This window comes from Octopus sinensis, linkage group LG15, assembly GCF_006345805.1.
Source record: "Octopus sinensis linkage group LG15, ASM634580v1, whole genome shotgun sequence".
Lineage (NCBI taxonomy): Eukaryota > Metazoa > Mollusca > Cephalopoda > Octopoda > Octopodidae > Octopus > Octopus sinensis.
Window position 1 is genome coordinate 1,929,211 of NC_043011.1, and position 72,089 is coordinate 2,001,299.

A 72,089-nucleotide genomic window follows, 5' to 3' on the forward strand; every position below is an offset into this window, starting at 1 on the left:
GACTCACTAGAACCAATAGCCATCCAAGTATATAAATCTTCCTTTGTTTGCTCTGAAGATAAATACTGGTGGTGGTAATCACCACAGAATAACCAGCTTCAATGAATGCAGACAGGTCTCTCAGAAGTTTTGGCTGACAACCTGTCAAGTGGTATGATGTAACTACTGGCTGGTGGTAACCTTAAAACACACATCTCATTTGCAAGAAAAATGTCTAAAATGAAATGTAATCCTAACGATGCCCACGATTAGTTGATCAGTTCAGAACAAATTAAGATCAAGAAGTGAATAGAAAAGGTTGAACAAGGGGAAATTACAATGGCAGTGCAAAAGGAACAGTAGGAGACTACAGTTCTAGAAGAAACACTCACTGAACAAGAAAATCAACAGAGCTTGGACATGGAAGGAGGAAATGTACCAGCTATACAGAACCTTAGTGTACCTCAAACTGGAGAATCACCAGAAGAAATTACCTCCACAACTAGCTAAAATATACAACAGAATTCATTGAATCTATATTTAAGAGACGAGGAATTATGTACATTATTTACATTATTTACATTTGACGGATATTTGTCCTTTTCTTGATTGTTATTAACACAACATTTTGGCTAATATACCCTCCAGCCTTCATCAGGTGTCTTGAGAAAATTTCGAACCTGGATTCTCATTCCTAAGGTATTTTTTGATGTTATTATTATTATTATTATTATTATTATTATTGTTATTATTATTATTACTATTTTTCAGGCCACTCCCTGGAATCGAACTTAGAATCTTCGGGCTAGTAGCCCGCGCTCTTAACCACTATGCTATGCCATATGCCCGCGGACGTAGTGGTCAAGAGCACAGTCTACTAACTCCAAATTTTCCAAGTTTGATTCCAGGCAGTGACCTGACTAATAATAATAATAATAATAATAATGTAAATAATGTAGAATTCATTGAAGTTATGTGATAGAGCAAAGCTAAGCTTAAAAGTCATGAAAGTGAAAGAAGTTGTTATGAAAATCTCATCATGTAGCAACACTGAATGGTGGTGCCCCAGCATGGCCACAGCTCGTGAGCTGAAACTAGATAAAATATAAAATATATTGAAAAAATGTAAGAACATCAGCAGGGTTAAATTTTTTTATGTATGTCACTGCCTACATCATCACAGGAAAGATGAAGATGTTCAGAGATGAGAAAGAACAGAGAAGCAAAGAACTATTCTGGAAAAGGAGAATAAAAGAAAACATTGACACCTGATGAAAGGGTTTAAGTACAATTGAGAAGGTAAGAAGAGGAAATATGAGTTTCGGTCAAAGTGAATAGAACTACATGAATAAAAGAATACCACATGGAGGAAAATGGCACTTTGTCTGGGATATGTTGAAACAGAAAGTGGATGAATCAAAGGATACGAAGAACAGTACCGACAGTTCAAACTGAGCCAACTATGAAAAACAAATCAGAAACTGATCTACAATATTCTAAATGGAGGAAACAGGGAGGAAGCAGAGTTACCGGATTCCACAGAAAGAATTTGGTTTCGAAGCAAGATCTGGCCAGAGGAAGTAAATACAAGTGGGTTACTTAGTGAGTGGTGTCATGGATGTTTTTTCATGGACATGGATACACATGGACATGCACACACACACACACACACGATAAATTTCTGTACAGTTTTTATGAAATCCTATGCACAATCTGTTGAAGCAATCTAAAGTTATACTAGAAACCTCTCACCCTAAGTGCTGTATAGTGAAATCTCTATGCTTGCATCTATATTATGTTTCAATAATACTTGGCTGTTCCAAACAAACCAAACTTTAACATCTTTGATTATTCTGTTTACAATGTTTAGAATATATGTGTGTGTGAATACATACAATATCCTGATATATATTGTATGTGTATTAGAATCTGTGTTTTTCTATGCTAATTATTGTGTTGCAAATGCTAAAATATTCAATATTCAATACATTATTTTATTGAATTTCAGTTTTTAATACTGCAGGCTTTTAAACATTCATTATCCCAGAAGACCTCTAAATTTTGTTTCATCTCTTATGAGACCACAACATTAATAGAAATACAAACTATTATACTATACACACACACGCACACACACTCATGCACACAGACACACACAAACATATATATTTCTCTCTCTTTCTCTCTCTATATATATATTTATATATATATATATACATACATACATATCTATGTATATATGTATGTATATATACATACATATCTACGTATATATGTATGTATGTATGTATGTATATGTATACACACACAGACATATATGTGTATATATATACATATATATATATATATATATATATATATATAATATATATATATATATATATATACATATGTACACATACATATATATATATGTACATATACATATACACACACACACACACTTATATATATGATAAAATAAGTTGTTTTGTCTATTGGGAAATACCAAATCTTTTTTGTTAACAATATCTCCATACATTACTGGAATATAATTCAGTTATCTATTTCCACAATCACTGTTCTTCTTCTTTGTGGTTTTATCTTTTCTTGGAATGTCTCATTTTATTCAAGCTAAACATTTCAATTGAAATCCCTCACAACTTCTGATATAGCTTTATACTTCTCATAATATAAAATTCTAATCATATCAACCAGCATGTGCATTTGAGGACATCTTCATATTACAGGCATTTCATGTATTGATTTCTTTGAAGAACTTCTCCACTTGCCCCAGTAATGTTCTACTAACATGCACAAGGTGCACTGAGCAAACATTGTTGAGAAGACTGATGTCTCCCATGAATTCTTGAAGACCTGTAGAGTGAATATTTGGTCTGTTGAGCTACCCTTTCTCAAATACTTAGTGCAGACTTTACTGGAGAGCCCAGCAAAGAAGTTCCTCTATAATTAGGGCACTCTCTCATTTCCCTTCTCATCACTCCAGGTTCCCATACTTTAGTGCCTTCCCAGAGGTACAAGTCAGCTAGAGAATACCTTCTCTATTTTAAGGCTTTTAACATCTCAGGTTCAATTTCATTCTTTGCAGCAGCCTTACCATATTTCAGCCTTTAATATCCCTGTGGCTTCAGCTCGCTCTGGGAGGTTAGTTTTTGCCCCTAGATACACCACATATATATCCAATGATTTTATTCTGACTGGGTTAGGGATATAGCAAGGTATTCTCTCCTTATCCCAAGGATATTTTTATGCATAAAGAGAAGGTTCCCAGTTAAGTTCTTAATGACAGCAGTGGAATATGGTAGTATTCACATGTGAAAGAAGGCAGGAGGCTGAGTTTGACGTTAAATTTGCAGCCGATGACACAGTAGTGCACCAACTTCAGCATTTGATTCTCAAAAGATTAGAGGTTGGTATAAAAGCCAAACTTTGCTACTTTGGATTCAGTTTTCATGCCTATCCATACTTAAATGATGGGTAATGACTGAAACAGTGAAATTGGAAATGCAAGTCACCTAAATGAGATGTGTAGCTTAGAGATCAGATGGTCTCTGAAGTTTGAGGTACTACTTCTCCGTATTGTGATGTCATAGATATCTAGTACAATGGAAATGGGACTAGAATGTCACAGCTCTGATACTAATGATATGTAACTGGAATGTTACAAGATAGATTCTTCAAGCTGAACCAAATGGCAGAAGACCAAGGGATAAACCAAGAATGCAATGATTGGATAATATCCATAGTCTGAATTGGTCATGCATGAGAATCTAACCAGTAAGTGTAATAATGGTTGCTTCTGATAGAACCCTATAGAGGAGGTGCTCAAGGACTCTATCTCCACAAACCTTCCAGGAATGGTGGGCAGTGAAAAATGGATGGATGAATTTCTTTGAAGTTGGTAAATTCTAATGTTTATAGGACACAAGATAATTAAATTGAACTTTGAGTATTACTGGTATTTAATTTATTGAAGCAAAAAGAATGAAAGATGGAATGAATATGGACAAAAATTTACCTCAGAAACAGAGACTGACAGTTAAATTATTACTATACTCATTGATTGGGACTATGGTTTGACATCGAGCTGGCAGAAACGTTAGCATACCGGATGAAATGCTTAGTGGTATTTCATCTGCCATTACGTTGTGAGTTCAAATTCTGCCAAGGTCGACTTTGCCTTTCAGCCTTTTGGTGTCGATAAATTAAGTACCAGTTACGCACTGGGGTCGATATAATCGACTTAATACCTATGTCTGTCCTTGTTTGTCCCCTTTATGTTTAGCCCTTTGTGGGTAATAAAGAAATAGGTTTGACATATTGTATTTATCCCAGTCTGTTTGACTGACAAAACTGATTCCTTGATTGAGAAAAATGCAGATTTTCAGCCATATTAAAATAATGGGTAAGTGGCAAAGGCAACCTGAAAATACAGAAAAAAAAAGTTAGGGAAGTAATTTTTTATCCTCAAATGCAGATAATGCTAATAATATAGCATGAACAGGATAAACTACCCATACTTTGCAGAAAAATGTGTTGGCGGCCAGCCATGAGACTCGAACTCACACCCCTGTGATTACATGTCGCAGTGTTTTACATTTAAACTAAACTGCCCCCCACCCCCAAGAAAATCAATATATCTGGCATTATTGGCATAAACAAATATTTGTTAATTGTAAAATCTACAGTTATAATCTTATGAATTGAAATAAAGGATTTGTTCTTTATTTAGTATTCCAAATGTTCATGATACATAAAATCTATCATTGCTTTGTTCAGTATTTCTATCCGTACAGTAAATTTCCAGGATAAAAGATATATAACAATATTTTGATTTAAATATCATTGAACATATTAACAATAAGTTTCAACACAATCCTACCCCTAAATTAAACACTTTGTATTTGCTCCTTAGCAGTTCACTTAAATTAGATAAAAATTAATAAAAGAATATTTGTTAATCTTATGTTTCTGAAATGGCAAAGTTGAAATTTAAAACAAAAACAAAGAAAAACTCAATCTGTGTGTTAATTCTATCTTAGCTACTATAGGAATTTATTTTTAACAAAAAGCATGTATTCTGATTTATGTAAATAATAAAGTTAACAAGGATTGTTTATTAAGTACCACTACAATTTAAGTTAATTAACAAATTGCTTATTTAGTTTGTTTATTGTAGTTTACTTGTTTATCTATTTTTGCTTAAATCAAGCCTTAATTATCAATGCATTTGTAACTTTAGATGATATCTATTTTAATCTCTGGAATTTATTAACTTCAACTGGAAATAAACAGAAAAGAGAAATTAATGAAAAGCTAAGACTGGATAACCGTATGAAAACAATGGAATTTATTGAATGCTGGATTTGGGAAATCAAAAGTGAATAATGGGAACATAATTACTATTAAATGTTGCAATTAAATTGCTAATAAAATCTAGAGGTAATTTTTCTTGAAATTTAGTTTTATGTATTAATCGTTGAGAAGATTTCTCTAAAACACACATATGAGTGCAATATGAATAAAAATGTAGCCATTCTGAAGAGTCTCGAGAAAAGAGGTCTTCAAATAATTTATCGTAGAATCAAACATTATTTCTCATCATTGTTTAATTTAATTCCTCATTGAAAACTCACAAAGGTTACTGGATATTTTTTCCTATTGTTAAAAAAATTACAGCTTAGATATTTTTATAAACACCCATTTAGTAATTTGGAACAGCTGACAGCTTTTATTTGAAATTTATTTTTCATATTCCACTCGTAAAATAAAAACTTGCTTTTCACAAATTCTATATAATAAAGAATCATTACTGATATAAGACAGGGTTTCTAGAAATAAAATTGAGTGCATCTGTAATCATGAAGCTGCTATTTACTAAAGCAGAGTTGACTGGGTTTATCCCAAAACACTAATTGTGAAACCCTTTTGCTCCAATATTAGTATGTATGAGAGACCATAAACCAATTCAGTAAGATGTATTACTCATTATATAAATTATCAGGCGGCGAGCTGGCAGAATCGTTAGCACGCCGGGCGAAATGCATAGCCGTATTTCGTCTGCCATTACGTTCTGCGTTCAAATTCCACCGAGGTCAACTTTGCCTTTCATCCTTTTGGGGTCAATAAATAAAGTACCAGTTACGCACTGGGGTCGATGTAATTAACTTAATCCCTTTGTCTGTCTTTGTTTGTCCCCTCTATGTTTAGCCCCTTGTGGGCAATAAAGAAATATATATAAATTATTTTAATAAGTAGCTAACATCATTGAGCTCATTGTTATTGCTTTTATTGTTATCAAATGAAATGTTAATGTCGATTTGATAGATAACAATACTAGAGTTGTTTCAACAATAGAAAAGAGCCAGAAATGTATTGTGTGGGCTTTATTTAAATTTAATTTTGGTTTAGTTTGGTTTTATTCTTGAAATCTTCTAATCCATAGAAAGAAAGGAGCAATGTTATTTTACTGGAAAATATGATGTGGCAGTCATTGAGTCGTCAAAAACATAGATAATTATTACAAAAATGCAAATGTGTAAATATTGAGAAAATCATTATATATCACATTTTAAGTTACAGATCTAAGATAACAATCTTAACAATTATTCCAGAAGTATTTTACTGTTTATCAAAAACAACATTTATTGTTGATTCTTATCAATAAACTGGTGTCCATGTGGATTTCTCACTGCATAAAAATTATGCATAAGCAATGTACTTGATTAAATCCACCCAGTAGTCAATCACTATTTATATTATCCTCAGAAGCCTAAAAGATAAAGTCATATACAGTATTGCAAGGCACTGTATCTTATGCTCTATTAATTTTGCCGTCCGCTGCTCTAAATGTCCAATATGTATTAAAAAGTAATATTCAGCTGTAATCATGAACTCATTCTTTCTTGTAGATTCTTATACGTTTCACTTAAAGACGTGAAAGACAAGGGATAATGACAGGAAGAATACAGGAAGGAAGGATAGTTAAAAGCATTATTTCCTGACAATTTTATTCCACAATATTTCTCTCTTTCTCTCTTGATATATGAAGACCAATGTGTCTCATGAAATTATCATCAGATAGATAATATTATTCCTTAGTGCAATTTTCTCCTTGGCATAATCTTTAAAGCACTACAACATGATACTGTCCACTTAGGTCTTATTTAAATTCCTAGCTTGTCTCCTTTTTGCTCCTAAGTTGAAGAAATGACCTCGTATCTAAGATACTGGTTGATGTTAACTCAGTATATATATCCTAAGTCAATACCAACCAATCTCTCTCTCTCTCACACACAGAGTATATATATATATATATATATATATATATATATATATATATATGTATATATGTATATTATATATATGTATATATATATATATATATATATATATATATATATATGCTATCTAAAACAACTTCAGCCAAGAAAAGGATGTGACAGAAGTCAGTTATCAAAATTTACAAAATAAATAAATAAATAAATAAATAAGCAGGTTAAAGGAAACAAATTAGACAATATATGACTTTTTATCATATGTACTTCCACACATGAAAAAGATGTTCTACCACCACCACCACCACCCCCACCACCAACAGCCATTCAAGAATTTCGACCTGGAGATCTCCATTTCCAGCGACTTCGAGGGCCACCTCCCAGTGGTGTCGGGCGTCAACGAAGAGCCCTCGACTACAACAAGACGACCAAAGTTTTTTTTTTTCCAAGGTCTGGGGTCTCCCGTCCCTAAGTCCTAGACCATCACCTAATCACCCTTACCTGTCTTGTTGCTTAACAACCACCACCACAACCACCACCAAAAACAACAACAACAACGATAATTCTTCTTCTTCTCCTTCTCCTCCTCCTCTTCCTCCTTCTTCTCCTTCACCTCCTCCTCCTCCTCTTTCTCATCCAGTCTTGCCCCTCAGTCTGTGTAAGACTCTTTAATTCAGTTGTACAATTTACATACTGCACTCCCTCTACCAATCAGTAAAACAATACAAGACCTATCCACATATAAGCAACAACAACTTACATTATACAATAATTGCCATTCAGTAATGTAATACAAGCCATGCAATAGATACAACCCAATCACTACTCAATACTAAAGCAGATAACACAACTGTCACAACACATATGAAGCAATTCCTATGCAATATAGTGTCTTCCCTTGTACATAAGCTGCACAACTAACAACAGAAACAACTCTAGGAACAGGTATGGCTGTGTGGTAAGAAGCTTGCTTCCCAACCACATGGTTCTGGGTTCAGTTCCACTACTTGGCATCTTGGGCAAGTATCTTCTACTATAGCCTTGGGCTGACCAAAGTCTTGTGAGCGGATTTGGTAGACAGAAGCTAAAAGTAACCTGTCCTCTGTGTGTATGTGTGTGTGTGTGTGTGTGTGTGTGTGCATCTGTATGTGTCTTTGTGGAGGAGGCTGGCAAACGGCCACGATCGGTTGGTGCTTTTTACATGTCCTCGACATGGATGTCAGTCAGGCAGTACTGGCATTGGCCATGTTCGGATGGTGCTTTTTACGTGCCACCGGCATGGGTATCATAGCTACAATTCCCATTTGATTTTTATTTTGATGTTGATGTTGATGTACTTGACTCAATAGGTCTCCTCAAGCACAACAGGTCGCCCTATGATCCAAGGTTATCCCAGCAGGCCATCCTGTGAGCCATGAGCTCACTTCATTTGTTGGATCTTCGCAGTCACAGCATATCTCCAGAGGTCTTGGTCTTTCATCATAGCCTCTGTGAGGCCCAACGTTTGAAGGTCATGCTTGACCACCTCACCCCATGTCTTCCTCAGTCTACCTCAACCTCGGATTCCTTCAACAGTTTGGGTGGTGCACTTCTTCACACATCTCTCCTCATCCATCCATAGCACATGACCATACTAACGCAAACGTCTCTCCTGCATGCCACATCCAGTGTTTCTTATGTCCAACATTTCCCTCAGGGTGCTTACACTCTGTTGTGCATTCACACTGACATTACACATCCAGTGGATCATGCTAGCTTCATTTCTTTCAAGCCTATGCATGTCCTTCACAGCCCATGTTTCACTGCCATGAAGCATGGCAGTTCACACACATGTGTCATACAATCTACTTTTCACTCTGAGTGAGAGACCCATTGTCGCAAGTAGGGGAAGAAGCTTTCTAAACTTTGCCCAGGCTATTCTTATTCTAGTGGTAACACTCTCTGAGCATCCACCCCAACTACTAACTTGGTCACTTAGGTAGTGGAAACTATCAAATATATATATATATATATATATATATATATATATATATATAATTATTAATATTTGAGGGAATAAAATCCAAAACTTACAAGGAATAAAATTCCATTTAGAAATACTAAATCAAATTTCACACAATATAATATATATAAAAAATTAGAAAAAAAACACCTTTTATCAATTCAAAATGAACAACTAAATTACACCATCCAGAAAATTACATATAATAGAAATATTAACATTAAAATAACAATAAAATGTCAAAGATTAAGTAAATTGCAAAAAAAAAAAACTAATAATAACTTATATAAATTATATATATTATATATATATATATATATATATATACATATATATATATATATATATATATATATATATATATATATACATATATACTCTATAGAATAAACGTGTTACAATTTACTCAGGCTTTGCAAGTCTAATAACCTGGTGTAGAACTCAATATATGCATTCTTCAGAATGAAGTGTTAGACAAGTATAGAGTGGTAATGGAGATGACAAAGGAAAAAAAGCAGGTCATCTTATGAGCTTCATCAGCTTGTGAATGTTTCTGCTATAAGATGCAGTGGACTCGTAGTTGAGGGTCTGAATGACATCCTGTACTTCATGAAACAAATTTGTGTGTGTGAGTGTTGTTTTGTGATCAAGGAAGACCATCGCTGACTATTGTCCATTCAAAATGCCTGCAATGTCAATGCATAAGGTTATTGCACCAGCAGTTAGCTTCCCCTTCATTCATGTCCACAGCTTCCATGCTTCCTGCAGTGCTCTCCTACTTGACTGGGCACTGGATAGTTGCCCTGTTGGCGATTGCACGTGCAAGCATAAGATACCCAAAATGTTCAGTGCCATTCCTTGTATATCTGTTTTTTATATTAGAGTGACTTACCCTTAGAGACATGCTTTAACAAAAGCTAAGAGGTTCCTCACTCCCAGTACTCTTCAAGCACACCAGACGCCAACCCAAAATTTCTGAGGGCCCATCACTAATATATATATATATATGTATATATATATATATATATATATATATATATATATAATATATATATATATTATATATATATATGCATACACACACATATAGGCAATATTATTTACATGTGTATGTGCATTCATAATTCATACCATTTACACTAAAATATGGACATATATTTTTAAGTTAATATATTTATATATTTTGTAGCACAAAACATATAGGTGCCTATACATGTATACACAAATATAGTTATATATTTATGCATGTCTGTATATCAGTCTATATAAGTGTGTGTAAATATATATACATATTTGTAGATTCATATATATATACGTTATAATTTCATTTTTAGTTTATACAACAGCATTTTATCTTTTCCTGAAAACTATTACTACCAGCACAGTGGATAACATTTTCTTGTTTATGTTGGTTGGTTTTGCTACTAATCTTATCAAAATGCTTGAAATAAATGCCGATATATGCTATCTCACTAAACATCAACACAAGAGTATCTTTGATCTTGCATTTATATTAATGTTATACACAGAAATCAGAAATAGACTTGTTCTGAAAATCTGCTTTATATGCATCAAATTAATATTTTCTTTGGTCTATCATATCAGATTCCTCACATTCTTTTTGAACTACTGGGTAAGTAAGATGCTCTTTGGGCAGCAGGTTTTGTAGATTCTTTTATTCTTCATATGCTGTAATAAATTTTCCCTGATACATTCACTAGTATTAGTGTCTTGAACATGAATAGAATGTACATAGCTTAAATGATTAGTATTTTATTTGTCATTGACAGAATAATAACTGGGTTTTTACACATGAAATTACAATAGTTTGTCAAATGTATCAGCTACTTTTATGAGTTTTTACGATCACCAATTTCACTTTGCTACGGCCATCTCCAAAATCATTAATCATATGATAGTAAAATCAATAAATTATACTCTGCGGCCCTTCATATTCCACATCTGGAATGAAAGAATAAATTGAAAGTACAGAATTTCAATTGGTACTTCTTCCTTTTCCTCAAATTTTAACACATTCACTCAACTTTTAGGAAATTTTATCCACTCTCTAGTATTGATATTGAATGATTATCCAAAGCATAATTTGAGGCATATTATTTAGTCATGTCTGTATTTAAGATTACTATAATACAGCTAAACAGGTTTTGAATGAAATCACTTTCCTCTTTTTCTAGCTTGACTGGTAACATCATATACTCTCACTGTAAACTACAAACTTAGAGTTAGTTAAATTCTTACACCTCCCTACATCTCTTATATCTCGGCACATGTTGACACAAACTGTATAGAAAACATACAGCTCACTTGCATTGATAAAAACCCTTCCACCTAATTTTTAAGAACCTTGTCTGTAAAACTGTTAAAAAGATTTCCAGCTTCTCAGACAAAGGAAAAGTGCTATAGAACTGCAAAGCACACCAACATGGCTTCAGACAACTAGATTTAGAGAAACAAATTAATAAAACTTAAACCCTACAGGAAAAATAAAGCAAAATGGAAAACAGACACACATATTGCCATCAGGCAAAATCTGGTGTATGTCTCCAAATCCAATATTTCCAAAGCTTCATAAATCTGATTTTGGAAATATTTATCCATAGACTACAAAAGTTCCATTTCATTCAAACAACACTAATTAAATTGGAGTCACAATTACATAAAAAATAAATAGAATGTCATCACAGTTATATGACACCCAGAGTAATAGGTGACAACTGATTCTATGAAGTCATTTGAATAATTCTTTCAAAGTAGCATGTATGAATTAGTGTGTGTTTGTGTGTGTGTGTGTGGGTGTGTGTATCAGACACCCAGACTGTGGCACTCAGACTGTTTGGGCTTAGCCCCAGGATAAATTTACTAAAGTGAACGTATATTTGCAAACTGCTTTAATTTCTGCCAATTCTTCAAGTATGAAATTTCAGCCAATAACTCAGGCTCCTTTTATTGATCCTGGTCACAGTTAATATAGTTTCATTAAGCATAGGGTGGTTGTCTTAGAGGTGCCCAGTGTCAAAAAATAACATTTGTAGCAGATGTCCTCTTGACATCATTCACACGCACCTAACTCAGGCTCAAAAGTTACAATCCGAGTTCATCATCATCATCATCGTTTAACGTCCGTTCTCCATGCTAGCATGGGTTAGATGGTTCGACCGGGGATCTGGGAAGCCAGAAGGCTGCACCAGGCCCCAGTCTTATCTGGCAATGTTTCTACAGCTGGATGCCCTTCCTAACGCCAACCACTCCGTGAGTGTAGTGGGTGCTTTTTACGTGCCACCTGCACAGGTGCCAGGCAAGGCTGGCAACGGCCACGGTCGGATTGGTGTATTTTATGTGCCACCGGCACGGAAGCCAATCGAGGCGGCGCTGGCATTGGCCACGAGTCGGATAGTGCTTTTTACGTACCACCAGACCAGGGATCCTGGCTGGTTCAATTCGATTTCGATTTCGATTTGTTATCTACAATTGTAAGAATTAAAAGTAATTAAAATTCAATGTTTCCTTGAAACAATAAATTTGTATAGAGATTAGGATTTAAATTCCAATCTATGAAAAGTTTCCATTCTTCAATATTCTTAAAGGAACGAAAAAATCATCCAGCAACTGGGGCTAATATGAATGAACCTGGTAGGTGTAAAAGACTAACTGGCATCTCTTGTCAAGAGAACAGGTGACAGTCAGATCACTGATGTTTTTTGTGCACTCTGATGTTGCAATTTGACTGCTGTTATTCTGTGCGTCTGTGTATAAAGATCAGCTGTGTTTTGAAGGGTTGCATTATTTTTACTCTTAACTGAGAAATAGAGAAAGACATAGTGATAGATATAAAACAAATAAGCCATTTGGGCACTAGCGTGGCTAGAGTGTGTGCTACTCGGGTTGTTCCTTCTGATTGCTACCCCGGACCCCACAAAAATAGACATATTGCCTACAACAGACCCAAAAGTGCCGCCCCTTTAAAAGTGTAACCTGGGGTGGACCGCTCCTACCATGCCCACCTCCTAGCTACACTAGTGCATTTGGGGCTAGAAATAAAGTGGAAAACATGAAATTCTTCAAGCAGGCATGTGTTTTATGTGAAATCTGGAATGGGCCCAAGTGATGCTGATGACCCGGAGTTGCCTCTGGTGTCTATATAGTGTATATATAGTGTATATATATATATATGAGAAAGTACCCAAAAGAAACTGGAATTTTGCAATATTATTTTATTCACTTAGTTTTACATGTTTACACTTTTACTGTCTTCAAAGTATTTACCATTTGAAGCAATTATTTGGTCTAGATGTGTTTTCCATTGTTCAAAGCAGTCCTGAAACGTTTTAACATCTCCATTCTTTTATCTTCACCTCTTCCACATCTGCAAAACATTTTCTTTTAAGAACCTTTCTCATTTGTGGGAACAAAAAGTCGGAGGGAGCAAGATCAGGTGAATAGGGAGTGGGGGTAGGTAGAGACATGCCATTTTTTGTCAAAAACTGTTTCACACTCAACGTGGTGTGTGCTGGTGCATTGTGAGGAAGCTACCACTCTCCACTTTGCCACAGGTCAAGGTGATTTTGTCTCACTGCGTCTCGTAAATGCTTCAAAACTGCCAAGTAAAATGGTTAACAATTTAACCAGGAGGAACAAATTCTGTGTGGACAATTCCTTTTGCATCGATGAAACAAATCAGTATCATATTGACATTGGACTTCACTTGGACTTCACTTGAGACGCTTTTGGGGTGGGACATGGTGACATTGAATGCTCCCATTGACTTGATTGCTGCTTCATTCCTGGGTTATAGCTGTACAACCAGCTTTGAAAAAGGGTCCAGATCAACTTCCAACTGTTCTTTCAGTTCACAACATACATTCAGTCATGACTACTTTTGATCTTCCATGAGCAAACAAAGCATGAATTTTGCTGCAACTCTTTTCATTCGCAATTCCTTGCTCAAAATTCGTTGGCATGAGCTCCAGGACACACCAGTCATATCAACAAGTTCATCAATTGTTTGGCGATGGTTCTCCGAGATCAGTTCATGAATTTTCGTGATGTTTTCATTCGTTCAGGAGGTTGTCAGACGCCCTGAACAAGGTTGGTCTAAAGCATGAAAAACACTCATAAACTTGTGTTTTGCTCATGGCTGCGTCCTTGTAAACTGTGTGAAGCATGATAACTGTTTCAGCCACTGTTTTCCTCAGCGGAAAACAGAATTTCACAGAAGCACTCTGTTCTTTCATTTCAGCCATCGCAAAAATCATCGAACAGGGGTGAGGCCCTGCAAAACAAAGATGCACCACATGGCAGAACGACCTCACTCGACAGCGCCTGTTAGTAGACTGATTCCTGAAGGTCACATCAATTGGCTTCTAGCAGTGGAAGCCTGAACTATAATGGGCCTGTCCCACAGAGAACGTTTCCAATTACTTTTGGATACCTCCTTGTGTGTATATATATATATATATACCAGAGTAAGCATATAAATGGGAAACAAGGTGGGAGAAAATAGTACTCGAATATCAGAGGTAGAGTAATATGCTTTATCATTAAAGCTGCAAAAACATCACAAAAATGTCACAAAATACTGCTACTCAGAGTTTTATGTCCCCATTCATTGGGCAGTTGTGATCCAGAATGGAATAAGAATTGAGGTTGTCTGTGTAAGTTATATTTTGATATAACTGACATTGACAGATACACTTTTAAATTTGATTGGTTGTTTTGACTAACAGTCTTTCAGAAGTATACAAGTTGAGACAGTAAATATACAAATAGAAAAGAAATTAAAAATAAAATGATATAAATATCATGTATAAATTCGAAGAAAATTTTGAGTCAAAAAGGAATTCCAAGTTAAAAAGAAATCATGCATGTCCAGAGTAAATTAATTAATTGTAAATAAGTAAGTTTGCTGCAACTTTTTTCATTCACAATTTCTTGCACAAAACTCGTTAGCATGAGCTCCAGTCATAGCAACAAGTTTGTGAATTGTTTGGCAAGAGTCCTCTGAGATCAGTTCATGAATTTTCATTATGTTTTCATTTTCCTTCCCCATCACCACCACCACCACCACCACCACCACCACCCAATTTGCTGCCCTCATGGCAAAATTTGAAATTATTATTATTATTTTTATAGTATTTCATAAAATGTTTTAATAAGGATATTAATATTTTTATATTTGTTAATATTTATTTACACTCTCCCTATTCAATACTTATTGTTGCAGTATGTACATTACTTACCTAACATAGATATTTGGTTAGGCCTACAAAGATTGCTCATATTAATATTACATAAAATAATGGTTTTAATACTTTAACTTTAATCTTATAATTGAATTTTATTTAGTTTTTTCTTAATCTACACCTCTGAAATTCCATAATTCATTCTTTCTTTTAACAATTTCTATATTTATATTCAACATGCCAGACACACAGTTGTGTGTATATATGCGTATATATGTATTGATGTATGAATAATCATCATCATCATCATCATCGTTTAACGTCCGCTTTCCATGCTAGCATGGGTTGGACGGTTTTGACTGAGGGCTGGCAAACCAGATGGCTGCACCGGCTCCAGTCTTGATCTGGCAGAGTTTCTACAGCTGGATGCCCTTCCTAATGCCAACCACTCCGAGAGTGTAGTGGGTGCTTTTTACGTGCCACCTGCACGGGGGCCAGTCAGGTGGTACTGGCATAATATACATATATATTTACATTGGTATGTATATGTATGTCTATATACATGTGTGCATATATGGACATGTGTATATATACTCAATTGCTTTTTTACAATTTAACTTTCTCTTTTCCTCCTTTTGTTTTCTTTATTTTCCGTCTCGATACTTTTACAGATGCTACAATGTCAAAATTGAAATGTTTCTATATTTTCTCTTTTTTATTCCCCCCCTTCCCCCCAACTTATCTGGTTCTTTTTTGTCATTTTTTACTTTCTTCTTTCTTTAACTAGCGATGGAAAATGGATGCATATATGAGTATGCATGTGTAAATGTGACTTTGTATTTATGTATACAGACATTTGTAAGTATATTTTTATGTATGTATATATGTATATGTATATGTGTGCATATATATATATATATATATATATATATATATGCATACATATATCACCGTGATATATGTGGAGGTGCAATGGCCCAGTGGTTAGGGCAGCGGACTTGCGGATGGAGGATCGGAGTTTCGATTCCCAGACCATTGTGAGTGTCTATTGAGCGAAAACACCTAAAGCTCAACGAGGCTCTGGCAGGGGGTGGCGGCGATCCCTGCTGTATTCTTTCACCACAACTTTCTCTCCCTCTTTCTTCTGTTGGCCTGCTTGCTTAGCCAGCGGGGTGGCGTCATTTGAAGGCTAAAACAATGTGAAGCGCATTGTGACCAGCGATGTGTAACAACATCTGATAGCCTGGTCGGTCACGGTGGTCACGGTGATATATGCATACATATATATGTATGTATAAATGAGTAACAAAGATGTACAGGTGTCAATTCATTATGGCCATTTCAAGTGGCTTCTTTAATTGATTAATGAAAACATATTTTGCATATTTATAATGTTAAAGCAAAATATAATTAAATATAAATATATAGATGAAGGCTAGAAGTACACTTAAAATTGTAAAAGGGGATATTTTGAGATATAAGAGAAATATTAAGGCTTTTTGTAAATGGAATGTATAGAATATCCTGATAGAAACTTATATGATGAATATATAACGGAATATAATATAAATAGATACTTTTAGAATACGTTAAACTGATATCAAAATCATTCTCATTAAATATGGGTGGGTAAAGGTAGGATATAGTAAAACATGAGATCTAATATATAGGGTAAGTAAATTAGAGATATTAAATATATAAAGGGGTACATTCAGATACAAGATTTAAAAAGATTTAGTCCTATAATCACATAATGAATATCATGTATAATAAAAAAAATTATAACAATGTAAGATTACAGTATAGATTGAATTTCATGAAAAAAGTATAAATTGTCACAAACTTATAAGCTACAAAAACCATAAAAATATATAAAAGGATATATAAAGGCATGAAATTATAAAAAATATAATATAAGAATTTATAAGATATGATGTGTAATTAAAAAATGTATATTGATATAAACTATAAAAACCATGAAAATATATAAACGGATATATAAAGGCATAGAATATAAAAATATAAAATAAAAAATTTATAAAAATTTATAAAAACACAAAAAATCATTAAAAGCTACAAACAACCTAAAGGCATAAGAAAGATATAAAGAAAAATATAAGATGAAATAAAAAGATTTTCTTTATAATGGCATTGATATATGGAAAAAGTTATAGCCAGAATGTTCTTTTCAATACAAGATGAAATGAAATATAAATGTACCAAGTTTTAACAGAGACAAAATTATCTTTGGAAATGGGTTTATAAGATATATGTAGAGTACATCAAAGAAAATGATAAAAGGTAGAATAGTAACAGATCTTAGAGGCTATATTTTATCTTTAGGGGAGATGCAAAATAATAAATATATTTTATATCAACCATGATAGAAGAGGCTCACCACTGGGAAAGGGTAAATACATATTGTAATTATTAAAAGTTTATAGGTCAAAGGGACTAAGGGTCACTAGAATGCATTATTGAACGGGTTTCAACATACAAGGCTCTGAATGATATGGCATCCTGAATAACTTATCTCACCAAAAATACAGTATGGTATAATTATTAATTACCTACTTCTAAAGCATTTAAAAGTATGTGTAATCTTAAGATCTAATTTATTATTAATTAGGTTGTGTTTATCTCTATATTTGATTATTTCCCATATCCCCATATATTTGTGTATGGTTGAGCTCCACACACTATATCCCACTTTAGACTGAATGCCACCCAAGACACACTAAAACAAACATCCCTTTCAACCTTGCAAGAAGGATATGCACAATAGTGTCAGAACAAAATGCCAGAAACTTTAGACTACAAGAACTCAAAAACACTCTAATTGACAGACACTACCCAGTTCAACTCATAGAGGATGGAATCAGACGTGCAACAGAAATCAACATAGAAACTTTAAGAAAAGTTCAACACATCAACATACCTTCCCCGAAAATACTGCCTTACATATCCACATACAACCCCAGAAACAATGAAGCTTTCACCATCATCACTCAGAATTTACCAAGGCTTCATAAGGACCCCAAATTAAGGGAAATTCTAAACATACATAAAATCATTAAAAGCTACAAACAACCTAAATAACTAAAACAGATCCTCACAAAGGCAAAAATTGTTTTCTGAAATAACGGATGCAAAAGTAAAAAAATGTGGTAGACCAAACTGCGCAACATGCCCAAACCTTCTAGAAGGATCAGAATTCCTCTTCAAAGAGGGACAAAAATTCAAGATCAAATCTAATTTTACTTGTGCTTCAGAAAACCTAATTTATGTCATAAGATGCTCGGGCTGCCACCAAAGCTAATTAGGGTCCACAGGATTATCGCTCAGATGCAGATGCACTCTACATCGACAACAGATTGCATTCCCAGAATACAGAATGATACCCTTTAGTGAACATATTGAGAAATGCGCAAAGCAACTACTACCACAATTTTTAATCTTTCCATTCTATCAATGTGCTATTGGAACACCAACACAAATTAGATTAAACAAGGAAACATTCTTCATTGAAAAATATAAACCAAAACTTAACCATTTCTAACATTTTTATACAAGGAAACTCATCACATTGAAAAAAATATAAAGCGATTATCTACCGGAAGAAATCCTTGCCTGGAACTCTTCACTTCATAGTGAAGACATGACATGATGTAGGTAAAGAAATTTGAGAAATTTGAAAAGAAAATACGAAATCATTTATTTCTCCAAAAACTATGTCGCTATGCACAAAATTTTCTAACATTTTTCTAACGACTTAAATATATACTTTAACCTTATAACACAAGTCTTCTGTAGTTTTTTCACCCTTTTAAAAAGTTTTTATACTTCCAATCACGTGCTTTCACACACCAACTCTCCCACCTATATATATATATATACATACATATAAATGTAGAGAGAAATTAGGATTAAAAGAAGGAAAAAGAAGAAAGTATAAGAAGAAAATAAATGTAAGATCCCTGGATCTTACACACACACACACACACACACAGATATATATGTGTATGTGTGTGTGTATATGTGTAAGATCCAAGGATCTTACATTTATTTTCTTTTTATACTTTCTTCTTTTTCCTTCTTTTAATCCTAATTTCTCTCTACATTTATATTCTCCACTCTTACTTTACTCTCTACATATTCTGGTTAAATCTTCCATATGTTAGCATTTACCTTTCTGTGGTTATATAAACTTTCATTTAATCAATATATCCTTGGGCTGAAGAGTAGCCTGCAGTATACACCTCGCCTAGATATTTACTACTTCTGAGGTTCTGCTCGCTATGAAACATATGCAGCCCAGATTTTATGTACTCCATTCCATAGCTCTTGAATATATATCTATATGTATATATATATATATAATATATATATATATGTATATGTATATATGTATACATATATATATATATATATATATATAATATATATATATATATATATATATATATATATATATATATATTATATATATATATATATATATAATATATATATATACATATATATATATATATATATATACATACATATATATATATATATATATATATATATATATATGCATGTGTGTTGTATGTGTGTATGTGCATATGTGTGTGTGTGTGTGCATGTGCGTGCATGTGTGATGTATATCAGTAAATGAAATAATGCTCTAATTAATTGAAAATGTCTGACTTCCAATATCCAAAGATACTCTTTTAAGGGAATTAGTTTAAAAAGAGTCAACAACTAACTCTCCTTGAAATTTTAGAATTCAAAAGACACTCATTTTATAAACAATGAAATGATAACTAATTCTTAAGACATCAGTTCCTTATGCCATCATTTTCCATTGCATATATACATTTGTATATGTACACACACACATATATATCTCTTTTACTCTTTTACTTGTTTCAGTCATTTGACTGTGGCCATGCTGGAGCACTGCCTTTAGTCGAGCAAATCAACCCCGGGACTTATTCTTTGTAAGCCCAGTACTTATTCTATCGGTCTCTTTTGCCAAACCGCTAAGTGACGGGGACGTAAACACACCAGCATCGGTTGTCAGACACACAAACACAGACACACAAACATATACACACATATATATATATACATATATACGACAGGCTTCTTTCAGTTTCTGTCTACCAAATCCACTCACAAGGCATTGGTCGGCCCGGGGCTATAGCAGAAGACACTTGCCCAAGGTGCCACGCAGTGGGATTGAACCCGGAACCATGTGGTTGGTTAGCAAGCTACTTACCACACAGCCACTCCTGTGCCTATCTATATCTGTGTATATTTTACTACATCATGTTCTTGTACCTAGCAAACCAGCGATTATGAGTTGGTGTAAGCATCCATTATAACTTATATATAAATGGTACCATTTTTACAACTATCATAACCTTATTACAACTGTGTATTATTTGATTATTTGCCTTCTACTATAGTAAGTAATGCAAGTCAAACTTTCTCCAAAAGAAAGAGGAAGTTGTATGGCTTCAACAAAACAAAAATTAAGATGTCACCTACTGTGAATCTTACTTGAAGAAATGCAAATAAATTGATGCATAAAAGACATAATATGAGAATATATCTCAATTCATGATGAAAATAAAGTTAACAGAAAATGAACAACTAAAAGTATTGGCAATTTTACTCATGATAACATTCCCTTTATACTGATTATCTTTTAATGGTGTATATGAAAGAAAATTTTTGGACAGTTAGGTTGCTCGAAAATTATCAACGAAAAGTACAAAATTTTTGTATGTCATTCAGGATGAAATAACCTTTCCCCATAACTGATGAAATTACAATCTTTTAATTTTCCATATTTTCTTGACTGTGGTTGTGAGATACTTTAATCTGAAATGCATGATTTAATACGCATTGTTAGATACAGTTGTCAAAAAGTAATGGCTCTTGTTCTTACAATGCTGTTAAGTTTATCTTGCATGCAAAAAATATTCCTCTAGAAAATATTATTGGATTGACAAATGATAATTGGTCTTCCATGATAGGTACCAAAAGTGGGCTCCAGAAATTGTAAAGTTGATGTCATTTGTTATTTATATTATGATATTTGTCTGTCATTCTGTCACTCGTCATGTTGTCACTGTAGTGCTGTCATACTTAGAAGCTTTCATAAAAGATTAAACACATAATTTTTTTTACACTGCAGCAAAAAACATTGAGAGTTCAAACTTATTCAGGAATTTGTTGCAGCAACTTTCTACAAGAGATCCTTTTCTTGAGTTGTTACAATGATATTGCAATAATTTGATGCTTTTATTGAACTGAAGTGAATTGAAAGTTGACAGGCGTAGGAGTGGCTGTGTGGTAAGTAGCTTGCTTATGAACTACATGGTTCCAGGTTCAGTCCCACTGCGTGGTACCTTGGGCAAGTGTCTTCTGCTATAGCCTGGGGCCGACCAAAGCCTTGTGAGTGAATTTGGGAGATGGAAACTGAAAGAAGCCTGTCGTATATATATATATATGTATGTGTGCATATACGTTTGTGTGTCTGTGTTTGTTCCCCCAACATCGCTTGACAACCGATGCTGGTGTGTTTATGTCCCCGTAACTTAGCAGTTTGGCAAGAGAGACCTATAGAATAAGTACTAGGCTTACAAAGAATAAGTCCTGGAGTTGATTTGCTCAACTAAAGGCAGTGCTCCAGCATGGCCACAGTCAAATGACTAAAACAAGTAAAAGAGTAAAGAGTAAATGTCATTGGTGTCAGGTGAATTTATAAGATATGGAGCAATTATGGAATCAAGCACATGTTGCTTTTCCATCAGGGTGTATTACAGGAAGTAAATTTACTGAATGTTGAATTCCACTCAGAGCAGTTTGTAATGATATCATTGAAAAACATATTTGCTTGAGTTTCTTTATTTAAGATGAATTACTGAACAATGAAAATAATTACAGAAACATTACTTGGAGGAAAAACAACAGTAGATTTAATTTTTGAAACTTTTGATAATGAAATTAGTGTTAGAAGATCAAAACTGGTTCTTTGAAATTCATTGTGGAACTTTGAATTCAAATAAGAAATTTTTTCCTTTGGTTGAACAGAAAAGACAATAATATCAAATGTACCTTAGAACCCAAGCATATCTTCCACGTCTGTCACTTTTCCAGCTGTTCATTTCCTATCCATTGTGCCAGAAAATAGTTTTACTTTTAGTGATTCAGGGACACTTTACCTAACTCTAATGATATATATTTCTGAATTCAAGTACAAGAGATGATTTGTTATCCAATTGTATAAGCAACTCAACTGTTTACATTCTTCAGCATTTATTATACCAATATTAATGAACTGTGTCAAAATGAGAAACTCAAATTTCTTAAAAACAAAACCATTAAAGGAAGAAATCTATTACTAGAAATGCAATGGAATGCAATATATGGAAGACTAAACAAGAACAATCAAAGACTTACTATACGCTGCAAGCAAAATAAGCTTGGAAAGAAAAAGGGAACACTGAGATTAAGGAACCATTTACTGTTTTAAGAGGAATTGAAGAAGATGAATAATTATTGTGTCCTAAATATAAAAATAAGCAGATTAGCAAATAAATATAAGCAGAATACTAGTATATTTCCTATCAAGCATCAAATTTTCATAATCTGGGTTTGATTTTCTTTTGAGATCTGGCTTTTTATCCAAGCCTGATCTGAGATTTCCCTGGAAATCTTATTTGTTGATCTTGACTATGATGTGGGAAATGGATCCAACTATTATCATTGCACATTATAAAATTTGAATGCCTCGTTGCTTTCCTTCGGCAAGGAATTACATGGTGGATCTATTTCAACAGTCAAAAACAAAGTCTTTCCTCTGACCAAATCTCAAAAGTATCTTCAAGTACCACATGATACAATAGGTAAGAGTAGGATGAGATATTTTGCCTTTTAGGGTATTAGCTGAATGGTCAATTAAATTGGTAAGCATTGATACAACTACACTCCATTTTCAACAGTTCATTCAAAGTAATGTGAAGAAGCATTTAAACATTTTGTGGAGTTTTTTATCTTACCTATTGGGTTGATCCATTTTGATGATACATTCACAAACACACACACAGACACACGCGCACACACACACACAAAATATATATAATTAATAGTTTAAAGAAAACAGAGAGTATACATAGAATAATAGTTCTTCAATCATAGTGCAGTCAATTAATAAGTTCTTATTTTTTCACCTACATTACGTTTCGGCCAATTGTTATTGTCCATATTTGCACACTTAAAGTGCATTATAATGTTATAAAACAATGACCTCTTCTAGACATATTGGCTGCTACTTTTTTGCTTCCCTCGACAGGAGAATATATTCTGACTGAATGGTTAGCTTTTAGTTCTTTTGTGTAACTGTGTGTTTGATGTAGTTCTAAAAATATCTCAAAACTGACTTTTTGATCCTACTGGTCAAAGGAAGAATCTGCTGCCAAGAAACTGGGTCATGTAACTATTCCACAACACTTATTGGTTTATTTGATAAACGCTTTAATCATTGTTTATAGCAAGTTGATGCAGGTTGTTTATCCGACCCCTTCCAACTCTTAATTCTAGCAACTGAAAAAAACCCACATTATCTTGGGGATGACCCAATCTATACTATAATGGAGAAAACTGCTTATTAATTAGATATGTAATAATTACTAAAAGAAAGCAATTATTAAAGGGTTGACTGTCTGGAAATATTTTTATAAATACATGTTCTAAGAAATTGCCTATAATTTTGACTTCTGAAGTTTATTGAATGTTTTTAACTCCAAATTCTCACAAATTTAAATATTCATTGCATTCACTGTGTCCTATTCTTCATGAATTTAAATATTCATTGCATTTACTGCGGAGTAGATTTTAATGTTGAATAATAAACACTGTTAATTCATTGCAGGCAACATTTTACATTTTTATTTGCAACAGTCTCTCATTCTCATTAACCCCTATTTTCATTAATGATAATTTAATAATAGCTATATAATTATGATACGAGACACAATTTCAAGAATATTACCAATTTCTGGACGATGCTAAATGAATATTTTTGATAAAATGAGAATTTTTTAATATACCGGTATAATTTTAAAGTGATTTTCTGTTGAATGAATGTATGCTATTACACAAAATAGCTGTATAACTTTGATATGAGGCACAATTTCAAGAATATTATCAGTTTCCAGAGTTTATTAAATGAATATTTTTGATAAAATGAAAGTTCTTTAATATACCGGTAAATTTTTTTTTCTAATGAAGAAGTGATTTTGTTGGTGTGGCTACTTGAAACGATATAAGCCTTACAATAACATTTATGTAATCGCTGTTATTTCTAGATTGCTAAAAAAGACAGTTTTTAATGAACTTTCATTTATATATAAAATGTGACTGAAAAAGAAAATTTAGCAGTAAAGGCACAATGGCAGAGAGAAAGACAGGCAACTGAGTCAGATGCAACCAAACCAAAGTGAGTGAAACAGATGCCTGAATATGCATGGAGACATAAACATGATTCTGTTTCTGCTACACATGACCGACTGGTTAGGGTATCTTGAAAAGAGAATATTCTACTTCAAAATAATGGTGTCAGATCACAGATTGTTGATGCAACACTAAAGAGATCTTTACTTTAAATAGTGGTGGCTGTGTGGTAAGTAGCTTGTTTACCAACCACATGGCTCCAGGTTCAGTCCCACTGTGTGGCACCTTGGGCAAGTGTCTTCTACTATAGCCTCGGGCCGACCAAAGCCTTGTCAGTGGATTTGGTAGACGGAAACTGAAAGAAGCCCGTCATATATATATGTATATATATATACGTTTGTGTGTCTGTGTTTGTCCCCCTAGCATTGCTTGACAACTGATGCTGGTGTGTTTATGTCCCCGTTACTTAGCTGTTCGGCAAAAGAAACTGATAGAATAAGTACTGGGCTTACAAAAGAATAAGTCCCGGGGTCGAGTTGCTCAATTAAAGGCAGTGCTCCAGCATGGCCGCAGTCAAATGACTGAAACAAGTAAAAGAGTAAAAGAGAGTAAAGTGGCATTGACAACCAAGAAGGTCATTCTGATGAAAGTGAGTTTGCTAATTACCTTCAAAATCAAACTACCCAATGCCTTTGCCTTAAAAGTGTTACTCTTTCAGATCTATGTGATTTTGTATATGTTGACCTCAAAATTAACTTCACAAACCCTGTGTGGCTTGCAAATAGAACCATAGTTACTCCAACAAATGAAGCAGCACAATTTGTGAATGATTTTCTGTTGACCAGGATTCCTGGTGAGCTAAAACTATACAGAAACTCAGATACAGTTAATAATGGAACTCACCAATCAAGTTCATCAACAAATTTACACCATTAGAGTTTCCACAACACATTCTCAAACTGAAGAAAAATTATGCATAATGCTTCTGAGAAATTTAGATGCTACTAATGGATATCCTTGTCATTTACATGATCAGGTTATTGAGGTTGAGGTTGAGATTGCTTCTGGTCCTTATGCAGGATCAACTCTGCTAATCCTAAGAATACCACATGTATCTCAAGAAATGGAATTTCCATTCACGGCACATAAAAAGCACCCACTACACTCACGGAGTGGTTGGCGTTAGGAAGGTCATCCAGCTGTAGAAACACTGCCAGATCAGGCTGGAGCCTGGTGCAGCCTCCTGGCTTCCCAGACCCCGGTCGAACTGTTCAACCCGTGCTAGCACAGAAAATGGATGTTAAACGATGATGATTTACCTGCAAACAATTTCATGTGAAGCAAACATTTGTCTTGACCTGCATCAAGGCCCAGGGACAGACTTTTGAACAAATTGGAATCTATCTTCTGACACAATTCTTCTCACATGGTCAGTTGTATGTTGCATTATCTAGAGTTCGAAAGAAGGCTAATGTAAAAATATTCTTTTCTATTCTAGGCAAAAGGCCCAAAATTTTTGGGAAGGGTGGCAGAGTCGATTAGATCAACCCCAATATGCAACTAGTACTTAATTTATCAACCCTGAAAGGATGAAAGACAAAGTCGACCTTGGTGGAATTTGAACTCAGAACATAATGACAGATGAAATACCTATTTCTTTACTACCCACAAGGGGCTAAACACAGAGAAGACAAACAAGGTCAGACAAATTTATTAAGTCGATTATATCGACCCCAGTAACTGATACTTATTTAATCGACCCCGAAAGGATGAAAGACAAAGTCGACCTCGGTGGAATTTGAACTCAGAACGTAATGGCAGATGAAATACTGCAAGGCATTTCACCCAGCCTGCTAACGTTTCTGCCAGCTCGCTGCATTCTAATGTAAAAATATTGGCTGAGAGAAATAAAAACTGACAATTGCATCTACATGCTTTCTAGCAAGTTTCAGTAAATAGAATTAACACATAAATTACATATATAAAGTAACATATTTGTGTGGAATTAAATTGTTTTGGCATATTTCAGCACATGCCGAATGAAGGATATCGTTATATTAGACCATTTTAAATTTGAATATATTTGAAAAAGTGAGGCAACGTCATTATCATGTGTTTTCACGGCACCAAACTTGTGTGTGTGTGTGTGCGTGTGTGAGTGTGTGTGAGTGCATGTGTGTGTGTGAGTGTGTGTGTGTGTATCCCTCTTTCCATCTATCTATCTATCTATCTATGCACACCTATGTAAGTTCTACCAATTATTAATGATAAATATATATAGCAGATTGACTCTTTACAAAAGAGAGATTATGACTGATAAAATAATGAAAGCAATATTTACTAAGCAAGTGAGCACTATTATACAAAGGAATAATTAGACGTAAAATATCATAAAATTATTAGAATTGGGAAACAAATATGGAAATATTATTGAGTGACTAGCAGAAAATCGTGTGGAGGGTGGTCTTTCTGCTATTATATATAATGTGTTTTATTTAGGTACATAAATGTTTTCTTCAACACCACTGTTAGATACATCATGGGAATATCTCTTCTGAAAATAAAGAAATTAGGGATCTTTGCAGTTTGAACGGCAGTTTTTAACATAATTTCTAGGTAACTAAAAAATTCTAAACTTCGTATATTGGTAGAATGTATTTATAAAACATCTTTTTCTCTTGGCTTTATTGAGAAAATTCTATAGTTTGTAAGATATTTGTTGTTTTTTTTCTTCAATTTCTGCAATTTCAACCAATCAGTGATGTCTATTGAGGTAAAAACATTCTGTGCCGTATTAATATGTCCCTTGTTTAAGAAACAGATTAGGTTTATTTACATTTGTGAAGAAAAAAAGATACCCTTCCCCCACCCCTAACCCTAACCCTAACCCTAACCCTAAAACAGATTGAAATGCAATAGATCAATACTAGGGTCATCATTATGGGTGAAAATTTCATATGACACCGCTAGAAAAAACTGCCGTTCAAACCGAAAAGATCCGAAATTATAATTAATATTTTGATGGTGAGTATAGTGGTTTGGAAGAACTTGGAAGGGCTTCAAATGAAATGGTTTGCATTATTGATTTCCCCTCTTTTCATTCCAAATTCGAATCCTCTGTAGGTCAACACTATCTTTAAACCTTCTAGTGTAGATAAATCAAAATACTATTAAAATACTAGGTTTAATTTAAGATGCTGTTGTTCTGTAGTAGGTTCCAGTGTTTCGTATGGTGCTATAGAGTTTAAATCCCTCACACAGACACACACACACACACATACACACACACACACAAACACACACACACAAGCACACGCACACACACACACCACATCCAAGGTATAAATAAAAAGAAAAAAGATTATTATTATTACTCTGGTGTCACAATTGCGTCACTTGTAATTTCAAAATATAACGTCAGCTTAAAATTTTGTCTAATGACTCAATATTGTATCAATGATAGCTGATGAAATTAAAGTAAACAGTTTGTGTAATATTAAAAAACTTAATATTAAATTTCTCGTATGAGGATTTGAAAATTTCATTTGTATTTCAGTTAACAAACGGCAAAGATTTAGAAAAAATCTCATTTGTCATGTAAAATAAATAGATTAAAAAAAGGTCGATATATTTGATGTATGTTATATATTTGTTATATTTTCCATATCAGAAAAGTATTAAAGAGGTATGAGGAAAACAATAAATGAATGCAAACAGTATTAATAAGAATTTCATAAAGACATACCTGTCTAAGGATGTTGTGTTAGAAAGGTGAAAACTACGCTTTCTAATAGATGTCCTCAGTTTAATGTCAAAACACTTTTGTTGTGGTTTTGTTTTTGTATTCTATCAAATTTATGCTGAAGAAAATTATCATGAAATATAATTCATGCTTACTATTTTACACACACACAAACACATGCACACGCACAAACACACACACACACACACACACACACACAAACGCACGCACACACAAACACACACACACACACAAACACACACACACAGTTGCCTTACCAGAAATACAGCACAAAACCAAACTGCATCTCATCTTGGCTAACTCTCTCCCTAATTAGTTGGGCTATGACCCTCTCCATAATTTTCATCAGCTGATGCAACGATTTGATACCTCGGTAATTATTTCTATCTAATATATCTAATATCTTTACCTTTGTAGCAATTGATTATGGTGCTGCTATACTAGTCATTGGGTATGACTCCTTCATGAATCACCTGATTTACAATATGAGTAACTAGACCATAACCCACACCACCGAATATTTTAAGCATCTCAGCAGTTATTCCCAATGGGCCGGGGGGGCTTTTCTTGTCTTCATGTCCTTAATTACTTTATATACCAGTGTACTGTTAATTCAGGGAGCTGGTCCCTCAATTAAGTCAACATTTGGTAGACTCTCTTCCTCCCATTTGTTCGCTACATTCAGTAGTCTTTCATAATGGCTTCTCCAAGCCTCTTTCTTTTCAGAATCACTAAATGCAAGTGCACCATCATCCATGCAGACACATTTCTCTCCTTAGGCATCTCAATTTTCTCTCACTCACTGATAGGAAATATAGTTACAAATAAGAAGAATGTATTCATGTATTCAACTTTTTAATTCAAGGGAAATTGCTGGGACTGATGTCACCCAGTGAATTAACTCATGAGTCCCTCCGCCCAAAGTTTTCTTCCTGTTCCACTCCATACAGAATCCTTAGCAATGTTTTTGAACTACTATTACTCATAAATGCATGCATATAATATAGCAATAATACCATTTCCCTAAGCTGTCCAGAATTAGACATCTTGGCTATGAATGCAATACAGTACAAATGGCAGGATGTGGACCAGTAACATTGTTTGTGATTACCTCATATTTTAAATCTATATAGACAATATAAATTATACATAAATCTTTATTCTGTTATCTCATTGAAGAAGAGATAAAATGTGTAAGCATTTAAGTTCATGCATTAAGATCATAGGTCTTGAGCTCAAATTTAGTATAGTAATTTTGATGTCTGTTGGTAAAAATAGTTAATTCTCAATTCATCTAGTTGTCAGGACTAATTGTCTGATTTGATAGCTATTATAAACTACTTTCCTTTTCAACAGTTATCTATATTCTACTTGGTACTATAAAAACGGAGCTCAGCACAAATCCTTGAATAATCTTCAAAGTTCTTGGAGATATTTAAACTTATCTTCCTTGAGTCACATTTCAGAATTTTAGAGAAAGAAAATATTTTGTTATCAGCCATTGGGTTGAAAATTACTATCTTTTATTTAAATGGAATGAAATAAATAAATAAAGTTTTTTTTTCGTTAGTTTTCATTCTGTATTGTTAAATATTTCAGAAAGTCAACATCGTTTCAGACAAATGTCTAAATTTTCTAAATTCTATTTACCAAATGATATTGATTTGCTTTCTTCCTTTTGAAAGTTTTTTCTATTTAGCAACATAACAATGTATTGTATGAATGTGAGGCTTGAATAAAACTTTGTTGATGATATTAATTGAATTTTAGTTGATAAAACTTCACAAACAGGCTCTTCTTTACAAAGATCTGTTTAGTAAAAATACCATTGTTTAATTTATTCGATTTTTGAAATGTTTGTCTTCATATCAATATGAAATAAGAACAAAGCTTACATGAATACTTCTTTGAAATCTTAACTACTTATTTTAAAATAAGGTGTAAGTTTGAAACTTTATCTGAAAAATAGTATAATACAACATATGTTTACATATTAAATTTCTTTAGAAAAATAGGCAAGAAAGAAACAGTTTCACCTTACTGTTTATCATTTCTTGTGTTGCCATGTTTCTGAAGTTTGAATTTAATTATCGAGGGATTCTTTGAAACTGTATTGAAACATAGTCGAAGCTGTATGTATGCATTTTCTATTTGTATGTAACTAACACAAGCTAAAACATCAACTATATCAACAGAATTGTTGTTTACAGGACAATGAAAAATGTAAACTTATTTAGACTCAACCATATTAAGAATGTTATCCTTAATTATACATTCTTCACAATTTTCCAGTGTCTTTATTTTAAATTGCCTTATCAATGAATAATTTTCATACAAAAACCATATTCTGTCAAAACATTTTAAGATTTGGTAGTTGTGTTTCAATCTATGCTTCATTGAGGAGGTCCAGTACGACTGAAACATGTCCAAAGTATTCACACTTATCAGAATCACTATCCATTAGTTATTTTCATTTGATTATTAATCAGTATAATTTCCCTCACTTGTAATAAATGCTAAGGAATTTTATTCTCATTCCAGGTATAATGTAAATAAAGTAAAAGATTTCTTTTGGAATAAGTTAACCAGCACTTAACTATATGTTCTTCATACAGATTACATCCCTAACAAATTTTCCAATATTATTATTGAACAGTTTAGAATTTGATTAACTTTTAACTAAAGTTCCGACTTTAACAAAGAATCAAAGAAATCTAGAAGAAATCAAGTTATAGATTACTTTTATTCCTTTGTAATTTTGATTCAGCTGAGATTCTAAAGATTTAAATGCATTGTTTGGAATATTTCAAAACTGATACCATAATGAAATAAAATGAACAATGATTTCAGGAAACCTTTTCTTTATAATGTTTGTAACATCAGATTTGTTTGGATTATTTTAAATTGTTTAGCAATATACAAGTGAAAGTGCATGGCATACAATCATAAGATTGTAGGTTCTGTTTTTGGTCCAAGACATGAAGTGTATTTCTTAGTAAGGTACATCATTTCATGTTGCTCCAGTCAACTTCGTTGTAAATGAGTATTACCTTGGTGCTTGTCCAGCTTTCTTTTCCTCTAGCTGTCATATCCTTCCGGATGTGCCACAGTCTCAAAGGTAAGAAGACCAAGAAGATGCATTGAGAACATTCGTTTCACCCCTCCCTTCTCTGAAGTCATCATCCTCACTGACTTCAATGCCTTATGGCTATCACTGACTTCAATGCCTTATGGCTATCACATTCATTTGGCTATTGGAGCCAAAGCTAAATCCTTTGCTTTTCTCAACTCTTTACACAGATACCAAACCATCCGACAGACTTTCCAAACACTCTTGATCTCTTTTTATATCTCTAAAGCTAAGACTTAAATGGTAACCTTCTTTGCCCATACTGGACATCTGATCACTGCCTTGTTATAAATACTCAACATACAATCACATAAAACACAACATTCCCATCCCTTTAGACCCTGTTGTCAGTTAACTGGTCAGATTTCCATCAGTTTCATACCATTTACACCTCAGACAGCAAATGTGATTCATGCTTGACTGATCAAAGCCATCTAAACAGGCAACTGAAACCATCCTTTTAGACAAGTCTATACCCCATCCCCCATAACAAAAGCCTAATGTCAATATCCCAAGTCACGCTAATGGATATGAAAAGTGGAACGGCTATTGGGAGGTAACTGCAGATTTACCTGGGTGCCAGGTTTTCTTTCCTATCCCAGTTATGAAAACCAGATATTTTGATGTGGTTTGAAAGAAAGAAAGTTGTAAATATAGTCGAGCTAACGGTTCCTCATGAAGATAATATGGACGCCGCTCGGGCTCGAAAATTGAACCGTTATGAAAACCTCCTCGAGGAATGTGAAGACGCAAGCTGGAAAGCGGAACATTTTCCTATCGAAGTCGGATGTAGAGGGTTTGTTGGACACAGCGTGAGACGACTGTTGTTATCGCTAGGCCTAACTCATCGTAAAGTCAATACCACCATGACTGATATCCAATCTACAGTGGAGAAGGCTAGCCACTGGATTTGGTTAAAAAGAGACGATGAGCGATGGCTAGAAGGATATTGAGCTTTATTTGATAACCAGCTGATCTAGCAAGCGGGGACTCATATCAGTGAGGGGGGCTGGTGCGCATTGAAGCTGTCGAGAGGTAGGCCCCGAAATGGCGCGTATTCTCTCCTGATGACCCCATACACTTGCTAGCTTCCGGTATACAGAGCTTTTGACTGGTAGCACTTGCATGTGCAAGTTGTTTGCAAGACATCGTACTGCAGTTGTTTGGGATAAAAATAACAGGATCTAAAATGCCTGAAGAATTTCACCAAGTTAAAACTGTAGTGCGAATCTTCTAGAGCCAGACAGCCAGATTTTTCAGCCTACACATGGTAATGTAGACCAAATCCAAATTATTCCAGATGAAGATATGGATGATGCCAAACTCAGATCTGACAGACTTTGGTTTGTGGACAGAATTGTCATATGAGGAAGTATTCCATTGAGTAGTGTGTGAGGCAGGAGAGGGAACTTTTAAACTCGGTGTTGTTGCAACCTATTTTTAAATTCCAAGCAAGTGTACAAAAAGTAGTCTAGCTTTTATACAATTAACAAAAGTCAATGTAAAATTATAAAGCAAAGAGTGAATCGTGCAATTTCCTTCAAAAACCAATGTCATTGCATTGTTTGTAAATTTTTCGAAGACTTGCTTCTTTTAATACAGTTTTGGTTTCTGAAGGATTTGATAATTAGCAAAACTTCTATCTTATTCAAACTCATAAACACTCAGATAAAGTACAAGAATGCCATACTGATTTACTGAAGAGGAAAATAAATGTAAACAACAGCTTCAAAGCAATAGAAACAAATAAAGTAGAATGGTAGTACTGGTGGCTTGTCATGGGGAGAATTATCACTGTAATTTCCATTCTTGCAGAAACAGGCTTACCTTTCAGAGAAGTTAACCAATCTTTTAGAACTGGGAGCAAAATTTGATCTGTTCTATGGGTTTGTATTAATGGATATGAGAATTTGTCAAAAACTGTTTTTGAAGAAATGATTCAACTCAAAGCAAAAAAAAAAAAAAGTTAAGGATATTATTCTGGCAGAGAGGTAAATGGTACTTGCACTTGTACATGAAACTAAGCCTTAAGCCTACAGATGGGCACTCTCAGACCTTTATCAAATTATATACATGAAAAGTTCAGATGGCCTTCCCTAATGTGGAAAGCAATCTTGCAGCCATTTCTCAGCTTAAGTATAACTAATTGACCAAGAAAAGGTCTTTTCATGACCTCAATCCCTTTGAGTATTGAAAATGGTAAGCTTAGATAAATTTTGATGAACTTTTGTTATGAATCATCATCATCGTTTAGCGTCCACTTTCCATCTAGCATGGGTTGGACGGTTCAACTGGGGTCTGGGAAGCCAGAAGGCTGCACCAGGCCCAGTCTGATCTGGCAATGTTTCTACGGCTGGATGCCCTTCCTAACACCAACCACTCCGTGAGTGTAGTGGGTGCTTTTTACGTGCCACCGGCACGGGGGGCAGGTGAGGCTGGTAAAAAATAAAAATTTTACTCTTAGCAATTTGATGATTGTAGTGTCTATTTCTTAACATCTATTCTAAAATTGTCTGTTACATTGCCACTGGCAGGTAGTCGTGATCAATATATTAATACTCAAGCAATTAAATTTGTAAACACAAGATTTTTGTAAAGAATAGCAGTACACTTAAAATTTCATTTTCCTAAAACTTCTTGCTTATTCAGCAAAATGTTTAAAAAGTTCAGTTATTCAAAAAGTTTTCACTGTTACTTTTAACGTTTGTACAATTTTTCAATCACTTTTTATATTCAATAATAACATCCTATGTCCTTTAGAGGAAGAGTTGAGAATTGTAGATATTTACTCACCTGTCAACATCCTTGGCTTTTCTCAATTTTGTTTAAAAACACCTTTCCATCTTCTTTGAGTCAGGAAGTTAGGAGAGTGGGAAGTATCTCACAAGTGGAATAGCCATGGGCTTTGCTAAATCTGGCACTGCTCTCTTGATATCTATATTCACACTAGCAAGTGATACTTTTTCAAATGTTAGATCTATTGTTTCTTTTTCTTTTAATCTTACATATGGAATGTTCAACTGAACAGCAGCACTTCCTTGACTCCTTTGTGCATACCTACTTTTACATGTAAATATAAATCTATTATTTCATATTTATTCATACCTATTGAATATTTGGGCTGTAGGTGAATATTTAAACATCTCTCATCATCATGATAGAAATCATCATCCTCATCATTGTTTAGCGTCCGCTTTCCATGCTGGCATGGGTTGGACGGTTCAACTGGGGTCTGGGAAGCCAGGAGGCTGCACCAGTTTCTACGGCTGGATCAGACTGGGCCTGGTGCAGCCTTCTAGCTTCCCAGACCCCAGTTGAACCGTCCAACCCATGCCAGCATGGAAAGCGGACGCTAAACGATGATGATGATGATGATGATGATGATTTCTATCATGATGATGAGAGATGTTTAAATATTCATCTACAGCCAAAATATTCAATAGAAAGCATAGTGCAAATAAATTTTAAAACCACAATTCCACAAGCGGAAGCAGAACTATGACTGACATTCTTCTTTGCATTCAAAGACCTTAATAATAATGATTGATGAAGTAGGGTAGTAAATGGAAGAATAGCAAGTATATTTATATGCAAATTTTTATAACAGTTTCGTAGCATTAACCCTTTTGTTACTAACCTGGCCAAAACCGGCTCTGGCTCTGTGGTAAAATGTCTTGTTTTCATAAGTTATAGAATTAAAATATTCCACCAAGCCTTAGTCACAATTTATGTTCCTAACACTAGCTTAGTAATAACTAAGTTACTTTACTAAATTCTTTGTTATATTTAAAATAATTAAAAGAAACACAGAGCATCTCAAAATAAATACAGTAACGAAAGGGTTAATTCAGCCACCGTGCTGCCAGCTTAACAAATCAACACTATCTGCTGCACCAACTCAACACACACTTTAAGCACTAACAAAACCATTGTCACTGCCACACCTGCTATATACCATGATCTGCATTGCTATAGTGAGCACTATTGTTGCTTTACCCTTAGTAGTGATTATATTCACTACCTTAATAATATCAACCGTGTAGAGGTTAATGTGAAAATTTTAATAACATCAGAGTAGTTGACACTAATAAATGTATTGCTTTAACACATTTTAAATAAAGTGATTAGAGTAAACTAATTTTGGTAATAATAACTTTCATATATACATTTATGTTTAGCTTCTTACATACACACAAATACATACATATATATATATATATATATATATATATATACACAATATCTAGACCAAAAGTGTGAAATATAATTAATTTAATAAAATTAATAAACTTCACCTAGTAGTTTTATCGGTATGGAAAAGACCATATTTGGTAAGGATTATATTAATTATAATAAAGGTTTAATTGCAACAAGTTGCTCAAAACCACATACCGAAAATATTAGAAATGGCAGCCAAATAGATCACCATTTCTCCTACTAGTAAAAAAGTCTCCACAAGCAAACAGAACTTGCAACCCGTATATGGTAAAGAGAAAGAAAATAACAAAATCCCAGCCTATTGGATTAATTATAGACGAAATCGTTTCTAGATTAGAACCAGAAGTTCATTTCCTTGTCAATATAATATTTCCTATAAATCTAGAAATGCTAGGAAAAAGCTCACCCATTACACCAGCTCGATCAGGCGACATCGAATGATCTAACGGTCTGCCAGCATCTCTACATTTATATAGACAGGCGAATTCGTATCTCCCTCCAAAATTACCACGTGAGTTACAAAAACATTACCAACGAAACGAAGTTTCACAGATTTATTGTATGGGAGTAATAGTATACAATATACAAAAATATATATATATATATATATATATAATATATATATATATATATATATATATATATCTGTCTGTCCTACCCATGCCTGCATGGAAGATGGACGTTAAATGATGATGATGATGATATGCACATAGTCTTAAATATGAGTTGTACATAATTTATGAATATTTTCATATACTTGTTCATTTTTTTTGCATCATTCCATGGCAAAAATTGTCTGGATCTGCAGTAACAACTGATAAGCAATGATATATATGTTTGCACCTTGATCTATAAGTACACACAATTGAAAGGGCCCATCTAGACCAAAATGTGTCTGGCATTCTTGTTAGTCACTGCTAGGGTTATTTTCATCTACCTCATATGTATTATCATCTACCTTATATATATTAAACCCAACACATACCTAAAAGATATATCTGGATGCATACTGCAGTAACTTGCCTTTAAACGATGTATATTCTGGTCAATAATGCATTTACTAACGCAACCCAAATTGGATTTAGTGGGGCAAATAAGCCTAACTGAAGGTTTAATGGAGAAGCTAGGCTTATGGTTCTTCAGGGTGAAGTGTGTGTGTGTGGGTGGGTGTTTAGGTGTATAAGGTTCCATTTGATTAAGTAATCCAAGGTCTTGAATCAGCTTATAGTAGAAGTCTTTGATATCCTTAAGTTAGTGTATATATTGATTAGGAGGGTATATAAGTTCCTGGTTTTGTCTGAAAACATACAAATGCAAATTCTGGAAATAATCCTGGAGAGGTCCTTTTGGAGTGAATTCATCATATTCAAGAATTTTATATTCGTAATCCATTTTGAATTTAGCCAAGGAAGGGTTAGGAGGTGGATTTTTATAAGTTCTAAAATTATAGCAATCTTTATCTTTGGAGTAGTAAGAATTATTTCATTTGTTGTCATAGAAGAAAGCCTTCCATCTCATCTGTGAAATGAAGTCATCGATATTCTGTATTAGTAGTTCCATGTAAAGATCTCTGGGTAGAATTGGGATATCCTTAGTAGTGGTGCCAAACATTGCTTATCCACTATAAGTGTAATCTATAAGTAGTAATCAGCTGAACAAAGGGTATACAGATAGTACACGAGAGTGGAGTGTGTTCAATATAAAAAACACACAGTTATACTGAAAAGAATTTAAACTTTAACTCCAAATTCTTTGACCTAGACAAGGCTCATGCTATCAATAGTGACTATAAGAAAAATTCGAACTAAGCTAATGTCAAGTTAGTAATGGAGATAAACATAGTTAAGCTTTATATAAATATATTTAAATGGAGCACAAAGAATACAGAATTATCATAAACCGGATGGATAAAATATATTAAATGACACATGCATACTGAATGATCAGTATATCCCTCTTCTAGTATTGATGGCACAGCACCTCTGACTATTTTCATCAAGAAAATACAGTTTAATTCAATTAACTATAGGTTTGGTAAGGACGAAGGTTTTACAAACTTCATTTTGAATGTTCAAACGTAATTCAACATACCTTTTGTTTTTATCAAAAAGATTATGCATGACACAATGTTATAATTATATGTATACACAAACACATCTATATACCATATATATATATATATATATATATATATATAATATGGGTAAGAAGATGAAAAATGAAGTTAGCATATCTTTATAATTAGTCACTGTCAAGTTTTGTAATTTGCTGATTTCATAAGCACCAATATAAGAATAAAGGTCAAATAATCATAAACTACAAATTTCTAACATGTCGCTGTTGAATCATCTTTTGTAATTCGATTCTGCTGACAAGCAGTGCAGTTGGAAATGAAGGTAGTCACATCTCAAGACACGTTTGGCCAATAGAACCTCAGAGAAATTTTGCTGAGCATTTGTTGAGTACCCAAATGTGTATCATGACTGTCATGAAGCACACTGTCCCATAGTTGGTAGGGAACTAATATTCTCATTTGCAAATATAGAATTCTCTCTTCTATCATTTGCTGATCATGCATGCATTTAGAAAGGAGGTTGCCCTTTTTTTAGCAAAGTCCATTTTCTGGATATGACCATGCATTTGATTTTCTAAATATGTCTCATATTCAGTAATATTGTTCACATGATTGATATATGCGAGGCCAAAGAGAATATCACTCACTTGCTCAACTGCAAAGATAATTCCTTCGTCCATTACTTGCAATCTCAATATTGTATCAACATGAGGAATTTTAGAGCCAAAGATATGCAATATATCAAAATCAACTGCCATTAATTGAATAGCCCATTGCCTGATTCTAGCGGAAACATTCATAGGGATCGACATTTTTGGGTGGAAGATATATTTTAAAGGTTTATGATCGATATTGAGTTTGAACCTTTTTAATTAGCAGGAATTGTTTGAGATAGGTAACAGCTTCGCATTTGATATTTGACCAGTTAGACTCAGCTGGTGTCAATTTTCTTGACACATATAAAACAGTGTTACCATTTTGTGAAAGTATTATGGCAATGCTGTTCATTGAGGCATCAGTCATCAACTTGGCAGGTAATTTAAGATCTAATGGCATCAACACAGGTTCTTTGCGTAGCTGGTCTTTAATATTCTCAAATTCAAGTTGGCACTTGTCAGTCCACTGAAAACGATTGGCAGGGGTTAGATTCTGCATGCTAATTGGTTTCTCACTGAAATTTGAAATAAATCTCCCAAAGTGTCCTGATTAGTCCAAAAAAGGATTGTAGTTCCTCAGTGTTTTTTTGGCTGATTTAATGCCATGATTCTGTAAGTGAGTTCTTTTGTGGGATTAATTCTTTCTGCTGATATCATATCACATGGCCTAGAAATGTGATGCATGTAGTCTTTTGAACAAATTTTTCTTTGTTGACACTGACTTGTTTCTCACATAACCTTCCGAGGATGACATTTAAATATTTATTCAGGTTCTCTTCCATCTTAGCAAAAACGATAATATCGTCTTGCTAGGCAATGAAATGTTTTTAGTCCATTGAACACCACATTCTCTATAGCATGCTGAAAAATTGCAGATCTAGTTTTCATCCTCATCTGTAATCACGTAACCAAGTATATCCCTCTTCTAGTATTGATGGCGCAGCACCTCTGACTATTTTCATCAAGCTTGATCTGCCAATATGTATTGGTTAAATCAATCTTAGTGAAGAATCTTGCACCACTGAGCTTGCTGAATATGGTTTCTGTTTGTGGCAAAGGATAAGCTTCTGTGCATATCTTTTCATTTAGGTGAAATTTGTTGTCAGAAGACATACACACTCATCCATTTTACCTTCTCACCCACACAACTGGAGAAGTATTGACTATACCACCCGGAGCACATTTTTCAATTACACCTTTGGCTTCCAATGCATCTATTTCTTTTGATACATCTTCCTCAAGAGTCATAGGTACGTTTCTGGGGGAACAGAATTTATCAGGCATTAGGTATTAATTTAACAGAAGCTTGCACTCCTTTTGATCAGTGGCAGAAATGACTCAATGCTGCAAATTGTTTCAGCATTGAGCATGTCATGACCCAGAAGACCATACCTGCAGTCACCTTTAATTATTTTGAAAGTGTGGAGGAATTGCTGAGCTCCTCACTTCACCGTAAGTCAAGCATCCCCAATGCATTCCATGTGGTGCCCATCGTACAATCCATATGAAGAATCTTGCTGTGCGATTGTTGCACCAATATCCTTTACTATTATGAATGCAATAATGCTGCAGGGAGCACCCATATCATGCGTCATGTCTATCATGTGCCCACTGAATGAAACAAATTCAAACACAGGTTTTCCAATGCATGACCAATAAAAGTCATGATTCCATCCTGATGACTCATCCTGTAATTATTCCTGGTGCTTTTGCAAACTTTCTTGCCAAAGTTTTTGCAGATAGCTTTTATTGCAGGACATTCGTATTGTGGAAACCAGAGTCTACCTCAGTAATAACTGGATTTGTCACTCAATTTTTTCTTTATCTTGTACGGTCGTTTTGGAATAGGCAATGACTTTCTCTTTTGAATTGTCATTGCAAAATTCAGATATTTGCAAAGTACATTGTAAAAATTGTACTGTAGAGTCTAAACTGAGTTTGTTAACTTCATTAGCTTGAAGAACTTTCTCTCTTTCCTCACTACTTCTTAGACTGTCAACTGAGACATTATGAGTTTTTCACTCATTGATGTTTTAGACATTTTCGGACTTTCAAAATCACAGTATTCACTGGTGTGTTGTAGATTTGAAAGAAATTAAGAAATTGACCCATAGTGGAGAAGAATTTTATTCTTTTGGATAATATCAATTTCTTTGAAGGAGCAACATGATTTAGAATTGAATTTTTTTGGTCATCATAAGTCATTTTCATAATTTTCTTCGAGATAATTTTCAGTACTTGTAGTCCTACCAAGGAAATGAATTTCATAGCCATAAGACTTTTGTCATGATCTTGTCGGTTATCCTTTAATTCATCCACATAGAAGTTTGTTTTGAATACCATGAGCCAGGTTGAGATGTCTTTGAGCTAGCCATTTTTTCCATTTTCACTATTGTCATTTGCTGCTATTTCGATTTTCTTCTGGTAAAGCCAGCCACTTATTTGACCACTTCTGGCTGTAGATTATATAAAGAACCCCTTTCGCACATGGTTTCTCTCAAACCTTCTCATCTTGCTCTGATTTTTGACACCATCATATCATGACACGAAATGATCAGCTGCTAAGCTAAGAAACTCTATTTTTTAACCGTTCATCATTCTTTTCATTCATTTAACCTGTATTACTAACATGCTAATGATCTTGAGTTGAAATAACTTTGTAACTTGTAATTCATTACTTTCTCTAATAGCTTCTAGAATCGTACCCAACCAAATAGCAGCCTGTTTACTTACTTAATTTAACATTGGCATGTTTATATCTATATTTGCAACTGCAGTAACACTTATATATATATACACAATTCTTACCTTACTCTCACCCTCAGTAGAGGCAACAATTTTAACTTGTTTGAATGATGATAGGTTAAAAGTGAGAGCAACTGTTATGGCATGTCTGGTATCAAATGACCAAACAAACCTTCTTTTCAAGTACTGAATAACATCTCTCCTTCCCAGATTCCCTCCCACATCCCTTTCCCAATTTTCAGAGTTGGCACTGTAAATGTAGGTCTAATATGATTGTAGAGATGCTTCAATTGAAGCAGGTTGATGTATGTTGCATCCAAGAGATAAGGTGGAGAGGAGCTTCAGCCAGGTTCCTCACAGGCAAGACACATAGATATAAAATCTTTGGGAAGGTAACAGTGACAGAGTAGGTGGTGTGAGCATACTTTTTGCAGAGAGATGGGTAGATAAGGTTACAGATGTAGTCAGAGTGTGCGATAGAGTACTTAAGCTCTGGCTAGTCTTGCAGAATGGTATAGTTAAAATTATATCTGCCTGCACCCCACAAGTAGGCCTATCAAATGAACAGAAGGATTACTTTTATGATATTCTTCTGCAGGCTACCTCAAAAACGAGTGACAATGATCTCATCTTCATGGCTGGGAATTTCAGTGGGCATGTCAGATGGCAGCCTGGTATCTTCCATAGTTGCTCTTAAATACAAAGACCCTCACTGATGAATAATGTACCCCTCCAGCATAGACTAGTCATTAGCGACTTTAGACGTGAGGCCAGAAGGATGCCAAGAAGCACATCAATCTGGGAAAGAAGGATTTGGAACCCTTCATATGGTCAGAGATTTAGGGACATCCTAATTGAGAAATTTGATGAGAGGGAAGAGGAGCTACAAACTTGTGACATTGAAGAAAACAGGAAATTTCTACTGGACAGCTTGTTGAGTGCCACAGACCAAATCTATGGCTGGTGCAAAGTCCTTTTCAGACCTAGGGTAACGTGGTGGTGGAACAATACTGTAGACAGGGCCTGGAAGGCCTAGAAGTGTTGGGGCAGCAGGAAACTGTATCAGATAGCCAGAAGGGAAACTAGGAGACAGGTTTATCTAGCCAAGGAAGAAGCAGAAATGAAGAAGTTTGCCTATGTTCAGCGTTGTGAGGATCAAAGAACTGAAGTATTTCAGATTGCAAGAGAGTGTGTGAGAAAAAATTGTGATGTCACAGGAAAGAAATGTGTCCGCATGTATAATGGTGCACTTGCTTTTAATTAGTCTGTAAAGAAAGAATATTGAAGATGCCATTATGAAAGGCTGCTGAATGTGGAGAATGAATGGGAGGAGGAGAGCTTGCCAAATGTTGACCCGATTGAGGGACCAGCTACCTGAATCAACAGTATGCTGGTAGATAAAGCAATTAAGGACATATAGAAAGGAAAAGCCCTCGGCTCATCAGGAATCACTGCTGAGATGCTTACAATGTCTGGTGGTGTGGGTTATGGTCTAGTCACCCATATTGTAAATCAGGTGATACACAAAAGAGTCATACCCAATAACTGGTGTACCAGCACTATAGTCAACTGCTACAAAGGTAAAAGTGATGCCTAAGATTGTAATAATTACAGAGGTATCAAATTGTTGGATCAGGTGATGAAACTTGTGGCGAGAGTCATAGATTAGGCTTGGTAAAGTTCAGGAAGCTTCTGCTGCTGCTTGCAACAAAGGGCCTCTCACCGAGTGAAAAGCAGATTGTTTGATGCCTGCGTGCGAACAGCTATGCTACATGGCAGTGAAACATGGGCTATAACAGCCGAGGACATGCAAAGGCTTGAAAGGAATGAAGCTAATATGCTTTTCTGGATGTGCAATGTCAGTGTGCATGTTCGATAGAGTGTAAGCATCTTGAGAGAAAAGTTAGGCATAAGAGGCATCACATGTGGTGTGCAAGAGAGACAACTGTGCTGGTATGGTCATGTGATGCATATGGACGAGGAGACCTATGTAAAGAAGTGTCAGTCTCTAACTGTGGTGGGAACCTGTGACAGAGGTAGAATCAGGAAGACATGGGACGAGATGATGAAGCATGATCTTTGAACCTCACAGAGGCAATGACTGGTGACTATGACCATTGGCAATGTGCTGTGCTTGAGAGGACCCATCAAGCCAAGTGCACCTGTACTGGTAGCACGTAAAGAACGTCCTTTGAATGTTGGGCCTCACGGAGGCAAAGTGGCTGAGTTCCTTTCGAGCATTGGGCCTACACAGAGGCAATAACCAGGACTTTTAGCATTATGTCAAGCTTGAGTAGAAGACCCATCAAGCCAAACAAAATCATTGTCATGACAGATACCAGTGCCATGCAAATTGGTACCCATGCTGGTAGCATGTAAATGCACCACGGTGTCACACAAATGGTACTCGTGCTGGTGGCACGTAAAAGCACCCATCACACCCTCTGAGTGGTTGGCTTTAGTTCAATACACGACAGTACACACACACACATAAATGTCAGAAACACATTATAGTGTTGCATTTTGATGAGTTACTATACAGGTGTATGTGACAATGTAGTTCAGGAATTTTTACTCATATACACATGGGTAATGCAGCCTGTAGAAAATTGTTTCTATCTTTGTCCAGTACATATTAAAAGCATTCTCTGACACAAGTTAGCATCAATACACAGAATCTGAATTGCCACAGATACGTTTGTTGATATAAAAAAAAGCACTAAGCTACTTGTAATTTTTTACTTTAAAAACATTGTAAAGTTTAACAGGAAAGATAGTTTGGGTGTATCATGTGATACTGTCCCTAGATGATGTCATAATTCCCAAATTCTCTGCAGAAAAACATTTCTAAATTTGCAAGTTGATATGTCATATGACAGGTGACACATGATTATAACTTCAAACTCTTTGTTATATTTAGATCTATTTTATAATTGTTTAAATCGATTTTTAACGATTCAGTTTCCTTCCTACATATAAACCTTGTTTCCCTTATTGCATACACTTAATTACATTTTTGTTTTGTGACATATACTTGGATATTTCAGCATATAAGTAGGATTTTTTTAGGATGCATGCAAATATTTGCTTTTACACACAGGTATGTATAATTTTCCAGCTTAGTGCCTACACACATGTGTATGTCCTGTTTTGTAATTGCTTTCCAGTCTTCCATATATACATTATTTTTACTGTGGTTATTCTATAGTTAAAATCTTTTTACTTTTAATTGTTTCAGTTATTACACTGTGGCCATGAGATTTTAGTTAAATGAATAACCCCCCAGTACATATTTTTTCTATTCTATTGGCGTCTTTTATTGAACCACTGAGTTATGGGGGACATAAACACATCAACACCAGTGATCAAGCATTGGTAGGGGATAAACGCAGACACAAAGATACAAACACATACACACACACTCACACACACACACACACACACACACACACACACACACACACACATTTATATATAGAATGGGCTTTCAGTTTCTGTCTACCAAATCCACTCCTATGGCTTTGGTTGGCCCAAGGCTATAGTAAAAGACATTTGTCCAAGGTGCCATGTAGTGAGACTGAATTCAGAATCATCTGGTTGGGAAGCAAGCTTCTTATCACACAGCCACACCTAAATGTTTCCCCATATTTCCTTAACTTAGCTCGAAACATTCGGTAGTTTAATAATTCCATTTATTTACCAAAATTTTTATTCCAATACAAATTATGCAGGCTAAACTAATTCAGTTAAGTAATATTCTTTGACTTCTAAAAGTTTTCTATTTTAGGTATAATGGGTATCACCTTTGGTTCAGTATATTAACTCATCATTTTCCTCTGAAACCAGGATGAGTTAGACTAATTTAATAATATTTGATTGTAATACTTAATAATATTCTTCGGATCTTTTCAGTTTGAACGGTAGTTTTTAACATAATTTCTAGGTAACTAAAAAATTTTAAACTTCGTATACTGGTAGAATGTGTTTATAAAACATCTTTTCTCTTGGCTTTATTGAGAAAATTCTATAGTTTGTAAGATATTTGTTGTTTTTTTTCTTCAATTTCTGCAATTTCAACCAATCACTGATGTTGATTGAAGTAAAATACATTCTGTGCTGTATGAATATGTCCCTCATTTAAGAAACAGATTGGGTTTATTTACATTTGTGAAGAAAAAAAGATGCCCTTCCCCCTACCCCTAACCCTAACCCTAACCCTAACTAACCCCACCCCTAAAACAAATTGAAATGCAATAGATCGATACTAGGGTCATAATTATGGGTGACAATTTCATATGACATCGCTAGAAAAAAACTGCCGTTCAAACCGAAAAGATCCTATTCTTCTGGCTTTTACATATTCCCATTCTGCAATTCATAGACTCACCACCCTCCTCATATAATTTTCGTTACTCTGACTAAAATTTAATATTCCTGAACTGAATGAATACTTTTATGGCAGTACAGTCAATTTTGGCTCTTTCTCTAACCATGAGATTTATTAATATAATAAATGTTCTTCTAAATCCTAGATTTTACTTCCCCATTTCAAATCAAATGAAAACAAGTGTTATACTATGTTTTCTGCATTAGCTCCAAGAGGCTAAACAATTATAATAATGTTTTATGACATCTACGTGGAACATTCTCACTTTGTGTAACAGACAAATTTTTTAATTATAACCATATTGTGCCATCTTGTCACACACCTTAAAGCTTCTCTTTGATTTATAAAATAAGTTTTCAAAATTTACTAATTCACTTGTTGTCTTATGAATATTAATGATTAATACATCAATATATGTTAACTTCTTTATCAATCAATCAGAAGTGGTTATTTTCTTTCAACATTATAGCCTTCAGATTTCCTTGTCAAATCTAATGCTTAATTATTCACGTTGTTTGAATTAATCATGCATTATCTTGTAACAGTGAGATTTCGATGATGTGAGTGTTTATTTTTAGAATGACATTGTGGAGTAGGCATGAGATATTGGATCTGGTCAGTTTGAACCTAAGCACAAGCAGAATATTTTGGCTGGATACGGTTGGTTTAAATGCTAAAAGGGTTAAAGATGACATTCATAACTAGCCTAATATAGGATTTAACAGTTTTAATTTCTTCTGTCACTCACCCCACTTTCTTGATGCATGCATTTCATTTGATTCTCCTTTGTACTTTTCTTTTAATTTTGGTTTCCTTTCACTCTTTCACTGTTTCAGTCATTTGACTGCGGCCATGCTGGAGCACTGCCTTTAGTCGAGCAAATCGACCCCAGGACTTATTCTTTGTAAGCCCAGTACTTATTCTATCGATCTCTTTTGCCGAACCGCTAAGTTACGGGAACGCAAACATACCAGCATCGGTTGTCAAGCAATGCTAGGGGGACAAACACAGACACACAAACACACACACATATATATATACATATATATGACGGGCTTCTTTCAGTTTCTGTCTACCAAATCCACTCACAAGGCTTTGGTCGGCCCGAGACTATAGTAGAAGACACTTGCCCAAGGTGCCACACAGTGGGACTGAACCTGGAACTATGTGGTTGGTAAGCAAGCTACTTACCACACAGCCACTCCTGCGCCTATTTCTTAGGATGTTTTCAGGACATGTCATATATGGTCAATATATAACTTATTTGGAAAGAAAAAATATATAAATTATTTGACAGATTTTGGTAATTACAAGTGGGTTCTTACAGTAGTTGCTATGTGGACGTTTGTTTTTGAGTTCAACTTATGATGTGACAGTTACATTGAGCATGCAATAGTAGTTAACATTAAAATTGTGTGCATTGATAATTACCTTGTATTTCTGTGCTTGGAATGTTGGATTTACTAGAGTTAGGATATTTCTGCTTAGGTTCATAGTAACATCCAAGTTAAGTGTACGAGTTGAACCAAATGGTCCTCTTTTTTACTAGTTCTCCTTAGTATGATGTGGATGCAGTGTTTTCCATGTAATATAGCTTATCATTGAAAAAGTTTCTTGCGAGTATATCATAATTAATGGGACCTTTGTTTGACAATAAATTGAAAATTCTTCTACTTATATTAACCCATCAATTATGGTTGTGATGCTGATCAGAATTGTAGAGAGTGTATATTGTAGTTTCATTTGCCTTTCTACAAGAGTAAGATTCATTAGTTTATTACAGTTTCTAATTATTAAGTTTAAGGTGAGAAGTTAATATATAAAGACGGGATTTAAGCAAATAAGTGTCTACTAACCTTGAAATGGCTATGAAGGTTGGAGGAGATGTAAAGTGAACCCCCAAACATTGTTTGTCAAATTGGGAAGGGTCAGTAAAGCTGGATTTATATTATGTAAAGAGCATGGCCATTCGCCAGCCTCGTCTGGCACCTGTGTCGGTGGCACAAAAAAAAACACCATCCGAGCGTGGCCGTTCGCCAGCCTCGTCTGGCACCTGTGTCGGTGGCACATAAAAAGCACCCACTACACTCACGGAGGGGTTGGCGTTAGGAAGGGCATCCAGCTGTAGAAATACTGCCAGATCTGACTGGCCTGGTGCAGCCTTCGGACTTCCCAGACCCCAGTTGAACCGTCCAACCCATGCTAGCATGGAAAGCGGACGTTAAACGATGATGATGATGATGATGATGATAGTTCTTAGAAGCTGCTACTTTCTTGTCTGAGCTAACTTAGAGTAAGCATTCTCATAACATATAGAGTAACTTAAAACACTGAGGCTTACTAAATGCTTTAATAAAAATGACATATATGCATGAGAATGAATCCGATAGAATGGTGGGAAGACATGATATTAGTGCTGTGGAATATTGATGAGTGGTAAGCTTTTTACCAGTCACATTACTGGTATGAAACTTATTATAGATGAAAAATTATCTTATAGTTGTCAGTCTACATATGTATATGACTGTGACTGTGACTGTGACTGACCAGGCTATCAGATATTGCTACACATCGCTGGTCACAATGCGCTTCACATTGTTTAACCTTCAAATGACACCACCCCGCTGGCTAAGTGAGCAGGCCAACACAAGAAAGAGTGAGAGAAAGTTGTGGCGAAAAAGTACAGCAGGGATCACCACCACCCCCTGCCGGAGTGGAGTTTTAGGTGTTTTCACCCAATAAACACTCACAACGCCCGGTCTGGAAATCGAAACCGCGAGTCTACTGCTCTAACCACTGGGCCATTGTGGCTCCACACATATGTATATACGTTACTTTATAGGAAGTGTGGGATATAATATATCTTCAAATGACTTAAGTAGTACAGCAGTGCAGGGCTTGTGTGCTGGTAAGATACTGATAATAGACCAGGTATTAGCCAAGTCAACAAAGCAAGCACTGTTAGAAAGAGAAAATTTTGGTTAAGAGCATTCTTCAGTTTTTACCATTTGAACTTAACTGATGAGGTTATAGGGAAATGGAAAGCAGCATGAGGAGACAGTGCAGAAGCTCTTTGTTGCTGAATTCAAGGAAACAACATAGCCTCAGAATGGGAAGTAATGGTAGTAAGAAATGACACAAAGTTTACGCAGATAATGTAGAAGTTTAATGAATTATATACTGAAAGGAAGTTGTATGAGGTTATATTTTGTAGAAATTATGAGGGACGTTCAATAAGTAATGCCTCTGACCCACTTGCAGTTGTCTGATCTAGCTGAAATTTTACATGTGCAATTATTTATATCTCTATAGATTAAGTGGCAAATTACAGCTCTGAACTAATTGTGGTTCCTGATTTACAGGTGTTTGAACTGAGTCAAGTGTGAACTAGAGCCTGTTGAGTGTCGAGCAGTGATCCGGTTTTCGTATTTGAAAGGACGCACACCACGGGAGACTTTTGATGAAATGAAAGTAACTTATGGTGATGATGCCCCATCATATGACCTTGTAAAACGCTGGCATCGTGAATTCAAACATGGTCAGAACTCTGTGGAAACAGCTCCCAGATCTGGTCGCCCCCACCTTCTGCCATTGATCAGGCATCTGTCTGTCAAGTTGAAGCTGCCATTTTGGAAGATCGATGCATAACTATTCGCCAAATAGCCCATGAGGTCAAGATTAGTACCGGGTCTGTGGAAACTATCATTCATGACCATTTACATATGCAAAAGGTGTCTGCCATATGGATTCCTAGGTTGCTCACACCTTTCCAGAAGCAAGAACGCGCCGAGTGCTCGAGGATGAATTTGGAGATGTGCCAAGAAGATGAGTCAAAATTTTTCAAAAGACTGATTACACAGGATGAAACCTGGGTCCATCACTATGATCCAGAGACCAAAGCCCAGTCAATGCAGTGGAAGCACCATGACGCCTCCTCCAAAGAAGGCAAGGGTGCAGCCCTCCACTGACAAGGTCATGCTCACAGTCTTCTGGGACCAGGACGGAGTAGTGATGACAGATTTCCTGGCAAAGGGTACCACAATTACAGGAGCCTATTATGCTTCATTTTTTTGAGGAAATTAAGAGAAGCTATCAAAATCAAGAGGCGGGGCAAGATCAGCAAAGGCATCCTCCTCCTGCAGGACAATGCTCCAGTCTACAATTCACGTGTCGCCAGATCAGAAGCACAGGCATGTGGCTATGAACTCCTCCCCCATCCCCCTACTCTCATGACCTTGCACCCTCTGATTTTCACATCTTCCCAGCCATGAAGTTGTTTTTGAAAGGAAAGCATTTCCCAGATGATGCAGTTTTGAATTCTGAAGTCACGTTCAGGTTGGAGGACCAAGCTGGGGTCTTCTACAAAAATGGTCTCCAGAGCTGCATCAAACAGTGGGAGAAATGCATAACTCTGGGTGGTTCCTATGTAGAAAAAGACTAATAACTGAGCCAAGTTTCGTTGCTCTACTGCTATGGGAAGTGGGTCAGGGGCATTACTTATTGAACGCCCCTCGTATACTTGGTTTGAATTCTTAATAATGCAGTCACAGTATTATGGATGTAAGCTTTATTTGATAGATTTTATGACTAAAAATGTCAAGAAAGAAAGAATATTTAACTGTACACTTTGTTAGTAATTCTATATATAATTCTATAGATAAAATATGTTAAAACTCATTTCTTAAAGTCAGGAATATACACAATCTTTTGCTGATTTAAATACACGATTAGAAGTTATATATTAGTTATACACATCGACCAACTACTGGTAAGCTGCCATTTAATTATAATAAATGTGTATCTAAGTTAAATATGGAAAGCTGAAAGTAGATTTGTCAGCAATCATATGACAGTTGAAGTTGTTGCTACAAGTTTTTGCAACACATTTATATCATTCACTTAAACGTTACCCATGATAGAAACTTAAGAAATATTGTAGTCAAGGAAGATTAATATGTTTAAACTGAAAAACATTGTGTTGGATTCAGAGGATAGCTCTAGTGGTATGCTAAATGGTTAAAGAGCAGATACTCAGGAAGAATAAAACCAGAAGTTAACTACTGTAATTAAAGAAAGAATTAAAAATATCTGACTTTTGAAAAAGATTCAGTCCTTGGTTAAAAGCAAAAATGTAAAGCAAGTTAGACAATACTTAAGAGAGATTAATGAAATATATTCTGGAGTTGGCAGCTAAGGGGGCAGTAATTTTATGATTATCTTTTGTCTTTTACTTATTTTAGTCATTAGACTGTGGCCATGTTGTAGCACTGTCTTGAAGAATTTTTAGTTAAATGAATCGACCCCTGTACTAATTTTTGGTACAGCAGCTGCAGGAGAAATACCTAGCCAAAGATAAACTCCTATACTTGGCTTTTGTTGACTTGGAGAAAGCCTTTGACTGGGTCCCCCAATCCCTTATCTGGTTGGTGATGTTGGAAACTAGGGATTAACAAGTGGCTAATAAGAGCTGCACAGGCCCTGTACAGGGATGCTGTTTGTAAGGTAGGGGTCAGCAATGAGTATAGTGAAGAATTCCGGGTTGAAGTAGGGGCTCACCAAAGATCAGCCCTCAGCCCCCTCTTATTCCTCATAGTCCTCCAGGCAATAACAGAGGATTTCAAGACAGGTTGCCCCTGGGAGCTCCTCTAAGCTGATGACCTTGCTCTCATAGTGGAATCACTACTAGAACTAGAGAAGAAATTTTAGGTGTGGAAGCAAGGTCTAGAATTAAAGGGCTTTAGAGTCAATGTTGCAAAACCAAAGTCCTAGTAAGTAGGAAGGTGAACACATCACAAACCCCTTCAAGTAGATGGCTCTGCTTGATCTGTAGAAAAGGTATAGGTACAAACTCCATACGATGTAATCAGTGTAAGTTATGGATGCATAAGAGGTGCAGCAACATCAAAGGAAGATTTACCAGGAAGATAGCTTTTATGTGTGGCAGATGCACAGGAGCAATAAACACTGCAGATGCTCAGAAAACTGATTCCATCACATGCCAGTGGGAGAAACTAGAAATAGTTGATAGCTTCCACTACCTAGGTGACCAAGTCTATAGTGGGGGTGGATGCTTAGAGAACATTACCACTAGAATAAGAATAGCCTGAGCAAAGTTCCTCTACTGGTGACAAAGGGCTTCTCACTCAGAGTGAAAGGTAGATTTTATGATGCATGTGTTGAACCTCCATGCTACACAGTAGTGAAACATGGGCCATTACTGCTGAAGAGATGCGTAGGCTTGAGAGAAATGAAGCTAGTATGATCTACTGTATGTATAATGTCAGTGTGCACACATAACAGAGTGTAAGTGGCCTGAGAGAAAAGTTGGACATAAGAAGCATCAAATGTGGTGTGCAAGAGAGACAACTGTGCTGGTATGGTCATGTGCTGCATATGGATGAGGAGAGCTGTGTGAGGAAATGTTACTCCCAAATAGTGGAAGGCACCTGTGGAAGAGGGAAACCCAAGAAGACCTGGGATGAGGTGGTGAAGCATGACCTCTGAATGCTGGGCCTCACAGAAGCAATGATGAAAGACCGAGACCTCTGGAGATATGCTGTGATTGAGAAGATTCGGCAAGTAAAGTGAGATCACAGTGTTGTATAACCAGCTCATTTAAAAGATAACTTTGAATTGTTGGGTGACACGCCATGCTTGAGGAGTCTTATTGAGTCAAGTAAAATCAAAATCAAAATCAAAATCAAATCACAATCAATTGGAAATTGTAGTTGTGGCCAGTGCCAGTGCTGCTTAACTGGCTCCTGTGCTGGTGGCATGCAATAAGCACCATGCCTGCGTGGGTCATTGCCAGTGTCACCTGAATGGCTCTCCATGGCAGTGACATGTAAAAAGCACCATCTGAATGTGGTCGATGCCAGCCCCCTTGCCTCTACTGATTCCTGTGCCTGTAGCATGTAAAAAGCACCATCCGAATGTGGCCAATGCCAGTGTCACCTGACTGGCTCCCATGCTGGTGGAATGTAAATAGCACCCACTACATTCTCGGAGTGGTTGGCATTAGGAAGGGCATCCAGCTGCAGAAACATTGCCTGATCAGATTGGAGCTCGGTGCGGCCTCCTGGCTTGCCAGTCCCCAGTCAAACTGTCCAACCCATGCCAGCATGAAAAACGGACGTTAAACGATGATATATCTGTACATCTTATTTTAATCTCTTTCTACTTGTTTCAGTCATTAGACTGCAGCTATGTTGTGGCATCACCTTCAAGAATCTCCAGTTGAATGCATTGACTCCAATACATTTTTTAAAGCCTGGTACTTATTTTATCAATGTCTTTTGCTGAGCTGCTAAGTTACAGGGACATGAACACACCAACACTGGTTATCAAGTGATGGTGGGGGACAAACACAGAAAGAAAGACACACACACACACACACGCACATACATACATATACAACAAGCTTCCTTCTATCAAATCCACTCACAAGGCTTTGGTTAGCCCAAGCCTGTAGTTGAAGACACATGCCCAAAATGCCATGCAGTGGAATAGAAGCTGGAATCACACAGCCATGTCTGCACCTACATGTATATACATGTATGTATATATGCATTTATATATACGAATATATATATATATATATATACATATGTATATGCATATATATATGAGCATATACATATGTCTATCATCATCATCATCATCGTTTAATGTCTGCTTTCCATGTTGGCATATTTATTATTAATCACAGTTACATATTTATACACACGTATATATATATATATGTAATAAATAAAATATATGCATACATACAAACATATATGTAAGTACCTACATCTACATGTATATATATACATGCATAAATAAATATATATACATGTGTACAGGACACCACAAATAGACGTAGAACTCAACGAGAAACGAAAACGTAAAAACAGCATGGAACGGACCATTTTTCTAACAACGAGAAACAGAGTATAAGACAAATACACAAGGAAAAATCCCCTTCATCAGCTGTCTCTAGTTCAACTCCAGCGTGTTTCGAAGGTGAGGACAGAACACGTCTCGTCAAACTAGTCCTTCCTGCGAAAGAATTAAATAAAATTCCTTTGCAGAGGGGTATATGTATATATATATACACACACACACATATAACTGGGCAGTTATATATACATATAACTGAGTTCATAGAGTTGTGTGTAAATGATTGGTTTTTGCAAAGACAAACTTCCCCTTAATGTAATTCTTTGGTAGAGCCAACATCACAATGTGCGATGAGGCTGGACCTTTAAATAACATGGAAAACCCATCGAATGGCCTTACCATTTCTGGTTACAAAATTTCACTCTCAAAGTATGGTTCAACCTGAGACTATAAAACTATACACTTGTCCAAGATACCCTGTAGTGGAATTTAAATTTGGAATTAATGAGTACAAAGTGAGCCTTTTAATGATTGAGCCAGGCAACACCTACATGATATATACATACACATTTACATAAATCACTTTGATTTATTTCAACAATATATTACTTTATAAGAAGTAGGTCTATATACCAATTACTTTCAGAACATATGGCTATAAGATTTTAATGAAATTTTTTCATTTGTTATGTACCACCTACTTTATCCAAATTGTAACACAAATACAGCAACATCACTCTAGTAGTTTTTCATTCAAGAACATGTGCAAATAAACGTATACAGCATATTATGCTGATACACGTTGGCACAGTAACAGAAGAAAAACTCAAAGCTAATCTGATTCTGTTAGTTGCAGAATAATTGTTTTTATACACCTTCTAATATATACTTTGATAAGAGATTTTTAAAAGAATCTTGTCACTCTAATCAACCTTTTCAATTTCTTCTATATACTATATACATTTTTGTATGTTTTACTAACTAGAATCTTGTCTGGGTGATTTTATATTATATTTTATAGAGCTTATGTTGCAAATACAATGAGCTCCTTGTTTATTAATTTCTTTTGAACAATATTGCTTGATTTTATTTCAGCTTATGTAATATTTAAGCTGCTCTTTGCAGTACTGTCAAATAAGTGTTACTTTTGTAAGAAGATAACCATTGATTATTTTTCACAAACAATTAAAGAAATCAATACCTGAATAGGCATCAAAAATCAGGGAATCTTGAGTGTATTTGTATAATGTGAAAATGTTTCTGTTGTGTGACAATATTTCAAAAAATTTTTTATCATTTCTGAATGTATATTTGCTTATTTGTGAAAATATTGCAAAAAAAGTGCTTGAAAGGTAATTGCATCAATCTCAGCACACTCAGTTTGAAATGGGTACTGAGGCTAAGTAATTAATCTTCTGGTTTTTATTATAAAATTTGGATTGTGTGTGTGGGTGTGAGTGCATGTGTGTGATTATGTAGGCACAGGTGTGGCTGTGTGGTAAGAAGCTTGCTTCTCAACCACATGGTTTTGGGTTCAGTCTCACTGTGGGGTACTTTGGGCAAGAGTCTTCAGCTATAGCCTCAGGCTGACCAGATGAAAACTGAAACAATTCTGTCATCATCATCATCATTGTTGTTTAACGTCTGCTTTCCATGCTGGCATGGGTTGGATGGTTTCACTGAGAACTGGCAAGCTGAGAGGCTGCACCAGACTCCAATCAGATTTGACAAGGTTTCTACAGCTTCCTAAAGCCAACTACTCTGAGAGTGTAGTGGGCACTTTTACATGCCACCAGCATGGGTGCCAGTCAGGTGGCTCTAGGCTCAGCCACAACTATGATTTCACTCGGTTCAACAGGTCTTCACAAGCACCGCATATTGCCCAATGATTGAAAGGTGCTTTTAAATGGGCCAGTTATGCGACACTATATATGTTATATATATATATGTATGTATATATATATATGTACATATGCATATATATATGTTTGTATGCCTATTTTTATGTGTGTGTGTCTTTGTGTCTGTGTTTGTCCCTCATCACTGCTTGACAAGCACTGTTGGTGTGTTTATGTTCCCATAATTTAGCGGTTCAGCAAAAGAGATTGATGGAATAAATACCAGGCTTTAAAAATAGATATAAGTCCTGGGGTCGATGTGTTTGACTAAAAGCCTTTCAAGATGGTGCTCCAGCAGTCAAATAGCTGAAACAAGTAAAAGAGAAAAGACAAAAATCTATGTACACGTGGGGTGTTCAGGCTAAAATTGACAGTTTGCATTAAAGGACAAGAAATGGCATTATCCCATCGAAGAATAAAAGTAGTTTAAAAAAATCCAAAAACATCAGCCTTATTATGGCTCAGAGATAAGATTACTCTAAGTAGCTTCCCTCTTTTCCAATACTTAGATGGCTTCCAGTCCTCCATATCAGCTAAAATTTTCTCAATTGCAGCTTTAGTCTTCATGCTCTCCAATGCCATTAAAACTCTTTTTTATCAATTCATCAAGCCTTTCCTGTAAAAGTGAGAAAACCTTATATCTGACAAAGGCACACACACACACACACAAAACACATACACATATGACAAAGCCATGTGTATCTGCTCTGCTCAGATTACCTGATTGGTAAAACAAGTGTCACACTAGCTTGTGTGAGTGGTTTGTGTGAGTGGTTTGAAGTAGAAAATTTTCCCCATGCACCTTTCCTATTTCCTTACAAAATATATGAAAAATAATTGAATTATGAATTAGATGAGAAAGACTGCAAACATGAGTTACTGTAGAACAGTAAGATGTTGTTGTTATTGTTGTGGTTGTTATTTACTTCCCTATTAGCCCAGGCTTATCAGACCTGTGTATAATGGTACTCTAGTTGTGGCCAACAAGTGTTATTATTAAGATATTAGCCTGTGATTTGTGGGGGATGTATTTGCTATTTCTTATTTCTTTATTGCCCACAAGGGGCTACACAGAGGGGACAAACAAGAACAGACAAACGGATTAAGTCGATTATATCGACCCCAGTGCATAACTGGTACTTATTTAATCGACCCCGAAAGGATGAAAGGCTAAGTCGACCTCAGCGGAATTTGAACTCAGAATGTAAAGGCAGAAGAAATGCCTATTTCTTTACTACCTACAAGGGGCTAAACACAGAAGAGACAAACAAGGTCAGACAGATGGACTAAGTCGATTATATCGACCCCCAGTGTGTAACTGGTACTTAATCTATCGACCCCAAAAGGATGAAAGGCAAAGTCGACCTCGGCGGAATTTGAACTCAGAACGTAATGGCAGACAAAATACCGTTAAGCATTTCGCCCGGCATGCTAACATTTCTGCCAACTCGCCGCCTTATTTGCTATTTCTAGCAGGTTGAGGAACCTGCATCTCTACATAACACAGAATGGTCTGCATTTAAGTTAATGCATTAGAAATAAGTTATTGGTTGTATGAGGTAAATTGACAACTTTAGTGTACAAAGTTTGAATTCAGCGAATCAGTGAATCAATGGAAATATATTAGCAACAATATTTTCTCTCAACTCTAACTGAAAATTAGACCTGTGTTCAATAATGAATATTGGTTTCAGTTTTGGCACAAGACCAGCATTTTGGGGGAAGGGGGAAGTCAATTACATTGACCTCCACCCCAGTGCTCAACAGGTATTTATTTTATCAACCCCAGAAGGATGAAAGGCAAAGTTGACCTTGGAAGAATTTGAATTCAAAATGTAAAGATGGATGAAATGTCTCTAAGCACTTTGCCCAGTGTGCTAACAATTCTGCCAGCTTGCTACCTTGACTGTAGCAAATATTGGTTTCAAATTTTGGCACAAGGCCAGCAATTTCAGAGGCAGGAATAAATCAATTACATTGACATCAGTATTCAACTGACACTTATTTTATTGACCCTAAAAAGGATGAAAGACAAAGTCAGTCTCTGCAGAATTTGAACTCAGAACATAAAAAGATGGATGAAATACTGCTAAGCATTTTGCCTCTCAGTTTGCCACCTTGACTGTAGTAAATCATCATCATCATCATCATCATCGTTTAGCATCCGCTTTCCATGCTAGCATGGGTTGGATGGTTCAACTGGGGTCTGGGAAGCCAGAAGGCTGCACCAGGCTCCAGTCTGATCTGGCAATGTTTCTACGGCTGGATGCCCTTCCCAACGCCAACCACTCCGTGAGTGTAGTGGGTGCTTTTTACGTGCAACCAGCACAGGTGACAGACAAGGCTGGCAAACGACCACGGTCGGATGGTGCTTTTTACATGCCACCGGCACGGAGGCCAGGCGAGGCTGGCAACGGCCATGATCGGATGGTTCTCTTACGTGCCACTGGCACTGGTATCACAGCTACAATTTCCATTGATGTTGATCGATTTTGATTTTGATTTTGATTTTGATTAAATGTTAATAAATATAATCAATGAAGTAATTTATAAAAAATGTGAATGTGCTGAAGGACACATCAAATATTCTCAGTGAATGGAAATTTCCATCATAGTTGTGGAAAGGAAACAAAACCCTAATGGTAATCATTAATGTTTTGTAATAAAAGATTTTTTTTAATCATGTTTGAGAGAAAAATCTGATCTTATCTTTGTTAGCTGTAGAATTGACAAGAAAGTATGTGTTTTAGAATTACTGGATCTCCTCAGTGTAGCAGAATGAAATTGAATCCATTTGATCAATAGAGCAGTAAGTTTTTACACATAGTACGTTGATTTTTGACCAGCAGTAAGTTGGTTAAGATTAAGCAAAATTGAGTAGATTTAGTATTTCTACACTTACTTGATTTATTAAGAATAAATATCATAGTCTTATTTGACCTATTTACTTTAGTACAATATTCAAATTTATTGTAGTTCAAAACATTCTCCTGATCCTTTTCTCTTCATGTAAACATTACTGTCAACCAAATCAAGTTGATTCATGCTCACAATATTACAGCGGTGAGGTTCAGTAAGTTCGAAACATGTCCATTACTGTCACTATTTCTGCTTACAAATGTCAGAGTTTCCTTCGAGCATGATAATTAATTTCTTGAAATTAATTTTCATCTGATAGCATTGAAATGGCAATCCTCCAGATCAAAATTTTTGTTGGCTTCTTCATTCAATACATATGATCAAAAGCACCCAGCTCACGAACTGTCTATCCTTTATTTTCTAATCATAGTGTACTTCAGATTATATTCTTCAATGTGACTATTAAAATTGTTGAAAAATTCCTTATGACATTTCCTTGTTAGAATTCGGAAACTGAAAGATAATGATTACTGAGAATAGTAATATTTCATTTAAAATATACATGCTGTAAATATATCCTGTTATAGATATGATTTCAGTTGAACTCTTGGGAGATAAATGAACTCAGCAAAGAGATTCAGAGAAGAAAGACTTTTGCATTATACTGCAACGGCCTGCTTGTGTTGTGCTGAACTCATTGTTGATGATTATCAATGTTCTTTCACATTGATTACATTTTTGTCACACATTTGATGCACATATAATGAAAAGTCTCACAATCTTTTACTTTTCAGGCATAATGTATTTTGAATTATATCACGTGTACTTATCTAAACAAAATATGGATTGTATGATGTAGGTTTTTGTACAACTGCGAATAGGAATGTTTCGGCAATTGAGGGGGGAGGAGAATTAAAAGAATGAAATTTAGAAGACCTTTTGCAGAGTCAAATGAAACTTTGAAACATTGAATTACAATCCCTATTGTTGACAGACACTCATAGTTGGATTTACTTGATCAAACAAGGTTGCAGATTTCAAAAAAGAGAAATAGTTGCGACCACATACAAGCAAACGAAATGGTCGGGATAAAAAAATTTATGTAAAATTGCTGAAGTGTACTGGGAAAGGCTGACAATGGACTAAAGTGTCTCTTATTTTTCTTGGGTGGGGTATCAGTGTTCTAAAAGCCGAAGGAGGAAAGTCTTGATTTAAAAAGAATTGTAATCTTCTTTTAGAATGTAGTTGAAAAAAAGGCAAGAAAAATGTTACAAACAAAATATGTGGTGTAGTATTAAAAGTTTGAAGATCTTTTGATGGGGCAGAATTGTAATATCTGTTGTTGAAAACGTGGAAATTCAAAGGAGTATTGTTATTAAAAAAATTACAGGTGACATTGACAATAAGACATGTCTACCATTTTAGTTCATTGTCAGTGTAGATTATTAGTTTAGAAGATTTACCTTATGAATTGCTATGAAAGAAAATTATCATAGCAGACCTCTTCAATTTATCATCTTATACCTGATGTTCCCCAAAATAACCTTATATTTAAATATTCAAAAACTAAAAGCTGACATTTTAAGTATAATACAAAATATATCCATAAACATGTCAACCATAGTTAACTCGGAGTTTGAGATAATTTTGTGCATCATGCCTTTTAATTCAGTCACTGCTGTTTAGGCTCAGTATGACAATTCTGATAGAGAATCTAAGCTTTTATTTGTTATCATTCATTGAATATAATTATGATTGGATTTAAAACCCAACTATATAAAAAAAATCATCCATTTGGATTTGCAAAATAAAAATTGACCCCTATATTAAGCAGTGTCACAAGCTTTAAAATTCAGGCTTACAGGGTTACTTATTGACGCATTTAGGGTTTTTATTAGAAAAGAATATTCTTTATCAACTCAAGAAATTTTATATATTTGATTTACTTCTTTACATTATGTTTATGTGAATTGTGGTTTTCTTCACTCACGAGCATTTAAAAGTTACTTCTAAATAAAAGTGGTTTATGAATAAACAAGTATACATTTATTTAAAAGTCATCTTATTTCTTTACTACCCATAAGGGGCTAAACACAGAGGGGACAAACAAGGACAGAATAAGGGATTAAATTGATTACATCGACCTCAGTGCATAACTGGTACTTAATTTACTGACCCTGAAAGGACGAAAGGAAAAGTCGACCTCGGCGGAATTCGAACTCAGAATGGAACGGCAGATGAAATACTGCTAAGCATTTCGCCCGGCCATGCTCAAATTTCTGCCAGCTTGCCGCCTTTTTTAAAAGTCATCTTAACAGAAGACTTCACAAAAGGGCATCAACCATATGTTTCTCATCGATAATGGCTTCATATGTTGAATAAAGAAGTTAAGTACTTGGCACATATTAGATGAGTTTTGCTCAGTTAACTCTGTTTTGATTCTTTGAGCATCTGAGCATAAAATCTGTAATCTGATTCTCTTATAAGCGAAACAATTACCTATATAAAATATACACACTACACTTTCTTAAATACCAAGAGCCTTATTTTGTATTCATAAACATTTTTCTTCCACACACTCACACACACACACACACACACACACACACACACACACACACACACACACACACATTCATCTGTTTTTACTTAGTGCATTGAAATAATTTATTTGCTCTTAAAATTTGCTGCTAAAAATGTTTGGGAACAACTGCTCTAGACTTTCCTTGTAGATCCTCATTTTAGATGTCCAGTGTAGACGACAGATGGGGGAAGCTTTGCAGTAACAAGGGTGAACTGCGAATGCATAAAACCCTGTGGTATTGCATTTGCGCTGAAATTATATACATTATAAATGATATAAATTAATGCAATGTTCTTTAGCTCATAGGAATGCAGTTTAAATTATTGTTTTGGTTTTAATAGGGAATCTTAGAAATGTTATCTGTAGGTAGTTTCAAACTTGAATGATTGACCATCAGCTGTGTACCTCTCTCTAAATAGACAATCGTCACTACAGACAACTCAGCAGGCTATCATCCCTGTACATTATCACTTTGAACCAACATTGCTATAGACTCTCTTTATAGCAATGACGTAGGTCATCACTCTAAGATAACATTACTGTAGACCATCATCACTATGTAACATCATTACTATATGCCATCAACCATACTGACCAACATTTTCAAATCAGTTTCTGCCAGAGCCTTCTTTAAGAAATGTTCAGTAAGAAGCCATTGGGAGAATTGTTTGAAATAGTCCTATTTTGATTAATTAACAGCAAAATCATTTTTGGCATGTTTTTTTTTATTTAATTTTATATTTGTAATTTTTATATGCAGGCATGGTCATGTGGTTAAGAAATTCAGCTCATAATAATGTAGTTTTGGGGTCAATCCTTCATTTATTTCCAGGTAAATGTAAAGTTTGTGAAAAGCTCATTGTGTGTATGAGTATGAATATTAAATGTGTGCATTTGTGTTTGTCTCTTACAATTGGTACAAATTCTGCATTGGATTGTGTGTCTGAAAATTTGAGTTTCAGCAAAAGAAACTGACGGATTAGTTACTTGACTTAAATTAAGTACTGACATCCCTAAAATACATTTATATGGAAAATATTCAACAATTTTGATATGCTTCTAAATTGATTATTATCTGCAGCTTGCATATTCAACAGCCTGTCTTTAACTTTGGTGAGTGTTTATCACATTCAGTTCTACTTCGGAAATATTTAGCAAATGCAAGTTGCATGGAGAGAGATAATGGTAATTTGACAGTTTCAAACTCTATGAAACAAATTGATTGAGTAACAATTGGAACATAGTCATGGATAATATCCTCATTATCTATCAAATAGTGAGTAGTCGGATTGTCCCACCACCATCAGCGATTTTTGGTAATTGATATAATAGGACGCATATTTGATACATTTACTGAAACATTATAGGACTGCCTTTTCAAAATCCATGATTCTTGTCATTCCTGTTTATACTCACTGAATAATAACCGAAATAATATACACACAGGAAATAAGCTCTGACACAGAATGTCTCTTTAAAACTAGAATACAATAATTTAAGATGACTACAATGATAATTCTTCTTCAGAGAAGTAATTATCACATTCACAAAATAGCTGGACGATAAGATTAGAAAAAGTTCTGTTGGTCACTATTCGCCAAATGAAAGGCCAACATACTGATAACTTTGTGGTTTATTTGGCTCTTTCCTGTTTGTTTCGTGTTGTTTTTAATTTCTGCTTTGGCTGGTTTTCAGATTCAAGCACTCAGTTTACAAGTCTTAAATATGTTGGTTAGTCATGGTTCCATGTGAATTAGATGTATTATAGATATTAGTTTTCACTTGATTAATGGTTGCTGTTCTATTAAGAGAGAGCACTGACCCTTTTCCAGGAAATATTAATAACCAATTAACCAATCCTGTCCAATATCTATTTTTGCATTGAAGTTAACATGCTTGTATACATATTTACAAATACATAAGGATTTATATATAGCTTTATGTGCATACATTTATGTATCTATATATGTATATGCATATGTGCGTACATGCACTTGTATTTACAGGGTAAAACTTTTCTTATAACATACTTTATTGAAAATGAGAATATATTTGGGTTTCAATTTTTTTAATCAAAGATTTTTCGTATTTCTTTATTGGTACTTTATGTTTAGTTTTGAGTAATAGCATTCTTAATTCCATCAATATTTTGAGATGCCCCATCTTCTATAGGAAGTGGTGGTGGTGACATTTTACTACCGCATTTTGTGTTAGGCAGCAAGGTATCATGGAAATGGCTATGGAAGTTAAAATTCATGATAACTATTACTTTCATATGGCTTGTATGTGTCTACGTGTGTATTGATATATTCATGTGTGTGTATGTATATAAATATGTGTGTGTGTATATATATATATATATATATATGTATGTATATGTATGTATATACATATATATATATGTAGTTGAAATTTTTTGAAAAACAAAAGATGAAGACAGGTGTATGAACAACAAGCAAGTGTATTAGTTTGATATGCAGGAAAAATGAAATACTCTTATGTTTTGAGCCTATGCTCTTCAGCAAAAAGGAATAAGAGAAAATAAACAGAGAGAGAATAAAAAAAAAACTTGTGAATTTCAGTGGACCAACATGGCAAATGATTGGAAAAAAGTGGTTCAAAGAAAGGGAGATAATAAGAAAAAAGGCAGTTGAATGAAAGGGAGATAATAAAGTACTAGTGATCCCAACAAGAGAGGGTACGCATGCATGTATGTGTATGTGAGAGTGTGTGTGCATGAATAGAGGCGTATGAGGCTAATGTGTGTGAGTGTGTGCATGTGTAACATGTGTGTATGTGTGTGTGTGTGTGTGTGTGTTGTGTGTAGTAGTTGATATATGCTTTTTCACGTGGAGTGTGCACATGTGTCTGTGACCAAACAGTGTGCATGTGTATGGTGTATATATGTGGGCGAAAGTTATCTTTATCTATGTATATGGTGTGTGTTAATGACTGTTTCATGTGTATGTATACATAGTCTGTGTTCAGGTATTATGTGCTTGTGTATGTGTGGGATTGTTCATGGTGTGTGGTGTTTGCACTGAGTTAAACAGTGTGTGGCTGCTTATATAATGGTATGTGTAGCGATGCTATTGAAGATTGTGTGTGGGTGTGTGGATGATGTTGTGCATTGTGTGTAGTCAGTGCTAGTGTGTGTGGAGTGGAGTGGTGTGGTGTTGGTATCAAGTGAGGAGAGGAGGTGAGGTTTGTGTCAGATGTAGAGAGGAGGTGAGTTGAGCCCATCTGGTGCAAAGAGCAGATTAATTCCTGTTTATGATGAAGGCGTGAGTCCAGATAGCCCCTGTGCAAAGACAGTCTGAACACAGACAGATGTTGTTATGAATGATCAGTAGAGAGGAAATGGTGCAAGACCAGGCTGTCATTGCTGAGTCTGATGACTCAGAAGTGCTCCACGAACTGGTCATCAAGGTGGCATCCCGTTTGACCAATGTACAGGGAAGGACAGTGCGAGCAGGAGATGCAGTAAATAACATTACTAGAAGTTCAGGTAAAGGAGTCGGTGATGTGATAGGGGTGATGTTGGGTGCCTGTGAGGATGGTGGTGTTGGAGAGGTAGGGGAAGCTGCAACAGTGTGGGCAGGAGCAGGGGAATGAGCTAGGCTGGGAAGTGGGGTTAGGGAAGAAAATGTGGACTAGGCAGTCATGCAAGTTATGGGCTCATTTGAAGGAGGGAAGGGGTAGGTTGGGGAAGATGTGTGAAGTGGGGGATTGGACTGGAGTCGCTGGAAGTGCATTGGAGGGGTAGGGTGGAGGGGTGGTAAATGAGTGGAAATGAGAGATGAGCAATAGTGGGCTGGGTGCAAGGGGAAAGAGCAGAGGCATGGTCCACAGATTGTACCCTGGCAAGAGCAGTGTGGATAGTGGTGAGGTGATATCCACGTAGGATGGTAAGCCATGAGTTGAGACTGAGTCTCAAAATCAAGGTTATCACTGCAGATCCTGCACAGATGAAGGAATTGAGAATAGGGGATGGAGAGCTTGGTGTGGGTAGGGTGGGAGGATGAGAAGTTAAGGTAGGAGTGTGAGTCAGTGTGTCTGTAGTGGATGGTGGTAGTGAGAGTAGAGTGGTGTATTCTGAAAGAAATGTCAAGAAATTCGATGGAGATAGTGCAAGAGAATTTGAGGGCTGGATGGAAGTATTGGACAAAAGGAGCCTAGTTGTTTGTGGAGAGTGAAGTGGTGCTGATACAGTCATTGATATAACTACTGTATATGTATGTATGTATACACACACACACACACACATATATATATCGTGAAGTTTATTTGCCACTTAAATGTGGCTAACCCTTAAGGGTGGATGCTACTGTAGCTTGTAGCCCCAGGATGACACCTCCTCTAGCTGGCTATTGACACACTTTCTGTGCCCTATCAATATTTGCAAAGGGAAGCCATCCTTCCCATCCTCAAGCTGACATGATACTGAAGATTGGAAGGATGGCTTCCCTTTGCAAGGGATTTATTATATGTATATATATATATATATATATATATATATATATTATATTATATTATATTATATGTAAATTATTATGGTGGCTATTTGCAATCAACAGAACAAATATGTACAGAAGAATAAGCTCATTACTGTGTTATATTCAATTTATGCAAATGGTCAGTGGCTGATATTTCGGTGCAACAAATGCCAAACCCACAGCACTGAAACCAAGAAATAAGCTGCAATTAAGAGAAAGATGAAATAAGTTATATCAAGTTATCGTGTGTAATTCTATGACCCAATCATGATGTCTTACTGTCAGTAAGCCTTTGTAACTTGAAAATGTCCAAACAGGCTTTCATTCAGAAATTCCTGTGCAGAGAAATATCTTCCAATTATAAAGTCTACAACTATTATGAAGGTTTCGCCTATTATGCCACTCTGATAATACTCCTGATGTGAACCTATTATTTTTTCATTCTTCTCATTTTAAAGATAGTATGCAAATAATGATCTCTCTCTCTCTCACTCTCTCTAACTCTCTGTCTTTCTTTCTCCATACACCCCAATAGTTGGCCCAGTGATTTAATCTGCAATTCATATCTGTAATACAAAATGCTTATAAGAACGGATAAATAGTTATGATAATGAGAAAGAGGTGGAGGTACGTATATCCTCCACTGATGCTTTGACTATATTGATAGATCAAGGAAAAGACAGATATAAAAACAAAGCATCTGAAAACTTGAGAGAAGGAGAGAGAGAGAAATCGAAGGAAGATGGCTCATTATTTAAACAATAACAGCTTTGAAAGGAGGGGGCAACATGCAACATTTATGTGATGCTGGTAGAAGAGACATGTTAAGTAATGCAAATCATTATAATATTAAGCATGATAATATGGAACATATCTGTCATTCATACGAGGAAGAATTTCTGAATGAAAGCCTTTATGGTCATTTCCATGTCACAAAAGATTGCCAAAAGAAAGACTCCTTCATTGGACAATGGAATTTCACCTAATGATTTAATATGATTTTTTTTTTGTTGATAATCTTGTTTTGTTTTGTTTTTCTTTTAGTTAACACAAAGTTGATGTGTAGTCATCATCATCATCCTCATTGTTTAACGTCCGCTTTCTATGCTAGCATGGGTTGGACGATTTTGACTGAGGGCTGGCAAACCAGATGGTTGCACCAGGCTCCAATCTTGATTTGGCAGAGTTTCTACAGCTGGATGCCCTTCCTAACGCCAGCCACTCTGAGAGTGTTGTAGGTGCTTTTTACGTGCCACCGGCACAAGGGCCAGTCAGGTGGTACTGGCAATGACCTTGCCCAAATCCTTTTACACATGCCACCAGCACAGGTGCCAGTAAGGCGACTTTGGTAACGATCACGCTTGAAATCCACAAAAAAACATATTTGTAAAGTAAGAGATATTTCTTACTGAAAGCAACTCAAAATTTTTTAGGGAGAAGTAAAATAAGACAGAATTTTCTATAATATATTACAGGTACATATTTAATCAATTTAGTATAGAAGAAGCCATTGAAGAAACTGGTAAATGGACCAGCCATTATGAGGTCAATCTGCGAACTAGAAACATTAGCCAAATATCTCTCAAATCATAGTTACCTTTCCAAAAACGGAAGTTTGTATTTAGTGATGTAGTTCTGGATACATTATATGTGAAAAGCAGGAATGAATAGTCAGAGCTTTGATAATGAGGCAGCTCAACTAATGCTGCTTTGGGGCTAAGTAAGTAGCAGCAATCTAGAATAGATACAGGTTAATACACTCTTATGGGAATTTGATCTAACAGAAGACAGAATGGTGACTATATACTATTATAGCCTTGTGTCCAACACAACTATTTCTGCTAATTTACTCTGCTTTTCAAAATAGAAGATACTGTGACCTTAACAATGTCATGTTTTCATGAGTTGCTCCACATGGTCACAGTAGTAGTGAAATTTCTTTCAAACCACCCTCCGTCACTTTAAACAGGAAAGAACACATAAATAATATAACCCTACATACAAATAAAAGAATGAGATGGTCATATGTTACATAATCAGATTTTCCTCAAATAAACAACAACATCCATTAAATGATGGAAGGATGTCTTCTAACTGGAGACCTGGTCAGAGTGCCTGTAAGAGACTCGAGTGTGCTAAAATTACCCAAGATACCAAGTAGTAATGTTAAGCAGAGCAACTGATTAAGTAGCTATAGCAAGACTTGAACCTAGAATGCAGAGGATCGGAACAATGTCGGCATCCAGTCTAGCTGTAATAATGTTGGACTGGATACCAAAATTATTGTAAGACATTTTACTTGATAATCTAACAACTCTGCTTATTCACCACACAAATATAACAATAATAATTGTTTATATAAAACTTTTGGATCTTTTCGGTTTGAACGGCAGTTTTTAACATAATTTCTAGGCAACTAAAAAATTTTAAACTTCATATACTGGTAGAATGTGTTTATAAAACATCTTTTTCTCTTGGCTTTATTGAGAAAATTCTATAGTTTGTAAGATATTTCTTGTTTTTTTCTTCAATTTCTGCAATTTCAACCAATCACAGACATCCATTGAGTTAAAAAGCATTCTGTGCCGTATGAACATGTCCCTCGTTTAAGAAACAGATTGGGTTTATTTACATTTGTGAAGAAAAAAAGATACCCTTCCCCCACCCCTAACCCTAAAAGAGATTGAAATGCAATAGATCGATACTAGGGTCATAATTATGGGTGACAATTTCATATGACACCACTAGAAAAGACTGCCGTTCAAACTGAAAAGATCCAAACTTCTTCTCTGTGTAATAATGATAATATTTACAATGTGTTTTGTTTGTGAAATGTGGTTTGAAATAAGACAGAATTCAGACATAGAATATATTTAAAATATAATAGTGAAAATGACAGGTCTTAAATTTTCAACATCAATTGGAGAATGTATGTAGAAAATATTCAAATGCACATGCACAGACACATACACACAAATATATGCGTGCATGTGTGTGTATGTGAGAAGTCAAAGACAAACAGATAACTGTCACATCAAAGAGAGTACGGGTGTGAGATGAATATATGGAATTAAAGTACAAAAAGAGAAAATAGCCAAAATGTGACTTAACAAAGTACTAGTTTCTAATTTCTGATTGGATAGAATAATGTAAGAATGATGGATCTAAAACTGCTGGGTGTTTTTGTATCTTTCTGTTTCCAGCTACCAAATCTTCTCACATGGCTTTGGTTGGCCCAAGACTATAGTAAAAGATGCTTGCCCAGGGTACCATGTAGTGGGACTGAGCCTGGAACCATATGGCTGGGAAGCAAGCTTCTCACCCCACAGCTCATAGGTGATGATAGTAAAATTAAAGTTGAATGAATAGAATCTTTATTCAATACTGCTTATAATTTTTTATTGAAATCTGGGTTACACCAGTAACAAACTTCTCAGATATATACTGGGGACCATGTAGTCCACACTAAAAACTTTTAAAGTGTGTTGTTTATTGTTACGCATTATAGTATTTGACTTCTATTAATGAATGTTATAATGCAATGACATTTCATGAATCATCATTAACCCTTTCATTACCAACCCGGCTGAAACCAGCTCTGGCCCTGTAGTACAAATGTCTTGCTTTCATAAGTTTTTAATTAAAATCTTCCACCAAACCTTAGTCACAATTTATGTTCCTAACACCAGTTGAATGATAACTAAGTTATTTTACTAAATTCTTTGTTATATTTAAAGTAATTGAAAGAAACACAGAGCATCTCAAAATAAATACAGTAATGAAAGGGTTAAGTGAGAACTCAGATTTATTTGGAATAAAATTGTGCATGGTAAAACGAAAACAGTTTTCTTTATTTGTAAATGGAACAGCAGGAGTGTTTCTCTTTTCCTTGGGGTGACATTTGTATCTACATAGATATAAGTTATGGAAATTAGAATGTTTTATTGATGTTTGTTTTGATGTAAATTCGTTTATTGAAAAGTTCCATTTAGTATTTAAATTGATTTTGTATGGTGTCAACATTTTCTTTAAATTCAGAATGCTGACACTAGCAACTTCTCAAAAGCATGAAAAATCGTCATTTTGCAAATGGATTCTTTTTTATGTCATGCACATTTTGAGAACAAAAGAATTGCAGGTTATTCCAGTATGTATTTTTGAAAAGACATAAATATGCATATTCATACAAGTATGTATACACTCACTCAAGTCACAGGCACACACACAGGCACACACACAGACACACACACACACACACACACACACACACACACACACACACACACACACACCACACACACACACACACACACGCGCGCGCACACACACACACACACACACACACACACACTCACACACACACATATGTACATATAAAAACAAAGAGGAACTTGTTATTTAATTTAATCGGGCATCCAGCTTTAGAAACTCTGCCAGATCAGATTGGAGTCTGGTGCAGCCATCTGGTTCACCTCAGTCAAATCGTCCAACCCATGCTAGAATGGAAAGTGGACGTTAAAAGATAATGATGATGATGATGATGATGATCAACTTACAGCTGTTTCCACTTAGGAGAACTGCTCTGGTTTCTTCACAGCTTTTGAATTGCATTATTTGGGAAGTATTTTATTTACATACATCTCCTGTATTAAGTAACCTGATTTGAGAAGATATATTATCAGAGAGAACATAATAACAGACAAGCATAAATAATGAAAGATGATTATGAAAAATCATAAGATTGAAAAACTACAAGAATATGCTGGTCAGATAAAAGATAAATTAGATATGCCTGGCTAGGCACACAACACTTTAACTATTGACTATGTCATGCTGGGTAAGCATACACACATCCGAGATGGTTTCAAAAATTTCCTGGACACCATCAGATGGCAGCACACAGTCGTATACACAGTGAGAACTAGCAATGACCATCGTGTAGTAGTGTACCAAGCGACACTGTTGTGTTTACTTTGCAAGTTGTGAAATTTGTATTTTTGTAATCACATGTATGCTGTAGTCTGCCATTTTGGCATGCACAGGAACAAAGAGCCAATGTGAAATTTTGCATTAAACTTGGGAACTCTGCTACAGAGACATTGAGCATGCTTCAGCAAGATTATAGAGATGAGGCAATGGGTCGTACACAATATTTCAAGTGACACAGTGTTCAAAAGTGGAAGACATTGAGTGGTCTGGAAGACGTGTCATGAATGTCACATTCTAGAAATGTGGTATTCTGCATGGAAAATTCGTTCCCCATGGCCATATCACAAATTGAGAGTTCTACTACGAGATTTTGAGGCATTTGAGGGAGGACATTCTGTGACAGTGACAGGATCTGGGGAGCACAAAGAATTGGATTCTTCATAACAACAATGCACTCTGTCACTGAGATCTCCTCACTCGTGGATATTCTCACTAAAAACAACATGGTATCACTTCCACACCCATCCTATTCACCAGATTCAGCACCTGCAGACTTTCATCACTTCTCCAAGATGAAAATGCAGCTCAAGGATTGCTGTCTTAACACTGTTGTCGAGATCCAGAGTGAATTGCAGAATGTCCTCGACTTGCTGAGGGAAAACAACTTCCGGGCTGGATTCCCAAAGTGGCAGAACTGCAAGGTGACTATTTTGAAGAAGATGATGTTAGAATTTAGGTAAATAACTAGTCCTGGAAATTTTTGATACTATTTCGTGTGTATATGTGTGGGTGTGTGTGTGTGTACGTGTGCGTGTGTGTGTATGTGTGTGTATATGCTTATAGGTATATATGCATTCACAATATATGCCCATACATGCATATATATATATATATATCAAAATGTGACCTCGTGTGTACCATTGGCGATTCTTTTTCCTCTGTCTTCCCTTCTCTGGATCTTTCCTTCTCCTATGTTTCCGACGAAGAGCTCCACTTGAAACGTTAAACCCTCCTTCTTCCCTTCTTTCCTGAGAGTCCAATAATACTATATTTGTTCCACGTCCTCGCGTTGTTGTGTTTTTTGTGTTTTCTTGTTTGGATTAACTATATATATATGCTATTCCTCGGCATGAGTATGCAAGCACACTATGCTTATAATGTACCGGTAACAACGGAATTAACAAAAGTTTATCAAGAATCAAATTTAAATAATCAGGAAATGGAGAAAACTTGATCAACAAAGAAATAGGACCACATCTGTAGATTATTTTTTAATACAAAATATGACATAACATTTCTTTTTTGCCTACCAACTTCAAAGCTCAATGCTAGAAGATAGTATGATTTTAATATATGGTGGTTGTCTACTCCAGATATAATAATAGTATTTGCATGCTTTTAAGTTATGAAACAATTTGTTGTGATATATAGGGTTTTCTTATTGTTAAATAAAATGACATCAAACTATTTGTCTGTCATTTATGACTTTGTGTATACATATATAAATACAGTGTACATTTAAACACATAAGAGATGGCCATAACAGGATATCTGACCCACT

The 72,089-nt window shown here is 35.3% G+C and overlaps 1 long non-coding RNA gene across 1 annotated transcript; it reads left to right on the forward strand.

Moving 5' to 3' along the window:
• Nucleotides 1–14,633: 14,633 nt before the first annotated feature.
• On the forward strand, nucleotides 14,634–39,939 carry LOC118766162. Its single transcript, XR_005002072.1, has 3 exons — nucleotides 14,634–14,713; nucleotides 22,247–22,251; nucleotides 39,928–39,939. It is a non-coding gene; the product is annotated as an uncharacterized LOC118766162 (long non-coding RNA).
• The last annotated feature ends 32,150 nt before the right edge of the window (nucleotides 39,940–72,089 follow it).